Source organism: Enoplosus armatus, chromosome 7, assembly GCF_043641665.1.
Source record: "Enoplosus armatus isolate fEnoArm2 chromosome 7, fEnoArm2.hap1, whole genome shotgun sequence".
Classification (NCBI taxonomy): Eukaryota; Metazoa; Chordata; class Actinopteri; order Centrarchiformes; family Enoplosidae; genus Enoplosus; species Enoplosus armatus.
The window spans coordinates 18,997,943-19,049,154 of record NC_092186.1 but is presented as its reverse complement, the minus strand read 5'-3'; the positions used below and the strand labels follow the sequence as shown (position 1 = coordinate 19,049,154).

Below are 51,212 nucleotides of genomic sequence, written 5' to 3'. Positions count from 1 at the left end.
ATTCTCAGTTCATTTTTGTACTGCAGTATTTGATTATTTTATATTATAGGAATAGTTCAACATTTTGGGAAATTCGCTTTTTTGCAGAGGAATTAGATGAGAAGGTCAATACCACATGTCTGTACAATAAATATGAAGCTGTAGCCAGTTAGCTTAGCACAAATTCTGGAAACAGGGGGAAACCGCTAACCTGGCTCTGTCCAAAGGTAACTTTGTCCTGCAATTAATCCCCGGTAAAACCGCTATCTGTCATTCTTGCACTTTGGTTTTTGTACAGATTAAACAAATGAGATACAATGTGTGAATTTATTACCGAGCTCCAGAGGTGCTAGTTGGCAGGTTTTGGACAGAGCCAAGCTAGCTGTTTCCCTCGGTTTCCAGTCTTTATGGTAAGCTAAGCTAACCAGCAGTGGTATCGCTCTTCTTGTCTTATTGTAAGAAAGCGTATTTCCCAAAATTTTGAACAACGTCTTTAATGAAGATCTGTGTGGGTACGAATGCTAGAAATAAAGTCTAGCTAATCCAATGGTAATAATACTGTAATGTGATCAGTGAAATGAGTGTCAGAAAAGAGGATTTCTTTGGTTGCAGGTTTGGTGTTTTGATGCTTTCTGAGAATTGGTGGGAACAAATGTGTTTTGTTTTGTTAAATGTGCACAGAGCCTGGTTAGTGTTGGAGTGAATGTTTGGTTGATGGACCTGCCTTGTTTGAATTTAGTCTTTTTGTGTTTAAATGAAATGTCAGTTGGATCGGTTTTAAAAATCCAGGCACTAATTGAGACATCATTCTGTAAGTGTGCTCAAACTTCTGAGTTGTGTGGTTGGTATTTATTTTTAAGGAAAGGTTTTATTTATTTTTGGGCAGCATTGCAGTCATTGTTGTACTGCATTTGCACCTTGGATAAAACTGTTGGATGCTGTAAATAAATCAAATAAAGTATTTTATGTTTTTTTCCTACATATTTGTGTCCATATTTCATTGTTACATTTTGAGTCCTCTCTTCTCTGCCTCTGAGACTGTAAATGTAATTACCCGAGTATTATTTGAATGTGTGTATGACAAATCAAATGTCATAGGTCATATGCCTCAGCACCTCAGCATAGGGATCTGGATCTTTAATAGATGTACTGCAGCTGATTGTCTTTGTTTAATCACTTCAGGGAAGTCCTGATAAAATAAGTAATCATCGTACTCTTCTTTTCAGCTGTCAAAGATAGAATAAGAACTTGATAGACGACAGCACAGCAAGTGGAACCTGTGTTTGTACATTAACCTCTGCTGCCTCCCTGTTGATCTACTTTAAAGGTACATTCAGTAAACATTTCTCTGTTCTCTTTCATATATGACTGCTTAAAGTATTCCTCAACTGATTCGCCAGACTCTTAGACAAATATGTTTACATGATATTTTACAGCCTATAATCTGTGTTGAAAATGATCCATGAACTCCACCACCGCTCTCTTCCTGTTTTCTTAGTGGGTTATTGTTTGCTTTACCCACTGGCAGTATGAGATAATTAATCTATCAGATTTCCAAATTGATTCATTATTTTTATTTTATGTATTATAACACTTCCCCAAACAATATTACAAAGGGCATTTAAGTAAAATGATGCTAATGAAGTAACAAATGCTAAGTAGAAAATATACAATTGTGTCAACCCTTTACTTTAACCCTCACTAATTAACATTTATAAGCAGTATAAACATTTAATTAATGGTTTACAACATACTATGATGGAGTTGTAAGCAGATATAAGTGTTTATTAATGTGTTTGTCAACAACCATATGTGGCATCCATGAGTGCAGGCTGGTGAATAAACACAGAATTAAGACTCTTAATGTTTGCACTCTGTGGCATGTTTTTATAGTTTTCCATTCAATCTGGCCAGTCCCTCTGTCCCTGGCAGGTATAATCTGATCAGTTGCAAGGCCGGTCAAGTAGGTTGGCAGGAGAAGATCACTCTCAGTGGATTAAGCTGAGAGGAATCTCCTTCAAATGATTTCTGTCTATCAAAAACAACAATCAGAATTTGTGTAATATCTGTCACAGTCTCAGGGGCATCTGATGTTTCTGCTGCTTCCTTGATTGTGCCTCTTTATTCATGAGCAGTGATAGAGGAGAATTCATATTCTAAGTGTTATTATGAACTAGCTTTGGCTAATTCCTTTGTTTAAAAGACAAATGCTCTTTGTTACCAGGACTCATGTTTATTAATGGTTCGTAGAGTCCACACTGAACTAGGTAAAAGAGCGTTTATGCTGCTCCCTCTGCCTTGAACCATCTGCAATTAGATCTACGACTGATTTGGTGTCTCTTTGTGAATTTCTGCATAAACTGGGTGATCTCTCTTTTGGCTGCTGATGTTTTTTTTTCAAAATCTTCATGTGTTCGTCTCATTAAGTTATTGTTTCAGACATCTCTGGTTGTTTTAAGGTGCCACTTGAATTGTTTTTAGGATGACATATTTTACATGCTTGTATTAGAAATGTTATTGATGATTTTATAATTGCATTTCTGTTTTTGTGGCATATTTTCTGTTGTCTGTTTCGTGTTGTTTGTCTGTTGCTCATTGTTAGTGTCACCTATAGTGCTATAAAACTTTTATAAAGTGCGTTTTGATTTTTCCTTTTGTGTTCTGCCTCAAAACCTTTTACATGATTTTTAACAATGCAAAAACGAGGTTCATGTGAACCCCAATAAACATGACCCTGAATCAATCAACTTTGGTGATTCCCTGACTTTTCATGTAAATGAACATTTTAATGACCAAATACCTGCTCATCTAATGACATTCCCATCAGTCTCAGCTTTACATGTACTTAGTGCTAATAACCAAATGTTAGCATGCCTAAATGCAAAACTAAGATGGTGTATATGGTAAACATTATACCTGCTAAACATCAGCATGTTAGCATTGTCATTGTGCGCCTGTTAGCATGCTGACATTGAGTTTTACAGTAAAATAAGATGTTGTAACTCTGTAAGCACTTACTTATTAAAAGTGACATTTACGCTCAGATACAAACCAGTTTTATAAATCAGTTTTATTCTGAAATTAATTAAGCTTAATGCTTAAACAAAAAATAATATATTCAAAGCTTACAGGCTACTGTCTCCACCACACCTGTAAAACTACATGGGCCATTACTTTAACAATGCTAGAAAGAAATGGCCCAGGGTTGAACCCCCAGCCAACACCTGCTGTATTGATGTACAGACATATGATATTATATATTTCAAAATAAATTCCCTTTCATGGAATTAAAACCAAATGACCACAGACAGTGGGAAACCACGGAGCAGGTATCAAGTGTCTAGATCTGTAAGCAGTTCATACTTCACCTTTAACAAGACTAAGTATTTTTAAGTATAAGAATATTTTCTTGTAGGTTAAGAGAGTAGTGTGAGGAAATGAAAGAAGACAAAAAACAGGTAATTTGAAGGGGAAAAAGAAGAAAACGGCCAACTCAACATAAGGCCTCAGTTGTCTCGTCACTTCAAAATCCTTAAATCAACTTTGTTTCCTAATACCGCCTCCCGCCTATATTTGCAACTGCTTAAGGAAACTTGGAAAGGCACCAATGAGATTAAATGGATGACATCCCGGCTGCTTGCCCTTGATCTAGAAGTCTGATAAATCAGATGTGCTCACAGTAGCAGTCAGAAAGGGGAATCTATTGTGGCACAAAAACAGGAAGAGCTGCTATTCACTGGGATATCAGTTCCTGCAGGACCAGACGCAATCCTTCTGATGATTCAGCAAGATACCATGTGTTGCTAGAATCATTTTCCTGGAGTGTTTCCTGTTATGCTTTTTTTTCTTTTTTGCTGGCTTCCTGCCTTGAACCACAGTTGCTATGGCTTCAGAGAATGTCCAACTGCAGAGATGTTTGCAAAACCGCCGCTTGACTGTCAACTGTCTATCAAAGGGTGTGGAGGACAACAAAACATTTCCATTTTCTCAGGAGAAAACTGTCAAAGCGTGGAGGTCTCTGGAGAATCTGGACAGTCCTGACATCAAAGCAGAGGAGAGACCTGAACTGCAAAAGAGCATCAACATTAATGTTGGGGGGAAAGTGTTTCACATCCCCAAACAGTGTGCCACTAGATATCCTCAAACCCGGATAGGCTCATTGGCCCTCTGCAGGGACCGAGCGAAACTCCTCGCGCTGTGTGACGACTACTCTGTACGCAAGAACGAGTTCTTCTTTGACCGTGACCCTGCCTTCTTCCACCACATCTGCCATTTCTACACAAGTGGAGTGCTGTGGATCATACAAGAAATGTGCCCCATCAACTTCGAGGAGGAGATCGCATACTGGGGCCTGAGCCTGAAGGACACCCAGCTCTGCTGCTGGATGGTGTTTGAGGAGAAGGTCGACGAGGTAAAGGACAACCTGAAGGTGGATAAGGAGCTGATGGCTGAGATTGAGGTGAAGTATGATGACGAGTGTTTCAAGGACATGATCTTTGGGAATATGCGGAAGATTTTGTGGAACGTCGTGGAGGATCCGTACTCTTCAACTCTGGCGAAGGCTTTCACTGTGCTCTCCAACCTTTTTGTGCTCTTCTCCATCGTCGCAATGACCCTCAACACTGTGGAGGAACTTCAAATGTACAAAATCAATGGCAAAACACACATGGAATGGGTGGAGATCATCACCATTGTGTTTTTCACCTTTGAATATTTAATTCGCCTTGTCACCACTCCTGACATCCTAATGTTTTTGAAGAGTGGACTCAACTTCGTGGACATGGTGGCAGTGATGCCTTATTTCGCACAGATCGTCTTTGAAGCCTTTACTGACGCTGAGGACATAAATGCACAGGAAGACCTCAGGGCCATGGCTCGGGTCAGCAAGCTCAGCCACGTCCTCAAAGTTGTCAAGCTGCTGCGGATCTTTCGGATTTTGAAGCTGGCTCGACACTCCACTGGCATGAGAGCATTTGGCTTCACTCTGCGGCAGTGTTACCAGCAGGCCTCTTGCATTTTGCTCTTCATTGCCATGGGAATCTTCACTTTCTCTGCTCTCCTGCATTCAGCCGAGAGAGAAACTGAGGGATCTCCTATCAGCAGTATCCCATATGCCTGGTGGTGGGCTGCAGTGAGTATCAGTAGCTGAATAACTCAATGTCATGCTCCAGCTTTATTATCCTAATCCACAAACATCTGCCCCTCACACGTCTTCTTCCTCTGCATACAGCTGCTTTAGAAGACAAAGATGTGATATAGTCAGCAATGCTACCACTAACTGGTTTTTATTCCAACCCAACACCACAGCAGATTGTTTGACTGGACTGAAATGTCTCTCCTTTTAGCTGCTATATTTAGACTATATAGAAATGGAACATTCATCAAGAGCACCTAAAGTTTAACCTTAAATAAACATACTATTTATGATACTATTGATACTATATGTTATTAACTGTCTGTGCTTAAAACAAAAACTTAATAATGATAATGCTGAAAATAATGCTTTGAATAGTACCCTATAACAACGACAAAAACATGGTGTGTTTCTTTCTTCACACAGACTTGTGACTCATGCGTGGGTATATGAGAGCAGTGTGAGACAGCTACACTATTTGCAATCTGAGTGTAAACGGATAATTTCCTTTCTGAAACTGGCCTCAAGGCGTGTTAACCAGTGACTGCAGCACTGGTTAATTATTGTCCATAAGTCTAAGTTATTTAGTACAGGGGGTTTCTTGAATAGGGTTAAGCCTTATGAGCTTAATATCAAGATAAATTGCAGATTCATGAAACATTAACGTGAGAAATAATTACTTCCCCTTTCTTCCCATTTAACTATAATGTAGCTGTAAGCACATATAAGGACACTTTTATTGTTTATTAATGTGCATGTACATTTGTAAACAATAATAACGTCTCCTATAAGGACATTTTATATTATTACACCAGTGTTTTACTATGTTGTCATTCGTTCTGTTTATACTCCAGCACCAGCCTCTACTTATGGGTGCCCAGTTGAGGAGTTATTGTTGTTGAGAAATATAGTAATAAATAATTATATCTGCTTACAACTACATTACGGTGTGTTATAAACCATGTATTACATGTTTATAAACTGTTTAGAAATGCTTAATAGGTGGGGTTAAAATAACGTGTTTCCGAAATGATAAAAAGTCACAGTCTGAACTCTACTAAACTCACTTTCTCTGTACTTTGAAAGGCTGCCAATGTTTTTCCCTTTATGCTCTGTTCTTCTAAACAAGGTGTATGACGGTGACGGTGACCTGTTGTGTAGTCCTTTGAGGAAGTAATTTGGATAGTCAAATCCAGACCAGATATCCTAATACATTAGTCGTCATGCTTATTATTATTATATTATATATATATATATTATTATTATACCTCCCAAAATGATCTAGGCAAAAGGCAAAAAGAAATGGATGAGATAGATGTGCTTGTTTTCACACTGATTGTTTGGGACGCTCCTTCTCCTGTCATAGTGGTGCAATTTGTCATCAGGTCAAAATAAGGGCTATATCAGGAGCATGGAAATGTAATCACTAGTCTAAACTAGGACTTAACTCTCTATCCTCGCCTCTCTTGCTGTCTCATAGAGAAGGAAAAGCAACAACCAGATTGCATGTTTGTTACGTGTCATAACAGGTGGTAGTTTTACAAGTAAATCCTGCTTTTCATTGTGAAATGTGTGGATTAAAATCTGTTATTTGAAGCCACATGAATCACCCACCAGAATTTTAACCCAAAGTGATGACATTCTGTGTCTCAATAGCTCTTGGCAGATGTCCAACCTGAGGACAGGCCTGTCTCTGTCACTCTCTGAATACTGGGTTGGTGGGAGTGGCAGCTTGGTTTTACAGAATACAGTCTCAGAAAGTTCTCATCCTTGAATGTTTCACACAAACACAAACAGCTGTTGGACATTAACTTTAAGCTCATTCTTCCAATCATCATGAAGAATCATATTAAAGTGAACAAAAGGTTCATGAAACCTGAATAACATGGGACTGTTCACTTTTCTCTCTTAGGTCAGCATCTCCACGGTGGGCTACGGGGATGTGGTTCCTGTGACCATCCTGGGCCGCATTGTGGCCTTTGGCTGCATCTCATTTGGTATCATCCTCAACGGCATGCCGATCTCTTTCCTCTTTAACAAGTTCTCTGATTACTATGCCAAGCTAAAAGCCCAGGAGTACAACATTACCTCAGTGCAGCGGCGTTTACAGCTAAAGAGCCGCATCCGACACAAAATGGACATGTGTTTTCATCCCTCGGAGGAAGGCAATAGTACAGGAAGCCGCTGCGAGTGCCCACACTGAGTGAATCTTAAAATGACGTGATCATTTGTGGGGATGTCTTCAGTGTGAATGTGTTAGACGTGACAAAGATAATTGAGAGAAAGGTTTGGTTGCACTGATGATGATTTAAAGCCATTTTATTTGTATTTGCTGTTCAAATAACGTATGGTACTGTTAAAAGAAGGGTGAGTGTCAAGAATAGGGCCCCAAGTTTGTAATATGCGACTCAAGTTGCACGACTTGAACTTAAAACTTGTGGATTGTAAACGAGTGCCTGTAAATGAATAGAAATGCTAGAAACGAAGTGAATGTTTCCACACATAAACATACACTCATGTTTCCTATCAATACTGTCATGTATGTTTCTTGATCGCTTTCTATTGTACGAATAATTAAAACTGACTGATGACTTGCGTTAAACCACTGGTGGGTGTGTTGAACTGTAAACATGTCTGTCAATGTGTGAAGACTCTTCATTATTACACTGCAAAATCAGCAATACAGATACCAACAGACAAAAGGTTTCCTTCAAAATGAAAGTCAACATTTGAGAACAGTTTGACAGTGAAAAAAACATTCTGGTTAAAAGAAGATAACTTGAGTTTGTCACATGGTGGACGATGGTGAGGAACTTTTTTAACATGTTGGTTGTTTTTATCATTTATTGGGATTGGCTTGCCTCACTTGTCCTGTTATTTTTATTTATTCTTTTTAATATTTTGTCATATGTTTCTACATTAAGATAAATTAAACCTGAACACTGGATATCATTCATTGACATCTGACAGCTAGTTTGTCATGTGACTGTGGCAATTTACAAATTGTCAAAGTTCCAGTAAAGTAAAAGTAAAGTAAAAGTTCCACATTTTGGGAAAGATACTTATTTGCTTTCCAGCAAAGAGTTAGACAAGAAGATCGATAACACTCTCATATTAATCCGTTGAGTATGACGCTACAATAAGCAGCTGGTTAGCTTAGCCAGCTAGTTTCTTCCTGTATCCAGTCTTTGTGCTAAGCTAACCAGCTGCTGGCTGTAGCCTTATATTTACCAAACAGGTATGATGGTGGTATTTTCTCATTTAACTCTCCTCCACGGTAAGTTTTTTTTGCAAAAGGTCAAGATTTTGCTTTAGTTATTTTACAGTTAGGTACTAAACCTTCAATAATTAACTTTTTTTGCCCACACACAAAAAAGGTATTATTCAAACATCCAGCAGACACAGAACAACATTAGCCTTCATTTGGAGTTGTGTTTCTGGCTAACTGATAAGTACAATAACATAATAATATTCCCTCAAATTTCTGCCCTGGTGCAAATATTTGTCTCTTTAGCTGCTAAATTAGCTAGGTAGTTAATTAGCAAGTCGCTAACTTTGTCTTTCTGCCATTTGGTGCTGGGCAGGTGGCGTACAGTATGTGTAGGTTTGTTAGGGTTTTTTGCAGACAACTGCCTGGGTCTGAATATGATGCTGATGAGAGCGGTGACTTTAAACTAAAACAGTAAAGTTGCGGGTAATAAAACCAAAACAATGAGCTGAAAGACATGGCCCTTTCAGACACAACGCGGTTTGAGCTGCGCTTGCCGCTGGGTTCACAATGCGGCCCAGGGTGGTCACAGGAACCAAATAATGGGTTTCAGAGCGCAGTGGCACCGTTGTCGTGTTGAGTGACGCCTTTTACATTACACACAGTCATTGATTCATTGTTAATATACAAATATTGAATAATAGCTTTAAGGAACCTATTGTTTTGCTCATTTACTACCAAAGATTGACGTCAAACCTGTGACATCATGAAGCTGATAAAGCAGCTGGACCAGGATACATCTCCGTGTTTTTCTTAGTGCGGTGGAACTTCTGCGTGTTCTTAAACCATGACTCCATTGTAGTTCACTTTGTTGACCTAAGAATCCTTTTACCTCAGTGTACTATCTTATTATTATGAAGTAAACGGTCTCTTAGTCAATATTGAGTTATGATATAATTATCAATAGATGACTAATAGCAGACAACCTGTTTTTGTTAAACTTTGTTTGCCCTCCTGGATTACATTACTGAGTTTACCACTGTGATGTTGCCTGATATATCATTTTCGTTTCTGGATCAGCCCATTTTGCATGCGATCAGATATTTGATATAAATGTTATGTGAACTGACAGTGTTGGTATTTATGATACCAATAAAGCCTTTACTTCAAATGAACAGTCAGGGCGGGCCGTTCAGGCTGTGGCAGCATTTTGTCTCGGGTACCTCGTTCCAGTCTTCAACAAGCTTAAAGTGTGGCCCAGCTGGAATTAGCTCAAATTAAAGTGTATTAATCATTGTTTTTGTTGACTCTATATAGCTATATATAAAGAGCTTATATAAAGGTATACATTGAATAAATCAGTTTTATTTCCTCATAATGGCAAAGTGAAAATAATATCCAAGGCAAAGCGCTGCTGTAGATTGTTTCCTAGTTCACGTTTGTGAACAATGGTGACATCATTAGTTACAGTGGGTAGAGGAGAAAGAAGACACAAAATATTCTCCAAAATGCAAATCATCATTTCATTAATCAGCTGTAAATGGTCCTCAATGAAATCAGTTATCTTGGTTTACTAAGTGCTCCAATATTTCTGGCATAAAATGAGTCTTGCTTGAATATTTACTGGTAACAAAACTAATATCTCAAGCTGAGATTGACAGTTCATTCTTGACCATGGAAAGTGTCGTTGAAATAAACAAAACTGTCTCACCATGAGGTCAAGAATGAACTTTCAATCTCAATGTTTAGGCCAACATGGACGAGAAGTCTACGTTTGATGATGGTGGTGGAGACCGCTGTCTAATACAGATCTCTAAAATCTTGCATAGGTGTTCAGTTGGGTTGAGATCAGGTGCCAGATTCACATTTTCATACTCTGTCTTGTAAATGCTGTACATTTGAACAACAATGTAAAGTAACAAGTCAGAATATCTTCCTTCACTGTCTTCAACAGGTTCTTGTTAACAAATATTTCTGGTTCTCCAGGTTCTATCCTCCCAGTTCATTTTAGCAATGTTTTTGTGTTTATGTCCTATAGCTCACCCAAAAATGCTAAAATGTGCAGGATGACATTAAATTTGATACCATGAATAATACACAAACAATGACCTGAGAACCTGCCCTGCTGCTTGACCCCAGATCACATCCATAAAAAGCAAGGACCAAGTCAAGTTCCTTATACATTCCATGTGGTAGACCTTGGCTCTGGGCCTTGTCACCACCCTGCTCGGCTCCCGCTGTCCCAGAGTGACACAACTGCATCTGGCGTCCTGAAGTCTGAAGTCCCCTCCTTCTCAGAAATGCTTGATATTGTGGTGTGAGGCATAGCTGGCTGTCTCATTCTAGATGATTACGTTTCATCAGTTTATATTTATTTCATCGGTTTATCTGTATTTCATTACAGTGAAATACAGTCCAAGTTTCAGTTTTTGTTTAGTTTAGCTTTTTTGCTCTTGCTTGCACTCTGCAACTTTCCTTTTCTGACTTTTTTTTTCAGATTTAAATGTTCTTAACTGGCATGCCGCAAAGCTTATGCGTGTGTTTGGTGGGGTGATAAAAAGAAAGCAAGATCACGCTGCCATGCACACTAACTGCAAACTGACCCATTGTCTTTTGTGATTTTCAAGTGTGGTTCTGCCACCAGGGTGTAAATTATGATCAGCGAACAGGACATTTATATAAAGCAAAAGCAAGAGAATATATGTATTCATGACCTCACTTTTTGAGAGCACTGAGGTGACAGAATAAACTATACTTTCATCTATATATTTGTCTGCTTACCTGTGCCCTGCTGTGACTTTTGTCCAGCAAAGGAGAGTAAGCACAGGTCCAAGGTGGGGCCATTTGGTCAGAACCAACTCATCAGGATTCAAAGGGGAACTCAAAATGTTATTCATAACTTGTTGTATTTTATTCAACATGAATTCTGCTTTTTAAGACAGAACAATATTTAAACTGGGAAACAATCTAAAGCTACTGTTACTGTAGTCCTTTTACTGAAGTATAATGTAATGTATATTTCCCCCTTTTGTGTTAATCAGACATGTTTCCCCTTCTGTGGTGTTAGACTGCTGCAATGTGGCTCAAGTTTTACCTTTGACCTCAGATTTATAGCAGAGATAAGATAACATATGCATTGCCTCCTGTTGAATGTGAGATGAATACTTGAAGTTGGTAATAATTGTAATGCTGGCATCAGACCAGGCACTCACACAGTTTTGTAGAGATAGATGCTAGAGATGTGATAAGGTGGACATGAAATATAATGTGAGAGATGTAACCTTGGAGTAAAACATAGCAGAATAAACTCATAGGTAATAATGTAAATTATTTCTGAGTAATAAACTTTATCATTTTTTTATTTACAGTTGAGCCATTATCTCTCTGTTAATGATCTAGTGATTTTCTCCTGAACTGAGAAGCACTTTGTAAAGCCTGTTTCATTAAGAGCTCTATAAATGACTTATTTATTGTCCTTCTGTTGTTTAACGATGCTGATTGAGATATCGTGATAATGACAGCTGCTCTGGTCACAAGTATTGCATATATCAAGTATAGATAGATAGACAGACAGACAGACGGACAGATAGACAGATAGATTGATAGATAGACAGATAGATGGACAGATAGATAGATAGATAGACAGATAGATAGATAGACAGATAGATAGATAGATAGACAGATAGATAGATAGATAGATGGACAGATAGACAGATAGATTGATAGATAGACAGATAGATGGATAGATAGATAGATAGATGGACAGATAGACAGATAGATTGATAGATAGATAGATAGATAGATAGACAGATAGATAGATAGATAGATAGATAGATAGATAGATAGATAGATTGATGACAGATAGACAGATAGATAGATAGATAGATAGATAGATAGACAGATAGATAGATAGATAGATAGATAGATAGATAGATAGATAGATAGATAGATGGACAGATAGATGGACAGATAGATAGATAGATAGATAGATTGATAGATAGACAGATAGATGGACAGATAGATAGATAGATAGATTGATAGATAGATAGATAGATAGATAGACAGATAGATAGATAGATAGATAGATAGATAGATAGATAGATAGATTGATGACAGATAGACAGATAGATAGATAGATAGATAGATAGATAGACAGATAGATAGATAGATAGATAGATAGATAGATAGATAGATAGATAGATGGACAGATAGATGGACAGATAGATAGATAGATAGATAGATTGATAGATAGACAGATAGATGGACAGATAGATAGATAGATAGATTGATAGATAGACAGATAGATGGACAGATAGATAGATAGATAGATAGATAGATAGACAGATAGATAGATAGGTGACGCTCTCCTGTGGGACTCCTGATTCAGCAGCAGAAACAGGCACCGCCCAGTAGGCTGCACAGCGGCGCAAAGCTCGGAGTCATGCTGCTGATTTATTAATAATCTTTGTAGCTACAGAGACAGACGAGAGGACCTATCTCCCTTTAACGGTACGTACACTTGGATATTTATACACAACCAACTTCATATGATCCTGTTTGTCCTCTATAGCTGCCCACTGTTGAGTTTCCGTTAACGCAACGTTAAGTAACGGGAGATATTTCAGACATCAGTACATTTTCACATTTGTATTTTCGTCGAGGCTTAATCGACACATTATCGCACCTAATTTGGATACATAATAACATACAAGCGTATAACACATCAACAATCGGGGCGGAGAAACAACGCGTCAGACACAAACAAAAAAAGTAGATTTGTTTCTATTAAACGCGTTTATTTGACTGTCCTCTCTTTCAGGGACTCATCTATAATACACATACATACTTTAGAGTTTACACAGCCCGCTACGCGAGTTAATATAAATGTCATCTGATCCTTCAAATTACGACTTCCTTGAGCACGCCAGCCAACACACACTGCAGGACGCTTCTGGGAATCTGTGACGTGCGCTGTTTTAATTGAACTTTAATTGCTACGTTCTTTCGTTGCTGTTGGCGATGTATTTTTGCACTCCATCGCTCATACTTGCTTTTCTTCTGCGGTTTTTTGGAGGTTATTCATGTTGGATTAGAAACTGAAAGTGAAGTCTTTACATGTCATTACTGACATAAAAATGTATCTCCAGGTCATTTAAAAATCAGAGAACAAAACTAGATAAACATGGTTTTCTGAAAAAAAGACTTTGACTTTAACTATAAAGCACATACTGTGGGCTAAGTGCTGATGAAAAAGCAGCTTTACAGTAGATTACCAAGAACTGACAGTAAATAAAATCAAAATAGGCTCTCATAGGAATCCAAATTTGAAGTGAATCTAACACAAAGTTTGGAGACTTGTTGTGGGATTTTCTTCACAAAAGCATCAAGTAAAGTTGGAGGCAGTAGAAAGATAAAGTTCATGTTTGTTGTATGGAAATTTTGAATGAAGAGGGACAAATATGAAGTGACTGTTTCCACTGTCTGTGGCCACTGATGCTTAGATCACTTAAAAAAACAATAGTATAAAACACTTCTGTATCTAACTGAGCCTGGCTTTAACCTGTAACCTGTACAGTAAAGATTTTTCATAGTACAAGGAGAAAACAATTGTAGCATTTTAATATTGTCGCTGAGTTAATTTTAATGACTTTAAATATTGTTTGTTAGTTGAACCGATAGTAAAGCATCATATTTTATAAATCACATGTTTTGTAACTATACCTGTCAGATACACAGGAGTAAAAAGTACAATATTTCCCTCTAAAAATGTAGTGGAGTAGAAGTTTAAGTAGGAGAAAAACTACTACTAGCAAAATACAAGTATCTCAAAACAGTACTTACAGTAGTATGTACTTCATTGCATTCCACGACTGCCTATTTGAAGTATAATAATGTTACGGATATATATAGGGGTGAAACAAACAACAGAAACACATTAACAAACCATCCTGTTAGGTGTCTTTTAGTCAGTGTCAACGAGAGTCTATTCGTGACCTTCTTCCTTCTAATCACCAGTTTCATTTTGGAAATATCATGGCGACTGACGGTAAAGCCTGAATTGCTCACGCATCATTTAGAAACACTGCAAATGTAAATAATGAGGTATGGGAAAATGTCATGTAGAGTGAATAAACTCACTTTAGGCACGTATTGACTGTTGACCTTGATGTGGTAGATTTGAAGGTTTCTTGCTATCAGTCAGTTGTTTGTTTTGCTGCATGATTTCCTCATGCTCAGTAACAGGGTGAGGCTAGTGGCTAGTGTCAAGTCCAGGCAGATAATTTTACTGTAATGTTTTTAATGCTGGCTCCGGAGCTTCACATGTTTATTTTTTTGATGACTTAATGTCTGCAATCCCCTATGTAACATATTCCACCCATTTTGACAGCATTTGATTTGTTGCCACCCCACACCCCATGTAATAGTACAGCATGAGAGGATTCTGCAGGCAGATGCCAAGACACCTCATGTCTGCTCTGAAGCTCAGTCTGCCCACTCCTGTTGGCAAAATGCGCGAAAGCTTTAATTTATAGGCATTCACCTTCTCTGTGCCTTATTAATTGCCAACTGAAAGAAGTTCTTCTGGACTAATGAGACAAGATTTTGACTATTTGGCATTAGTGTATTTTTCTTTGAAGCATTGTTTTCCAGAGAGGCCAGCTCAATACAATCTCCTCTCGACAGTTGATGCTAAAAGTCTGTGCTTCCAGTAGCAAATTTAACCCTGTAAAGCCTGAACCATGAAATAATTGCCAGAAAATTCAAATTTTTTGAAACTGGAGTGTTTATTGAACCTTCTGACAAATAAAAAAAAAAAAAATTAAATATCAATTTGCATATATGAGTTTTAATTTGTATCATTTTTGTACAAAAACATATAAAATACAACATTTTTAACCCATTAAACTTTGAGTTTCAATGCCATCCTTTCTCACATCAGGGGGCACATTAGAGGTTGGCCTTTTGTGTGTGTGTGTGTGTGTGTGTGGGGGGGGGGGGGGGTTCCTCCTGCTTCTGGAGAGGATAGTGGTCTGCCACACTTGATTTTGCCCTTTCCTGCACTTGTGAGAGAGGTGCTAACAGCAGCTTGAAACCTTCGCAGGGGCATGGATTTCTGCCTGGGCTTCAATTTCTTCTGGTGCACTGCATGTGTCTGATTGTGTACATCAGGTTTTTCAGGAAAACACACTGATGATGTAGAGGTCTCAAAAACTCAGCTCGTATTTCAGGGGCAGCTTCCTTCCTATTGTAGATACAAAATCAAGTATAACTCCACCGTCTATATGTCTGAATGTTGGATAAATTTAAAACCACCTCCAGATTAGCTGTTGTATCGCCAGTAAATTCATTCATTTGTTGGTTTAAATGAAGCTCCAGTCATCTGCAGAATGCCATCTGAGCATGGCATAATGCTCATTTAAGAAACCATTTTGACTTCAGGAAGATCTGCAGACTACCAAAGGACTCCGGTGTGTGCTAACGGTGCTGGCGGTGTTGCTTTCTAAAGTTAACTGTGGAGTAGGGACATTTGATAGGAGTGTCAGGAGATACCACTCGTGTTGATTCTGCCAACATACTTGAGCTTGAACAAGCGGATCAGGCACACTAAAGTGGCACAGCAGCAACAGCTTTGCTCAGAAAACCACATCACAACACCACAAATTGATGGTGTACTGCCACATTCCTTCCAGCAAACTAGATAGATAAGATCCTTGCTATTATAAATCGTTTTACTGGTACACACATTCCTTTCAGTCCACATGTATCTAATGTGGCACAGAATACATGATCCTAATCTGAAATGTGGTCCCTCAAAGAAAAGGCTTTAGCAGCACCAATCATGAGAAAAGGTTTGCCACTGTTCAGCTGTCCAATGGAACCTTTTCTGTTCTTTAAGTCATCAATGCGGCCGAGCAGTCAGCCAGATATAAATGGGCACTGAAGCAGGAAGTGGCTAAGCTTTTTTTTTATTACATACTGTATTGAGGAGCAGCTTTCACTTGAATGAAGGGGCGGACATGTTTGTTTACCTCATCCACATTAGGTTTTTGAGTGTTATCCCTACTGCAACAAATGTTATGCATATACACTTAGCACAGTGTTTTCACGTGTGTTAAATCCAAGCATTTTAAAGTGTCCACCATAACTGCAGTTCACAGACTGTAAACACAAACACAGTGTAGTTAAAGTTAAAGTTAAAGACCAGGAGAACAAACACCAACAACCCTTGATATTACATATATTATATTTGGCCCACCCACTCCTGAGAAAAATATCTGGGTCTGTTTTGCACGGTATTATATGTTTCTTCACCAGCTGCTTGTTTACTATGAGATTGTGGTTCCCCACATTTATTCCTGTAAGATTGATGTGGTGTGACAGTGACTGCAATGCATGCTGGTCTGATAGCCTTACTGACATGTTTGATAAAAAGCTGTCTTTTGTTTTGTCACTGCAGAGTTTCAAGTATGAGAAACATCAGAGCAAAAACATTCTTGCTGGCGGGAGCTCTTGGTCTGTTGGTCCTCCATCTCTGTAAAGATTTTATTGATCCCAAAACCATCAGCCTTGACCTAAATGTGAGAGAGGGTGACAGTCAAATAAGGCAACCCTCCACAAAGAACTCCTACATATACTCCTGGCCAGGATGTCAACAAAATGTATCTGCTGCCAACATCACAGGCTTCAGCTCTCTTCCTGGTGGCATAAAAGACTTTCTTTACTATCGACACTGTCGCCATTTCCCCATGCTACTGGACCTTCCTGACAAATGTGGAGGAGCTGATAAATCAGGAGAAGTCTTCCTCCTGCTGGTCATTAAAAGCTCCCCTGGGAACTACGACCGCCGAGAGGTTCTGCGCAAAACCTGGGCTAAAGAGAGGTTACACAATGGCATGTGGATCCGAAGGATCTTCATCTCGGGAACGATGAATGCTGGTTTTGAGAAAAAGAGACTGAACAAACTACTCGAGCTGGAGCAACAAGAGTACAGTGACATCCTCCAGTGGGACTTTAGTGATACTTTCTACAACCTCACCTTGAAGCAGATACTCTTCTTAGAATGGATGGAAAGAAACTGTCCGAACGCTCGCTTCCTGCTGAATGGTGATGACGACGTCTTTGCCAACACAGACAACATGGTCGAGTATCTCCAAAGCCTCAAGGACAATGATGGAAGCAAGCACCTCTTTACTGGTCATCTGATCCAGAATGTGGGGCCCATTAGATCATCTGGGAGCAAGTATTTTATCCCAGTTCAGGTTCAGGAGTCAAACTCATATCCCCCCTACTGTGGTGGTGGGGGGTTCCTCCTGTCTGGTTATACAGCTTTGGTCATATACAATATGTCCCAGTCCATTACTATTCTTCCCATTGATGATGTTTACATGGGGATGTGTCTGGCCAAAGCAGGACTTGGTCCTGTTTCCCATATGGGTGTGAAGACGGCAGGACTGCACATTCCTTCCAGCAAACTAGATGGATATGATCCTTGCTATTATAAAGAAGTTTTACTGGTACACAGATTCCTTCCAACTGACATGTATCTAATGTGGCACAGAATACATGATCCTAATCTGAAATGTGGTCCCTCAAAGAAAAGGCTTTAGCAGCACCAATCATGAGAAAAGGTTTTAACTACCACTGTTCAGCTGTTCAATGGAACTTTTTCTATTCTTTAAGTCATCAATGCGGCCGAGCAGTCAGCCAGATGTAAATGGGCACAGAAGCAGGAAGTGATAGATACATACTGTATTGATGAGCAGCTTTCACTGGAATGTTTGTTTACCTCATCTATTGTTGTGTTGACTAAAAATGTAGTTGCAAAATTTGCAAAAGTTTGATCAATTCAGATTTAGCTTGTTTTCTGTATATAGGAGGTCACATACCCTGCTGTAATATCAGAATAACTGAGCACAGGCTGGCTGATTAGACCTCCACTCAGATAGACAAGTATGTGAGGTCATGAAACACCAATGACTGTACTAATCATTTCAAGTGTAGGCCGTCACCCTGACTGAAAAGAGTCAGGACAATGCAGAAGAGGGCTAATCAGCCAAAGTATAAATACCACTGTGGACTACCATCTGCATTTCCTTTAATGATGACTTTATGTGGGAGTGTGTTTTGTGTATTATATATTTATATAAAAGAGTGCTGCAGGAATGAGTCTCAAAACCTTGAAATTAGTTTTTTCACTTTCGGTTCCCTCGTCTCAAAGTCAATGGGATTCTTGAAGGGGTTTTTGGGTGCCTGAAGTATGTCTGTGAGATTTTCACGTTTTGTTTCGGGGACGTTAAACGTCATCACACCGAACCCAGAAACTCATCTACTCACTACAGCCTTGTTGTGTTAGCCATGACCACAAGCTAGATCAGGTCACGCTAAGAGGAAAGGCTTTGGTTGAAGAGGTAAGTGTGCGAGTTGGAAGCTTAGTGGTGGTGACATTGAAGTTTGTTTATAGCCTAATGTTAGCTTTTTACTTGCATTTATGCTTCAAAAATCATAAAAGTGCTGTTCGTTTGGGAAGATTACATTATTATTTGCCACAGAGCTTATTTTCTACAATAATCCAAAATCCAATGGAAACATCTCATTGGCTTTTGGTCGAGGGAACCAGGGCGATGCTAACTTCCGGGCTGGCCGACCAAAATACGTCATCTGCAGCACTCCATGTCAGCTTAGCAGCGTGATTGTGTTGTGACTAGGGCAGGGTATTGATCCACGATACATTCTGACTGCCAACTGAATCATGTCCATTGCACATAATTGTCCCAAAAACAGTCAACTACCAAAAGTTAGTACCAAATGCTTCTTAGTCATGTTTGCTTATTAATTCATTAGATATTTTCTGTTTTAAATCATTATTTATATTTATATAAAAGTATGATTTGTGAAAGCATTTATACTGTGTTTAGGTAAACTTCTTGTACACAGGTATTGAAACCTTTTGAACAATACCCAGCTCTATGTGTGACTGGTTCAGGGCTATAAGGTTATAGACTGTGGTGTCCACAGTCTATAACCTTATAAAAACAAAAATATTGTTCATATGTAATTCCTCAGGGTTTCTTAAGTCTAATGATGTAATGTTGCTTAATCTTCTGCTTAAGTTTGTAAGTTCACAGTTTTCTAGTATAGCATGTATGTTTGAGTTTGAACAATATGTTCAGAAAGAGATGAATGCATGTGTTTGTGCCTTACATCAGTGCTTCTCAACCAGAAACCAAAGTTTTGGTTTTGGAGGACTTAAGTGTTTATACTCAGATTTATAAAACAACAGCCATAATCAGATGTCAGTAATAACCATTACAAGGGATCTCCAGTAAGACTTTTTACGTACGAAGACTGTATGCTTTTAAGTTGAAAAAAGTTGATAGCCATGTCTTTTTTTTTAAACGTTAGTGTATTGAATATATACAGAAATCAGAAATGTCTATTATTATCTATCTATTTTATTTAAATAAATACATGTATTATATATTGTGTTGTTTTATAATGAATGACTTTGAGATGAAAATGTGTACTGCATGTATTGCATATTTAATATAAACAAAAAACTAAAATCCATATCATGTTCTTAGACCAAAGATCATCAAATAGAGCAGATCCCAGTACTGTGGACAGTACAATGTGTGCAAAATCAGTGTAATATGCAAGTTATAGAGCAAAAACTTGAGGTAGTAGTAGTAGTGGGTAGTGCAATGGCGATTTCACCTGCAACAGACACACCAATGTACACAACTCTTCTTCATTCAGTGACTCGTGTCTACTTGTATGTCTATATATGTATCCACATGTATTTACACATCTAGGCGATAGCCCTGTGCACAGCTGTATACATTCCAACACCAATAAGTTAGTTTTTGCAAGTGACCTCAAATTAAAGAAAATGAATGTGCAGCACAGATTAAGAACACAGGGCCTCTTTGGCATAATACTGCTAGCCTGAATGAAATTCCTGTTTGACAGCAACCGGTCAATTATCAGCCAGAGAACACGACTCACTGACTACTTTACAACTCTTGTGACTTTTTTCCTGCAAAACGTCAGCCACCTATCAAACCTGAGAGTCACCAAGTTATACACTGACACCCTGAACAGCATGAGAAGGACATATAAGTGACAAACTCTTCTCAATAAACCAGCCATAAACTCACAGTAACCAAAGGAGCTGCTTAACATTGAACCAATTGTTGTGCAAAAGCATCCATGTTATTCTAATCCAGTACTTTGACCGGGCCGTTAGATGCATGTATCTAATTATAAACTTGAGGGGATGATTTCCTCTTAAGATACTGGACCTTCTTGACCCACCACTTTTGCCGTTCATGCTGCTTACCACTCAGTATCTCCTTCTCATGTTGCTCTCCCCATAACCTCTCAGTTATTCTGTTGTGTTTTATCACATTTAGATGAATTAACTCCTCTTTTGCACTTTTGAATTGCTGATAAAATCAGAGATGTGGCAGGTGTTCAGAGGCGTGAAACCAGACATGAATAAAGTATGATGTGCGGATATGAGACTAGGTGAAATCAGAGTTAGAGATGAACACCCACGTTATTTACGTGGCTGGTGCAATTCCTGCTCTTTTCATTCATATTTGTAGGATAGTGAATTTGTGTTCTGAGAGATCTGTCTTCTTATGATAGCCAACGGAATCAGGAATGAACACATTGGCTGTTTGGTTGGTGAAAGTGTGGCAACTGCTGTTGAAATACCAGTGTGAAAACTTCCTTCCTGAGGCAACATGAGGGGAATATCTATGGCTCAATGTTTTTGTTTCATCTTTTAAAAGAGACATGCCGGGCGGCTGGAAACTTAAACTATCCAGTATTCTGATTTGTTATTTGTAAATGTTAATTATAAAGTGAAGGGCGTCTGATATTCAGCCATTCGGTTGTAATTTATTTAGTGATAAGAGTTGAAATGTGGAAAACTTGCCAGCTATTCCTAACCTTTTTTTCAGTTTGGTGAATGTTAGACCTTCCTTTCTTAGGAAACAGAGGGGTATTTTTATCCCAAGGGAAATTGCAAGGTGAAGTATGTTATTATTCTTTCCTAGTATTGTTTCCTTGTAGTTTGGTGAATGTACAAACCTCTCAATGTTTTTCGATATCGTTAGATTTGATAGGGATTATACTGTATGTCTGGAATTTACACATACTTCCAGGACAAAGACACATCAGACCGTTCAGAGAGTGAAGTAAAATTCAAATAAAAATGAAATGATGACTCGTTGGAGATACATTGTATTTACAACAGGAAGGAAGGGGTGTGACTGTGGCTATCGAGATCGAATACAGAACTGTGATGCCCTCTTGTATCCAAAATAGGTTACTGCAGTACTAAATGACCACACGTGCATTGAGGCGATATGTGCCGTATTGATATGAATATTAATATCCCAGTCTTGTGAGATGTTACACAATCCTCCCCACAAGTAGTATATGTGCAACATACAGACTACAGGGCAAGTAAACTGCACCTTTTACTACTTTTACTTACACTTTTACTACTGTACCATGTCCAAATATGTAAACTAAAACAACTTTCCACAAGTGTACCTCTTTGTATTTCAGCAGTGATGATGCACGTGTGTGTAGTGTGTAACTGAGGTTACAAAAGGGAACAGGGAAATTGAGAGCCCCCTTGCGGACAAAGAATGTAACTGCAGAACAAAATGACAACACATAAAACAAATACTTGACAGGAGTGAATTGAAGCCATACTGTATGAGGCCATTTCTTTCTCTCATCTGAAATGTTACATTCAAGGTTGTTGAGCTTGCTACCTTAAGACAGGCAGGGGTCATGTGATTGGCGACACCGCTGTCTTAAAATTCTGTTATTACGAAAATTTATTATAAAATAACATTTCATAATCTCATCACATCATATATTTTACATAATTTATGTATATGGTTATTTATTTCATAATGTCATGTATTTAATATCAAACACTTTGAGGAGTACCTGACAGCACTTGTCTTTGCATATACCATAGAGCGAGGGCCCAACCACCAACCCTGCTACCTGCTCTACCAGCTGAGCCACGGGCATTACTGAGCATTATGTCCGAATGTTAATTCATCTGAGCTGTAGGACAATGTTATACTACAGGTTGTTCTATTACTCTCTCTTACTCTCTGATTTAAGACCAGTAAAGTTTCAAGTTTACCAACTCCTTGTGGTGATCCAGAAGTCTCCAGATAGAAGTCACTTTAATCTGAGCCCCTGCTGGAAAATAAAAACACAAAAGGAAAGAAAGTGCATCCATATCTTTAAGAATTGAACACAATTCTCCAACAGCAGTATTTTGTTTCTCTTAATGTCTCTTAATGATAACCAAGGTTTATTTACCGGAAACCCTTAGCACTTTATTAACTAAATCGTCCTCAATATATTCAGGACAATGATGGAAGCAAGAGGTGCTTCCATCATTACTGGTCATGAGATCTCATATCCAATGCCCATTAGATCATCAGGGAGCAAGTATTTTATACCAGTTCAAGTGTACGAATCACACTCATATCCCTGTTACTGTGGTGGTGGGGGATTCCACCTGTCTGGTTATACAGCTTTGGTCATATGCAAATTTCCCAGTTGAGGGATTAATAAAGGATTATTTTATTTTATATATAATATGTCCCAGTCCATTACTATTCTCCTCAATTGATGATGTTTACTTGGGGATGTGTCTGGCCAAAGCAGGACTTGGTCCTGCTTCCCATATGTCCATAGACCTTTTTCAGGCGATACAACACGCCCAATGTATTGTAACATATTGAAGGTGCTGCACCATGAGGTGGAGGGGCAGTCCATGCCTTTACTTTAAAACTTTCCAAACTTTTGTGTTAACAGTGTTCAACAACAATTCTTGTCGATCAGATTTATTTGTCTTTTTAATATCATTAGGGTTAGATCTGATTCAGTGATTGGTGTCATGACAGGCCAGAACGTCTGCAAATGGCTGATATTGACAGAATGGTGGACAGAATTAAAGAAACTGTGTGATATTTTAATCTGTGTGTTACAATATGCTGCGTTCAAGAGCAGCCTGTGTAATAGTGCCACTATCTTGAATCAGTCAGACAGGTCTACACAGTAACAAACTGTCCTACAGGCTTTCAAATGGAAACTGACAGCAGGCAGCACACTTGATCAACAGACTGTAGCGGCTGCTTGATAGACTTTATTGTTTGTTTTAAGATGTACCCAGGACCCCTGGTGATGTCTTCTTCTTATATTTTCTTCAAGCAGAAAGACCTTCTGCTGTCATATTTACAGTACATTGAGTCAGTGTGGAAGCTTTGGACACCTTCATGCCACCAGAGGTCACTGTCTCCGCAGACATGGTTTCACTGAGGCGTTGAGTCACAGAATTCAGTATAGGGGAAGATTATACTGCTTCTTTTAACTTTTAGTTTCTAAAAGTTCATATGCTTCACTGTGTTTGGTTTTATCAAAGAAACAAAATCATATGTGCCAACATTTAAATTACATTTAAAAGGTTTCACATCAGCCTTAATCAATTTTTTTGACGCTAGAAAGAGACTTACTGAAAAGGTCAAGTCATAAATGTATGATATGAGTTAAGACATAGTTGCTATAGAAACCGGTGCTGTCTTCCTTGATATATTTTGCTGTTAATGAATGCAGTCCTGTAAGTAGCCTAATGCGTAAGGTGACATGTGTGAAATGTTCAGTCATCTATTAAGCCACAGAAGACATATTGTTTTAGATGTAATGTAGGGCCAACTCCCACTGCAAGTTTAATGTAAATAAGTTGATATATTTTACAGATTAATGATACTGCAGAGGGTAAGATGGAGGGTAAGCAGAGTTGTTATTGTACGGGTAAAATGTTCTGATTTACATTTGTATTAGACTGATAACAAGTTTTTTTCTGTGATACTCAAAAGTAAAACTAGTAAATGATAGGACATGCAGTGTTCTATGTATTGTTTCAATGGTATTTCTAAATTCTTCCCACATCAGTGACAGATACTGTCACTGAACTGGAATGTCTGAAAGCTGAAACTAATTTCCTTCAATACTATTTTCTGAGAATAATAATGCACAGCGCTATATTGTTTATTGTTTGTTTGGCTCCTCATTAGCTGTTGCCTTGGCCTTTGGTCCATATGAAAAACTATAGTATAATGACCAAATGTCTACACTCACACTACATCCAGTAAATAAAACAGTTACAATATCACTACACCCAAACCAATAAACAAACATTTGACAAACATTGTTCCTATCAGTTGCCTGAGTGGGGTGGACCTCATAATGTAATCAGTTAAAAACTACAGTTTTACAAAACTACTCAGTTTTTAAAAACTGAAATTATTTTTGTGACGTCTTTACTGGGAACAAATGAGCGCCACAGAAGGAAGGGCAGGACAGTGAGTGAAGTGAGCACAGCTGCTTCTTCAATCTAGGCCTATTGTAGGCCAAGTGTGCACTGTATTCTTTATTAACAAGGACAAAAAACAAGATAAAAAAATGTATTAATAGGATCAAAAACCAAGTGAACCTCAGTACAGAAATGTCATAAACTGTCAGGGATGTTAATGAATCCATGCCTGCACAGATAACTAGATAATGCCATGCAGGCACAGATTTGCTGATGGCATGACAAGGAGCAGAGGTTACATAAAGTTGAAAAACGGCCAGATATTTCCCTGCCTAGAAATACTAAAAGGCAACACTTTCTCATCATGGCTCATTCACTTTGGCTTTCACCACTATACGTGTTTCAGTACAAGCGACCCAAATGCCAGCTTGAGGCTTTACCTTTGTTGCTCACCCGGTACTTTGCCACGTTGAGTTGTCCCTCTAAATCCTTCCCTGCCACGAGAGCAGAACCTGTGAGGAGTGAGCAGGTTAGATCATGCACTCTTGTAATGTGGCAAAACTGGCTTTCCAGGGCCCGTTTTCTGAGAAATACATCAGGGCAAAGAAACGTTGACGCAAAACATGATAAACCTCAAATCCAGGAAATCCCTGTGTGATTGGCAGATGAGGAAGTGCAGCGCAGAAACAAGTCATACTCATACACTATTCTTTTAAGATGTGATAAGGTTTGCCTTTATGATTGTGCTGTTTGCACTTCCTTGAGATCATGTTTCTGTCAAACTATGGGCCCCACTTTTGTACCTATAGCAAAGTTGTTATGCTGCTGCATACAGGAGCTGTTGAGTGGGTATTAAACTTTGGACAGCAGGTTGTCCTTTCCCCCGGAGCTGTCTTCTCAGGAAGCTTTGACCACCTGGCAGTGTATCAAGCTTGTTGTGAGCACCCCCGCTTTTGGCATGGAGACTGCCTGATAGGCTAAACTCAGGACAAGCAACACGTCACCACTACAACCACAGCAGACGACTCTTGCAGGGACCCTCAGACGGATTCTCACGTTGATCTACCAACATGCACAGGTAATTACTGCTGAATGAATCTAGTAGCTGTGTGTTTCCGTAAATAGAATTCCTCTACAAACTCTTTTTAATACGCTGTATAAAATAAGTATATTTTGATCTGATGATCTGATTTGGAGGTCGGATTTAATTTTGATTTCTAAAGCTTTTGTTCTGGCTTAATTCTTACCTCAAGTCACACGTTTCCCCCCCGTATGTATCGCCTTAACTGGTAGCGAAGATTTTTGAATTCTTTACACAATCGGCCGTGCAATTATTAAACATCACCGTGTGTTCAGTTCAATCAAAAAGCTGGCAACTCATCGCTTCTTTTCATCAAAGGCGCTGCAATAATACACTATTTATAAAAATATTAAAAATCAAACAAAACTGATTTGACTGATCAAGACATTAAAACAAGCCAATTTTAACGCTGTATTCATTCAACTATACACCAACTTCTTGTTGCAATGATAATCCACTATCTGTTTTTTCGTTTTATTTTTCTCATTCCTCTTTTGATTACAAGCAAACCTCATTTCATAAACCGATGTTTTTTTGTGTAGTATCCGTTAGATTAGATTAGACATTGATGACTTTAACAAAACTAGCAACTAAAAATAGAAAATAGATCAATCAAGTTGAATCAAGACCTCAAACAGTCTCAGTTAAATCTGAACAGTGCAGCATTGAACAACAATAAAAAGCTATGTCCTATTATCAATGTGGTGAAGAAAATGCCTCAGTAACTTAACCATTGTTAAGCAGGCTTCGGATGGAGAGGGTGTTCAGGGACCACAAGGATTTTCTTGCCCATGATGATGATGATGACTGGCTTATGAGCCGATTTTGATTCCCAGGAGTAATTCTCTTGGAATTATGTGCTGAATTGGGCCCGACTTTAGAGCGACCAACGTTCAGAAACCGGCCAATACCAGTCCCTTTACAGGTTTTGACCACTTTTTTCTGGCAACCGGCCATCCCACACGGATGGCATCACAAGGTTCAATGAGGGTTAGAATGATTGGAATGACCCAGCGATACATATGGTTTCCCAACACTGTGGGTGAACAGGCCAATAAGGGCACCACATGAGGATGAATTTGCTTTTGTGAATCAAAAGCATTTTCATTCCATCAATGTCCAAATGATCTGTGATGCAAATGAGATTCCGATGACTGTAGTTGCTCGATGGCCCGGCTCATGATTAATTTATACTGAGACACAGCAATGTAGGGAGCAGACTCGAAGACTGCTGTATCTAAGTTGCTATCAGCATTGGCACATTCACTTACTAACTACTTGTCTTCACTCTCACGCAAACAAACGAGTGAATTCCTTAAACAGCTGAGCACTGACGTTTTTGGCAAATGTTATTGAAACAAGTAACTAGTACATTTATTATTATTTTCTGCATTGTATTAATACACATTTGGTGCTCTAGTAAGTGTTTACAGCAGCAGAATACAATATACAATATATATACGATGTTCATTGTAATGAAGGAACATTAGTGCAACAATATGGCTCATTGATATGTTTTTAATAGTTTTGGACAATAATGGAGGTCTATAACACAAGCAACACTTGTTTAGTGGGATACGTTTATTGTTGGTTTTGGTCTTTTCATGGTAATTGTTGACAACAGGACAAATATAGGCTATCATTGTTCTTGATTTGATGATATAGTTCAACATTTTGGGAAATACGGTTATTCACTGTCTTGCCGAGAGTTAGATGAGAAGGTCGATGCCACTTCCAAAATAAATGTGAAGCAACTACCAGCAGCCGGTAGCCTGACTCTGTCAAAAGATAACAAAATCAGTCTACCAGCATGTCTTAAATTCACATATTAACTAATTATATATCATTTGTGTAATCCCTTCAAGAATTGTTTTTGTGTAAATTATTGTTTACAGGGGCGTAATGTGTTGGACTATTTCTTGGCCAGGCACAGTAAATTCCTGGAGTGTCCACTGGTTTCATGGCAACCTCATGGTGATGATAAGACTCTAAGAAGTTACTGTGAGCTTTAGAGGTGCCAGTAGACAGATTTGGTTTTCGTGGTACCTGTTTTCCTTTGTTTTCAGCCTTTGTGCTAAGCTAAGCTAATCAGCTGCTGATGGTATAGCTTCATATTTTCTGTACAGGTGTGAGAGTGGTATTAATCTTCTTCTCCAGATCACGGCAAGAAATTGGATCAACATGTTTCCCAAAATGTCAACTATTCCTTTAAACAATGAATACTTTAATATTTATTTAGTTTTATCTCAATTAATTTATGTCAGACTGAGATGTGTTGATAAGATATTTGTTGTTTTGTCCCTGCAGAATTTCAAGAACGATAAGCCTCAGAGCAAGAATTGTATTTCTGGTGGGAGCTCTTGGACTGTGGGCAGTTTATCTCGCTAAAGACTTGAATGGCCCCAACATTGTCAGACTCCAAGTAGATGAGAGAAAAGATGTCAGTCAAACGAAGCCACCCACCAAAAACAATTCCTATGTATACTCCTGGCCAAGATGTCAAAAAGTTATTTCTGCTGCCAACATCACAAACCTCAGCTCTCTTTCTGTTAGCATGAAAGACTTTCTCTATTATCGACACTGTCGCCATTTCCCCATGCTACTGGACCTTCCTGATAAATGTGGAGGAGCTAATAAATCAGGAGAAGTCTTCCTCCTGCTGGTCATTAAAAGCTCCCCTGGGAACTACGACCGCCGAGAGGTTCTGCGCAAAACCTGGGCTAAAGAGAGGTTACACAATGGCATGTGGATCCGAAGGATCTTCATCTCGGGAACGATGAATGCTGGTTTTGAGAAAAAGAGACTGAACAAACTACTCGAGCTGGAGCAACAAGAGTACAGTGACATCCTCCAGTGGGACTTTAGTGATACTTTCTACAACCTCACCTTGAAGCAGATACTCTTCTTAGAATGGATGGAAAGAAATTGTCCGAACGCTCGCTTCCTGCTGAATGGTGATGACGACGTCTTTGCCAACACAGACAACATGGTCGAGTATCTCCAAAGCCTCAAGGACAATGATGGAAGCAAGCACCTCTTTACTGGTCATGTGATCCATAATGCGAGTCCCATTAGATGGTCAAAGAGCAAGTATTTTATCCCAGTTCAAGTGCACAAAGCAAACTCGTATCCCCCCTACTGTGGTGGTGGGGGGTACCTCCTGTCTGGTTATACAGCTTTGGTCATATACAATATGTCCCAGTCCATTACTATTCTTCCCATTGATGATGTTTACATAGGGATGTGTCTGGCCAAAGCAGGACTCACACCTGTTTCCCATATGGGTGTCAAGACGCTAGGATTATACATTTCCTCTAAGAAAATAGATGTATATAATCCTTGCTATTATAAAGAACTTCTACTGGTACACAGATTCCTCCCAGCTCACATATACCTCACGTGGCACAGAATACATGATCCCAATCTGAAATGTGGCTCTTCAAGGACCCTGTTTTAGCAATAACAAAAGGTAACTTGAGACAGAGCTCTGTGGCACTTTGCATCCTGCACCTGCTTTTAGATGTTGAATTCAGGAATGACCTTCTTCATTCTATCAAGGTTTAAACTTATACAGGTTCACTCTTGGATAACATTTATACTTCCCCACCTTCTTCTCAGGCTTCAGCACAGTCCAAAGTAACAATCATCAAAAACCCAGATAAATCTCCCTTTAGGAAACAGACATTGCTATGTAAAGTCAGACCTATCTGCAAATACCAAAGCCCACAGGAATTTAGTTTCCCGCTTCACAAGGATGCTTGGTGCTGCCATGCACATGGATGGCTTCTCCTACCACTTAAATGCTGATGACGCCAAACTATTCTTGTAATTCAGATAGAGTCATGCATCACTTGTTGCTTGGCCACACTCTGGTTGTCAGGGCACCAACTAAGGCGCCACCTGGACAAGACTGAACCTGTGTTCTTCCAGAGGAAAGGATATGCACACAAGGCCTGTCCATCATCATTGACGACACTGTGGTGATGGCAACTCGGACAGCAAGGTTTTCCCACAGCCTTCAGCTTCTCCATTCACTACAGCCCAGTATCCCTAGGAATTATTTACATTTATCAATGCCAGTTCATTGTCAGTGCAGGAAGTATTGTGTCCTTTATGCAAAGCAAAGTGGACCATGGGATGGTGATGATGTGTGGGAGAGTGTTTTGTGTGTTACATACTGTATTTATATACAATAACTGCTGTCAGCTTGTTGTTTTGTTGTAAATAGGGCTGGGTATTGAACTGCAATACTTTCTGACTATGGACTGAATCATGTCCACAGCACATTGTTCCAAAAACTGTAACTGTAAAAAACTGTCTTCTACCACATTATGCTCGGTTAGATTACACTACACAAAGTAAGGTATTGCTATTTTTTGTTGTTTGTTATCGATTGCAACCAGTTACAAAAATATTAATCAAAAGTAATTGCTCAGGGTTCCATGTGATTTTAATGTTACTTAATAACAATCGCGCAAAAAAGCAAATGAGTTTACAGTTTTCTCATGTCATGTCATTTGTCATTTTATGATTAAAATGATTTGATGTTACATTGCGTACTATATAAATTCACATTGTATTTAACGATTTTATGTTATCACCTGAAAAAACTGGATCCTACTGCATATTTTTCAGGTGATAACATAGTCACAATGGTCACATGTGAATTGTCTATCTAGCATATCTATCGTAGCATGTCTATGAACCCCCCCCCCCCCCACCTGATTATTAAGGTCTATTGACTTATTATTATTGACTGAGTACACATGATAGAGATAGACTAATAAAACACTGGTTACACCTGAAAATGATTGGTAACAGTTTATTTAGCATGTACTAACACTTTATACATATTTCATATATGGTTAATAACACACTAGAATATATGCCTAGTTACAAGCAGACGTAAGTGTTGTGGGCACCCATAAGTGGAGACTGTATAATCAAATAATGATGTAATAATATAAAATATACCTTCATAGGAGAAGTTGTTATTGTTGACAAATGCTGTGTGTTATAAAACTAATATTTATTAAATGTTTATGTAGAGCTTAAAAATACTTAATGTTACTTAATGTGATGGTCCTTGTGAGGAAGCACCAACTCCCTCACCAACTATTTGCTAAACCCCCTCTTTGGTTAAAGGTGGAAAGAATTCTCATACAATTTTCTTTCTTTTCTTTATTTAATTTATGGTTTCAACATTCATTTAGAAATACAAACAATTTAACTCAGTATTAAAATCTCAATCATTAAGATTTTCTTAAGAATATATTAAGGCATGCTGGCAAAGCCATAACCTGTTTGAGTCCTTTGTGGAGGCCATCTTGTGCTGGTGCTTAAGAGGAAGCACGCCTCAACTATAGCCCTTTTTATGTGGTGTATGAAGTGGGCGGGTTCTCCACTTTAATTGGTCAAAGGATATGTGATAAATGACAGTGCTGACCTGATAGGCCAGTTTGAACGGGCAAGGCGGGCCTCATAGTATAAATGTGAGTGCAATGAGAGAGAGAGGGACTGGTTGAGGAAGAGCAGCACCAGAATTGTTTGAGCAGAAAATGAGTAAGAAGTGTTTTTTTCTAACTCTCTTTTGTGTCATTTTTGTTTGTTTTTTTCTTTTGTTTTTTTTTTGGAGACTGAGAATAAAAGTCTACCGAATCTTTTCAACATAACTCCCTGCCTGTGTGATGTTTTTTTGTCCTCCATGAGTCTCACCATGCTTCCCTGCACTTCACCTTGCAACAGTCCTATTGATGGCCAACACCTAGTCATTTTAGTAACATTTTTTTCATTTCTGTATATAAAGCAACACAATCTTTGGTTAATCGTGTTTTTTTTATTCTGGTTTACATTATGACATTATGTTTCCCATTTGAGTACGCACATATTGTGGTTAACATTTAGTGGTCATAGGTTTATCAGAGTGGTTTGGAAATTGTTAATGTATTGGAGCTGGTTTTCTCTTTGTTTCTCCACATGTTGCTGCTGAATCGTCTGCCCAAAAGAGGAGCTGGAGTTTGGGCAGCCTTTTATGCAAAAAACAGGAAGTGGAAGAAGCTAACTTCTTCTGCGGGGCAGGGGAACTATACAAAAGACTTTCGTCAGCATGTGAATATTTATTTTGGGTTTTGGTAGTATTAGTAGTTTCAGTATTTACAATTACTGTTTTATTTGTACTTGTCATTATTCGTTGTTGGGTTTCTTTGGGGTCTTTTTATTGAATGGATGCCCCCTCCCCCTTTGTGTTTGTGTAGACTAGCCTATTGTTTATTATTGTTTTGTAGACCTCAATCTAGTTAAAGGGCCCAGATTTAGTAGTATTGTTTTATATCTCTTTTCTTTGCTTATGTGTTTTAAACATTTGCCACTTTGCCTTTTCTATTGATTGAATGTTTGATTAGGCCAAATAAAGCCTTAATTTTCCAAAACTATGCTTGTGTCCCCGCCTTTGCTGCTTGGTCCCTGGCAGTTAACTATCAGCAAAAACAAATATTTACAGCAGGGATGGGCTGCAGGTTCATTCTAATCAAAGACTACAGCAGGTGATTTGACTTGACACGTGTCCCATTAGATTAGAGAACTTATCAGTTTTTGTTCAAATGAATAGCATCTGTTTCTTTGCACCAACACACATAGGTGCCCATCCCTGATTACAATATTTGAGATGAAATGAATACTGCAAATGAGGTGTCACCCACTAAGCAACTTGACGTCATTGCAGAATAAAGCCTGGGCAGACAGTTGATGCACATTTGACCGTAAAATCAGATCAGAGCATAGATCTAGCTAATCATAATAGTATAAAGAAAGGAAAGCAAGCAAATGAGGTTGCCACAGAGTGTTGTTAGGTGGCTTCTAACAACACCGTCTGGTACAGAGACACGGTTAGATTATGTTGTTTACACTGCCAATCTGTTGCATGTGGAAAATGTGAATTAGCTTAACCATTAAACAGCTAGAACCAAGATAATAGATATGAATGAATGATGAGTGTGGGTGAGGAGTTGAAAGAAAAGTTGAAAAAAATCATTTTTATTTAAAAAAAGAAACAAAACGTTATTCAATGCTATCAAGTTCAATTATTTAAATCACAGTATTTTTCTTTATTTATACAAATACAGTACAAAATGACATTTATAGACGTGTATATTATAAGCAAAGCTACTTACTGTTCAAAAGCGATGAACTAAACATTGGTTCCTGGATTAAGAATATGGCACACAGTATGGATTGAAAAAATAAATACAGTTTGAGAAGTAGGAAGTGTTAATAAAGAAATACGAAACCATTTAATCTTTGTCTAAGATACAATGAATGGGTCATGCCTGAGTTTAAATCTAATGGTATACTTTATAGGGGATGAAAGATTTTTTAAATAATATGGGTGTATGAAACCGGAGTGAAAAGTAGGGAAAGTGAGGAAAACTGGGGGTTTTCCACATGTTTATATGCAGTCCAAAGATATATGTTGGAAAAAGGCTGGACAAATTGATAATAAAAAATGATTTAAATAATAATAATAGTGGTGGTTCTTGTTAGCAGAAAAGCCCTATACAACTCTAAATTCAACCTTTGTGTTGTGTTTGTTTTTGCTCTGCACTCATCTGTCAGCTGAGGTGGTAATACATATTAATATATACATAGTTTTTAAAATAATAAGATACATTTTATAATATCAGAATAGATAGATTTAGATAATCTCACATTAAGTAGACTACAAAACATTAGAATACACAGCATTTGTTTATTTGCTTCTTTGTGTGTCACACAGCAAACACTGTAATCAACGTAGCAGTTACTGATAAACTTATGGGAGAGGCAGTAGAGGAAACCTTTATTACCAGCAATCACCTTCTGATAGTAAGCAGCAGCCAAACACTCTCCAGTAGCCAACATGCTCCATGTGTCCTGGGAAATACACGATTGGATTCATTTTTTATTAAAAGTACCTGCGGCTTCTCCAGATCACATCCAGAGCTCAACATATTAAAGGTTTGAAAGCTTTACACTTTCAATGGAGTTTAAAAATGAAGAAGAAAGATAAATCGATGAGGAGACACACAAGTTTCACAACTCAAATAGCTTAAATTAAACACAACATCGGATTAATGCTGCTGATAAATGTTTCAAAAGTTTAAGGTGGTGAAGCCTTCAAAGCAGTAAATATCTGCTCTGCTCAGGTTTATAAAGTTTTATAGTTTACAGTGAATAAAGTATTAAATAAAGTGTTTAAGGTCTGTCTTCACAGAAAGTTTTAACACCTCTTTGTTATAGAAATTAGTCTATCTGTATTCTTTTTTGATTTTGATCAATTTGCACAATTGAGCACTTGATTCATAGTGAATTATTACAAATCATTTAGGAAAGTAGTCAGTATATAGATTGACAGGCATCATTAGTTGCTGATTGACTTGAAATCTATTCTCAGATAACTTGATAACAGGCCATATAATCTTTGACTGAGACTTATTCAGGAGCTTCCTGCTAGCAATTCAGTAATTACGTTTTTTAATTCCTGATTTCTTTTCTGTTTCTTAGTTACTACTCAGAATTTTGTTTGCCCTATGTTTAAGTGTTACCTATAATCTACATGAATTAAATGAATTGCCTTTGTTCCTTAAATGTGTCTTTTTTTTTAAATTGCTTTTCTGCTGTCAGACTGGTTGATAAAAACAGTGTTTTGTTTTTCAGAGTGTGAATGATGAGAACAAAAAGGGGAAAAAGGCTCCTAATATTTGGAGTTCTTGGTCTGTTGGTTTTCCATCTCTGGAAAAATGTTTTTACTCAACATGCAACCAACTACTTACAAGTGAATGTGAGAAGGGATGACAGTCAAAAGGAGCCAACTGTCAAAAATAACAATGTTTATTCTTGGCCAAAATGTCAACAAAATATGTCTGCTGCCAAAATCACAGGCTTCAAAACTATTCCTCAGCACACCCAAGACTTTCTCTACTATCGACACTGTCGCCATTTCCCCATGCTGCTGGACCTTCCTGATAAATGTGGAGGAGCTGATAAATCAGGAGAAGTCTTCCTCCTGCTGGTCATTAAAAGCTCCCCTGGGAACTACGACCGCCGAGAGGTTCTGCGCAAAACCTGGGCTAAAGAGAGGTTACACAATGGCGTGTGGATCCGAAGGATCTTCATCTCGGGAACGATGAATGCTGGTTTTGAGAAAAAGAGACTGAATACAATCCTTGAACTGGAGCAACAAGAGTACAGTGACATCCTCCAGTGGGACTTTAATGAATCGTTCTTCAACCTCACCTTGAAGCAGATACTCTTCTTAGAATGGATGGAAAGAAACTGTCCGAACGCTCGCTTCCTGCTGAATGGTGATGACGACGTCTTTGCCAACACAGACAACATGGTTGAGTATCTCCAAAGCCTCAAGGACAATGATGGAAGCAAGCACCTCTTTACTGGTCATCTGATCCAGGGCCAAGGGCCTGTTCGATGGACAAAGAGCAAGTACTATGTCCCTGTTCAGGTGCAGGAGTCAGAGTCATATCCCCCTTACTGTGGTGGTGGGGGCTTCCTCTTGTCTGGTTATACAGCTTTGGTCATATGCAATATGTCCCAGTCCATTACTATTCATCCAATTGATGATGCTTACATGGGGATGTGTCTGGCCAAAGCAGGACTTGGTCCTGTTTCCCATATGGGCTTCCGGACTATTGGACTGCGCATCCCCTCAAAGAAAGTAGATCTATATGACCCTTGTTATTATAAAGACTTCTTATTGGTACACAGATTCCTGCCAGCTAAAATGTTTTTTATGTGGCATAAAATATATGATCCTAATCTGAAATGTGGTAATAATAGAAAAATAGAAAATTAACGTTTCTTTGACCGTAAAAATGTTACTGATGTTGTGTGATAGTTGAAGTGTCAGCTTTGCAGTCTGTCTTACAAAAATATGACAGATCAAAATCATTGCTCAGGGCTTTTTAAGGCACACAGTCTAACCTATTTTATGTATTACATATATTTGAATCATCTTAACTGTTTGTTGAATTACAACAACATGGATAATAAGATATTAGAATCATGTTCTCGTCAGTGGTTCCTAAACCTATGAAAGTGTTAATGCAAAGTGAAAAACTCCTAATTGTGATGTTTTTAGTAGTTGCAGTCTTCAAGGATTATTCCAGCAATTAATCAGTTCAAAGAGCTTGGAAAAACAAAACAGCAATTTTTATGTCAGTCAGATATCAACATTAGCTTTGTGTCAGGGCATCAGGAGAAGGAATAGTTTTGTTTTGTTTTTGGGACACTGTGAGCTGGAACCAATATACATTTTGTATGAACACAAATTATTTATTCATTCATTTTTTGTGTATTTTAGACGCAACAGTGCTTCCCAGATTTCAAAGAACTGAATTCAATTATGTCAATAAACATTTACAAAAGCTGCTTCATTGCTTTATTTTAAACATGGCAAATGATGTAAATAAGAACACAGAATACAACCAACTCTTCAGTACAACACTACACTACCACAGTGGAAAATATGAGATGCAAAATATATTTCTTCTCGATACATTATTATAAAACAAATAATAAAACACAAAGCTTTAAATCTGTTTTTCAGTTTGTGTAACTCTTTGACCCCTTTAGACACAGATGTAAAAGTCATACATGCTTTGCAGTACCAACTACAGTGTAATTAATTTTCTAAATTATAAAGTATTTGAATTGGTCATAATTCTGTCATAGTTAAATATGCTTTTCCCGTTGTTGAAATGCTGTTGCCCAAAATAACTATTTCGTAATTTTGTGAGTGAGCTTGAGCATCAGCGTGTTACAGAGTTTTTCTACTCACCATGAGTTATGAACATTGTGATATATTTGACTATAAGAAAACATGATGAAATGTATCGCACTACAATCTTAGACATTAAGTAGCTGACTAGCAGGTTAGCAGGAAGGCTGTGAACAATAAATGTTCTATTACATATGTTCCCAGCCCTCTAACAACTTGGTTTACATGTGTATTCATAGACCTGAAGTTACATCCAGGTAGTCTTTTCATCTGCCTTTAGTACATGTTGTTGTCTTCTTTTGTGGTCGAGACAGGGCTTTACACAATATCTACTAGTTTAAAACACATACTGGTTAACGAAAAACATGTTTGATTAAACCAACAATGTTGTAAGCAATATAACTTCTCTTGTGTTTATAGCCGATTCAGTCGCTGGGAGTTCAGGATGATCTTCCCTCAGCTCGCTTGTGAATGTGCCTTTGTACATTATAAGACTGGGAAAAGGGCATAAAGTGAACTTTACCTGAGTGTTTAGGGAGTAGCCTGTACAAGACTTATGAGTGCTCTGTTGAACACTGTTGAAATTCTATTATCAGTATGTGTATGCTTGCATAATCGGGTGTTGTCCACTGCTGTGAGTGTGACACTTGTGTGAACTGAATTTCAATTGGGACAGTAAATGAATTCGTATCATTTCATGCTGTTGCTCTCAAGCATGAGCTCAGCCTTTGAGGTTCTCTCTCTCGTCCTGCATGATCGTTTCAATTTCGTTTACCAGGCTGGAGAAGCACGGCCGCTCCGCGAAGTCGTACGCCCAGCACTGCTTCATCAAACTGTACACCTGATGTTACAATGAGCAAAATATAATTATATATTTTGGTGAGTTGAAGGTCAAAATGAGATGTTTACAAAATGCGTCATGACCATAGCTGAGAAGGTTGTCAGCCTCTTCCAGAATTAACAGCAGAGGGTGCAATAAATAAAAAGATCAAATCATTGCAAAAGAAGGACAAAGTAGTTTTTGGGAAGCATCATGTTTGGTCTTAATTTTTAGGGACACAGTGAAATTATCATTGCATATTTGTTAGGGATTTGTGAATGCAGAAAAGTGGCAAATAAAAGATCTTTAATTTAATTATACCATACCTTTGGCGGGCAGTTTGGAGGAGTCGGCCACCTCCAGTTGTTCTTTAGAATATTTGCAAGATGCATTGCAATGGATAGACCCTGCACATTGTGTCCAATCTCCTGCATACATAGCTGCAATAGTGACATTAATGAAACATTTAAAAAGGGGGAAATGGCGTTGCAGTTTGATCAAACAATTCTTGATAATATATCAATGATATTATCCATACATGTACGTATCGATAGTAAACCTTCTTACTCTTTTTGGGTTGGAGTTCATGTCGCAGTAGGAGAAGAGCTCGTGAAGAACGACTCCGAAACTCCAGACATCCGACTTGTGGGAGAATCTGGACTCACTGATGGACTCTGGAGCGTACCTGCATAAGATGAGCAGCATATTGTCAGCTGTGAAAAAAAAGAAGGCCTACTTCCATCTCTGACTTTCAGTTTGTTTTGTACAGACGAAAAAAACATCTTAGCTTTAATAGACATTTTGGGAAACACCTATTCACTTTCTGCTGCAGAGGTAGATGAAGAGACTGATACCACTCTCGTATCTGTCTGTAATATAAGGCCAGAACCAGCAGTCGGTTAGCTTAGCTTAGTGCAAAGACTGGAAACTGTTGGAAACAGCTAGTGTCTTAAATAAACAGCAGGCCACTTCTACACAACCCTCCACAACATTTTTGCTATCATTGCTGTGGATATTTTGCAGCAGTGGTCAGCAAACTGCAGAAAGTAAAATATTCCTTGCTTTAACACTTTGGATTAAAGAGTATTTGATGATGGAAGCTACCAGAAAATGGGGCTCTCTCCAGGCTGTGTGACTCGGTAGTACTCCTTGTCAAAGGGAATAATCTTGGTCAGCCCAAAATCAGCGATTTTCACCAGCGACTCACTGGCCACAAGGACATTTCTGGCTGCAAGGTCTCGGTGCACATAACGCAGGCTCTGCAGGTACTCCATCCCCTGGGAAAATTAAAAACAGCAAAACAAAAGATAATTAAATAACTTTCTCTCTTTCTGTATCTTTCCCTTTGTTTTGTGCAATCAAACATTGGTACTATCTTACAGATAGTGAAAATGGAGTTGATTTATGGAGCCACAAGATAAGATGTAGGCTCATCCCAGCTGTCTTTGTTGTACATTGTACAATAATAAAACACATTAATCTATATGCATTCAGCACTGTGGCTTTGACCCTTGAACTCCTTTGTATTGCTTTGAATGTAATCTTTGTAAAGTATGTTCAGATTTCTTTCAAGAGTGGCATCATGCAGGGAGTGCCAAAGCAATTTTCAGTTCCTTCAGGATTCAGTCTAAATTCCTGCTGGATATCTCCCAAATAAGCAATTATAAATCCTGCAGGGTTACATTTCTGCACGCATTTATGTCCCAACTTTCCTGGAAGAAAGACCTTCACATTTTTCTGGAGGATTCCTATAGGACTTTATTTTTGTGGGGGACAAATGTGAATTCAAAACAACACTTTTTTTTGGACATTTTGGACATTTTCTGGCTTTATTAACATTAGAGTGAGGAAAAGGAAAAGACTCAAAGTGTCATTGCTTGAAGTCGATATCAATGTAAACTGATGTGTACTGATCGTTAAACCTTTCAAACCTAGCTCATTTTTAAGTGTTGTGATGACAATGTCTGACCCTTACCTTACAGATCTGAGAAGCAAAAAGCAGCATCCGCCTGGTGTTGACGTTATGTCGGTTACTCTCCAAGTAGCCAATAAGGCTACCATAGGGCAGGTACTCCATCACTAAACTCATAGTGAGGCGACCTGTGAACAGGCAAACATTAAACATTAAAATCATTCAGCAGAGGACACTCCCCTCATTTCTTGAATCAGTTCTAAGTCACTCTGAACAACATTATAAGCTAAAGACTGAGATTTAAAATGTAATCCAGGATCATGCATAAAGGTCTGACATTGTAATATCATAAGTGCACAGTACAAAACATATATTGTTATAGCACTTATGGCTAATGTGTCTAAAAAATGTGATGTCAAAATCAAACTCTTGCCAAACAGAAGGAAATTAAAAATGAAAATCTAAGCACTCAAACAATGTTGTTCTTTTACTGAAGTTGATTAGTTTGGTTCACTCTGTGCTACGTTTGCAGTGAGTGTTTTTATTACCTGTGCTGTAGCTGACTCCTCTGTATTTGACGATGTAGTCGCAGTGAAAAACTCTGAGGGTGTTGACCTCCTTCTTGAAGTCCTCCAGAGTCGACTGCTTGTTGGGCTGCAGCTTCTTCACCGCGACCAGCTCACCAGTGTTATCACCCAGCGGGTCATAACGGCAAAGTTCAACACTGCCAAAGTTTCCCTGGAAACGTTTTGAGTCACTAGTCGGTCATACCCGAACATTAAACCTCACTATACATGTGCCATTGCAGGACAGTATGTGAGCCATTTAGAAGGTAAAATGGAGGTTTGTTGTGCAGTAGTTTTTCATATCATACGAAGCACAGATAGTAGCTTTAGTTGATATGCTGTCCTGTCTGTCCTCCACAATATCAATCTGCTCTGGTCTGTTTATTCATCTGTTTGTTCATTAAACACAATGTCTTGGACACCACTAATGAACTTCAAGGGTTTATGTGAGTCATTGCTACATTTTGGCATTTGTGCATACAGACAATGACCTAGCACAGTATCTTGGACAAGACTCATTGATCGTGATCATTAAAGTGCGCTGATTGGCCCAAAGGGTTCTGCATTATGTACATGGTGTCTGTTGAGTGCTGATTTACTTTTCCAAGAGAGGAGATGCAGCGTAGGTGTCTCTCCTCAAACAATGTCTGTTCGTGTTGAGCAGGGCTGAGGGCTCTCCACACGGGACTCTGTGTGACGGGATCAGTGGCATGTAGTATCACATAGTCTGCCATGAAACAAGAAAACGTATCAGTAATGTAGCAGCAATGGTTTTATAGCCTGATTCCAAAAACACTAGCCATTTCACATGGGGGTATCTGATTTTAAAGCAAAGCACTTTGACATTCAACTTGTTGAAACCCTAAACCCATTTCCCAAAATCTTCTGTAGACCTCTCAGCACTCATTTGCACTCAGACTTTTCTTGATTTCACAATGACCCCTTTGAGGAATTATACTGACACAGTTACACATGTCAGAAAACACAAGAAACAGCCAGGGCAATACAACATTATAAAGAAGAAATGATAAGTAAATAAATGAACATGCCACTCACATTACTATACATTTACATGTTCTGTTCCTCAGTTCTGACAGTATCTCTCCTTGTTACATCTAATAAAACAATTAAATATACCATTGTATAATGGTGGCATTTTCATAAAGTTTCCACTATTTCATACTGTTAATATATCAATACTTTTTTATGTATTTGGCAAAGGATAAAAACTGATCAGAAAAATATCACCTGGGCCATCTGTTTTTTATTGAACTTAGACATGTGGTTTATACTGGCCGTATTCAACATCAGCTGAGCAGTGATGCACATCCTTACCTGAAGTGATCAGACTGTTGAGTTGACGGATAATACTGCGACAGGAAGGTCTGAAGGCTGCCTGGTAGTCCATACACTGACTGATCAGATCGGCCAGCTCTGTCCACTGGGAGGAAGGCAGCTGCTGGAAGGTCTCATAAAACTCACGTTTCTACAGAAAACACATCAGTAGCTCACATCATTCACTGTATCAGAGCTTTATTTTAACCTTTATTTTACTTTCCTGCGCTTGTCAATTATTTATTTATTATTCATTTTGTATTTCCTGTTTACAGGAATCTTAGTTTCATTTCTAAACTTTAAAAATGTGATACCGCTGTGCTTATTCTGTACATTTTCCTATGTTTTGGTAGTTAGAATTCCTGTCATTTACAAACATGTAAGGTATTTTGACCATTAATAAAGAAATAATAAAAAAGGTCTCTGATAAATTGATGACTCTGTGTGTGTGTGTGTGGGGGGGGGGGACACTATTTCTTCTGTGTGTTTGGCTGTTTTTTCAAGATTAACATCTTCAATGCATTTTCCTTTTTCTGAACTATAGTAGAAAAGTTTAAGTATATATTAAAGATACTTGGACTCACAAGCAGCTTGTTTACTTCGACAACCTGTTACCCTGCCACATTAGCGATCAGTGCACAGTTTGTTTGACGTATCAGGAAAGAAGTCGGAGTACCTGGTCCAAGTCCCAGCCTCGCAGCGGAGTGTTTCCATTGTTGAAGATTTCCCACACTGTGGCACCAAAGCTCCACTTATCACACTCCAGAGTCAGGTTGTCCGGGGCCTCCAGAACCTCAGGGGCCACCCAGGGGATCCTGTCCAGCATCACTAAACACATGCACACAAAAATGCATATTCACACACACATGAATAATGCACAAGGTTGTTATATGGTATGTCATACTTACTTGGTTGATACAAATTAAATTTTGGTAAGCAAGTTAATTTACTACCCATGCTTTTCATCTATTTATTTCATTTCAGTCTATTCACTTTGTTTTGAGTGTTACTGAATGAATCTGCTGTATAGTCACAGTACAACTTCATTCATCGGGTATATCTCCTTTTCTGTCCTGGCTGTTGTATACAGCATATGTACTATAAATGGACCTGATGGTGTCGGACATGGTTACAGGGGGATTGGAAAACCTTCCTTGATTTACCGGCCTGTCCCAGCATGGCCACACTGATGCCCGGGTCACTCAGCTTGATAAAAGGAGAGCTGCCCTGCGACAGGTCACCTTCTCTTGCCAGCAGGAGATTTTTGGCACAGATATTTCCATGAACAATGTTCTTTTCTTCCTGCAAGACAGTTACATGTTAATGTTGACTCATTATAGTGTGCCACATGGGTCAACTTTGACAAAGATCCAAAGTGAGTATGCAAAATGTCATCCAGGACAGAAATATTTGTGTCTTTTTAGGAACATGGAAACAAAAATTAATTAATTTTATTGAATTCTTTTTTGATTTTGTATCATGCACAAATACATGGGAAATAAAATCTACATTTGATATTTAAAGTGAATAAAGTTTAACCAGCCAATCCTGCTGTAGATTGTGTTTTTGTCATTACTCCTGTAAGATCTGGTAATGCTCTTCAACAGACAGTTTATCTTACCAGAAAGTTTAGGACAGACGCGAGCTGTTTGGCTACGTCAAGTTTCCAGCTCACTGACACAGATCTCCCTCTCTTCAAGTAAAGGTCGAGGGCCCCGTACTCGACAAACTCCTGCACCATGATGTCTGTAAGGCACAGCGAGGTTTGTTTCTACAGCTGTACTTCAAACCAAAGTCAGAAATGCTCACCCACGGACAAGGAACTGAGTCGGGGTCACATGAGGATTTCATCTGAAGATAGTTATTTTGCTCAATATGAAGAGAATGATTTAATGCTTCCATTCATTCGTTCACTGGTTCATTAATTTCTTCCTTCAAATCATTTTGTTTTTTGTTGTTTGCAGATGTGCAGAATTTTACAGGTACAGGTTACAGGTACAAGTTAACCAAATACATTTGGATTTCAATCTCCCCTTATACCCAAGCAGGAAAAGTTGTCCACATTAGCCTCATGAAGTTGATAAGAAAGTAAAGTGTAGCAAATAAAAGAATAGACTGCAAGAACAGTTTGTTTTGAACTTACTTTTTACTCCATGAACACTGACACCGTATACAAGGAGGAGGTGTTTGTGTGAAATCTGACTCATCAAGCTGGCAGATTCAAAGAATGACTGACAGAAGGAAAAGACGAGAAAACAACATGTGTATAATGTTAAAATTTATATGTTAGATCTATGAATAATCCACAAAAATATTAAACAGTGTATTTTAATCTGAAGAAACCCACCTCCCAGCAGTTTTTGTGAACGACATCGAGCTCTTTCAGGAAAACCTGCGTCTCACATTTCTCCCCATCACGAATGTCTGTTTTGTAGCCTTTGAAAATTCGAGTGAAGGATCCCTGTCCAAGGCTTTCATCCTTACAGTAAAAATATATACAGGAAGTCATTTAAATTTCATAACCAGCATTCTAAATTTGAAGTACTTTTCATATTAGTTTGACAACAGCCAACAGTTAAGTTTTTTATTTGTCATATGCACAACAATTACAGTGAAGCAGTTGTTGGCGATGAAATTCTTGTTCTCAGGCTCCCTCCAACACTGCTCATGCAAAATGTAGCAGATATGAAGAAAAAGACATGAATAGTGCTGGAGTTAAGATATAGGAATAGAATATTAAATATAAAATGAAATATAATACAAAGGTAGACTGGTGTACAGATTAAATGAATAAACTGTAATCTTAACAGGTTATGCAGTAATGTAGCAAATGTATGCTTAATGAGTACCAGTAAGACAGGTAACAGTGGTAATAGTGTAGTAGAAGAACTGGAAAAGGGAACTCTATGTAGAAGAAGTATATCCAATACAGTTGGAGTCATGTTTACTCACTCACCCATTTCAGGTCTTCATATTTGATCATGTGGAACTGGATATGACTGAATTTGTTCCTTGCAGGTGTTGGGGACCCTTGAGCTTCTACAGAGCTGCTGTTGCGTATGATGATCAGATTTGTGAGCTCTGTATGAACAGCAGAAAACATGTTCATGACGGGACATATCTCAGTTCAAGCAAGAAATTGAGCTGTTAAAGTGATACATGAGCCAGCATCTACATGGGTTTCCCAAAACATAGATACAGCACATGGCTATAACCGAGATACGATGTCTACATGCACAAATGGATGTGTAAAAATATCCTATCTGGGACACTAGATTGGCTGTAAACATACTTAAAGTTCTCTTAACATTGGTAAATATCATAGAATAAATAACAGGGCGTGTGATGTATTGTGACAATGGGTACAAAAGAGATGCAGTAAAAATATGGTTAACTAAAGTACAGAACATCATCAATTTTTTAGAAAGTATCAACTTATCATTAATTTAACTTAACTTATTAAGTGCATGAGTTTTTGTTTCTGTACATAGATGAGAATTAAAAGACAATATTGACAAAGCTACAGATTCACTCCTATATATGTATGGTAGTGTATATTTGGTAATATCATCATATCCATGGCTTGGGAAACACACCTTTGGGTCGGGGTGGGCAGCAGCGGCCCAACTTGACAGGTACTTCAGCCAGTAACAGCTTGTTGTGTTGGTAATAGCTGGTGAGCTCTGTCAAGCTGGAAAATGATTTCTGGACACCAGGAAGAGTGTAGTGCTCATTCTCAATAATGAGACAGTCTTTATAGTCAAGTCCTAGTGGAGTCTGCAATATATGAAAAAATATATAAATATATGTTGTATCAACTTTTCTCAACACCGAAGAAGCGGTTGCAACAGCATTCTTGAGTAGACTTCAGAAAATAGATTCCACACACTATGATCTGTACAAAGGCTGTGAGTGAAAAATGTGAGTGACATTTTGAGTATGCAGATGCAGACTTTCAGAAAAACAAGTGCATCGTCTGCATAGTGATTAACTTTCATGATTGTAACAGAGTGAGACCTGTGATTTCCTTGCAATCACAAGCTTTTAAAATTCATGTTACTATTTTCATTATTCACATATTGAATAACTAAAAAGCATTGTAAATATTTCATATGTCAGGAACCTTTACCTGAACACAAACAGTGAGGAAGAAGTTGTCGTAGTTCTTGGGACTCTGCCGTAGAAGGAACGTACCCCCTTTATATCCAGACTTTTTCAGCTTGTTGACTGCAAACTCTGATCTGATCAAACAAGATATGAATGACATATCTAAAACAGGTGCATGAGAGTGGTGGTGTTGGCTTCAGTAATTATCAAAATGACTCACGTGATTGGGCCATGACAATGGTTTTTGATTCCTGCCAGAATACTTGGAGGAGCGATGTCTTGACAGAAGTAGTGGCTAGAGTCTGTGGTCAGTCTGAAGTAGCCATCAACAAGTGACACAAATGAAAGTGCGTCCTTGAGACTCTGGAACTTGGCTTCCTGTCACGCAAATCAAGGATAAGTGAACATGCATCTTTTGCATCAAACCAAAACAGTAAGCTCTGAAAAAGTTAGTAATGGAAAATAGTGATTGGGCAAGTGTCGAATGTAAAATATGTCCCTTACCAAGCATCTGTCATCTTTGCGTGTTATTGTCACCATCCTTGTGTCTTGGGGAACATGCTCATGGCATACCCTCTTTATACTGATGTCAATGATTTCTTTGAAATCACAGAAGGTGTGCCACTCCAAAAAAAAAAGAAGAAGAGAGGCTGATTATTTTACAACATCTAATTCTCAACATTCTAATTCTCTAACTCTTAATTCAGAGGTGGGGAGTACAACTGCTGGAGCATGTACGTGTTACGTTTTGCATATGAACACGTAAAGTCATCATAATTACAGAGCTACTGCAGCCCTATATTGCCAGCAGGTCTCTAAGATCCTCTGATAAGGGTTTGTGGTTGTTCCTAAATCTAGGCATAAAACTAAAGGGGACTGTTCTTTTGAGGTTGGGGCTCCTAAACTTTAGAACTCTCTCCCTTTGGACTTAAGATCTGTAGACGCTCTGGACACCTTTGTTTAGAGTAGCCTTTGTGTAACTGTTTTGTTCTTATTGCTTTTGTATGGTGTTTTATGTCTGTATGTATGTTGGATGCTCCATTTCTTTTGTGTAGCACTTTGGGATATTTCTGCTCTTGAAAGGTGCTATAAAATAAAGTTACTTACTATATAAATAAAGTTACTAAAGTAGATCTAACTAATCAAGACCTAATGACAATGCAGTTTACAAGCTAAATAGAAATGGGAGAACAACACAAGACATAACACATGAAGGAATGAAGGACTAACTCACTATGCCTCATTCCCACCCAAACATACTGTAAGTTGAACTTGTTCTTACCATCAGGGTTTCATCAGGATGACAACTTCCATTGGTTTGAATTCCCGTTTCCCCAGAGACCCACACAAGAGAGAAAGTTGACTTCGAATGGGAGGAAGAAGGATTCACTTTGAAGGTTTCGGTTCCCAGAGACGGCTCTATGCCCGCCAGTTCAATCAGGTACTTCAGCTTCAAGCTGCACTCATCTACTGAGCAGTTGCCAAGTTTCTTTAAGAAACGCTTGAGGGTGTTTCGGATTCGATAACGATCCAGGCGGTTTCGCTTCTGGATGTCGTGGCGATGTGACTTAGGAAGGCATGATTTGTAGCTGAAAGAGGAATAGTATAACACTTGCTGTAATGACTGCAAGCTACAGCAAATGTAACAAATCATTTGAAAAGAAACCATTCTATCTAATTCAACAAAGTTCTTGGTTGTTTAAACTTTAACTTGTGAGGCCAGGTTTGGGCAAAATTAAACATTATCCAAATGTAAATACCTGACAGTCTTGCAGACCTCTCTTACACTCTGATGGCGCTCTTTAGCCATTCTCCACAAATCCAGCACCGCAAGGCCAAGGCATTCCTCTTGGGCACTCAAAGGTGGAGACACTCCTGCCTCACTAGCAATAAAGTCGTTTCGCAACTATGAACCAAAAGAAATGTGAAGGACATAGTCTTTAAAATATGGATAATGAATGCACCTATTCCTGGCATTTAACTGTTTGGCACTTCCATATTCAAAACAAGGGACACACATAGGCCTATACATTTTGAGATATTGGGGTAAGTACTAGAAAGCAATGCAGATGTTTAGTGAGAAAGATGACTACATGGGTGGGTAGAGTCAAAACTTTGTTTACATTAAAAGAACATAAGACCTTTGTACTTTCTCCCTTAACCTGATCATTCTTTGTTTTGTATAGCAGTTCAGGAGATGTCTTGCACATTATGCCACTGTTAATGTGATAAAGATTTATCAAACCACCTTACGGATAAATGTCAATTAATTGAATAATTAAAAAATACTATGAGAATATTGTCAGTATATATCCAAAAACGTCACAAATACTGATATAAATATGCATTGTAGTAAATTCAAATAAGATATACAGTGAAATTATGTATCTCAGTGTGTAAATAAATTACATGTTTTGAAATATTTTATACTTTACCTGAGCAAAGAGATAATCAATGACGCAGCAGTCAAGCACTGGACTGATTCTGTCTCTGGTCAGACTGCAGCGGTACGACGTTCTTGGTCCTTGTCCAAACCAGTTTCCAAAGAAAAATCTGCATACCAAAAAAACATTAACTTCTTGAAATATGCGTGCATAGATTTAGACATGCCTTGTGTGAGTGTACCTCTGCAGGTAGGTTTGAACATGATCATTTGGTAACAAAATTCTTCATTTAAAATTGACTTCAACTAGTACTGCTAAAGCTGTTATTACCTCTGTACTAAAAGTAGTTCTGTGACTGCAAGTGTTTACTACAAGAAGCAAGTAAAATGTGTGATTTTGACTTTGTATGTGCCATCATTTGTAGGATGACAGGAAAAGAATAAGGGGATTGTTTTTGCTTTTGTTGCTAGCTAACTATAGACACATTCTCTCACATGCTTTGTTGAGTCAAAAAAACAACAACAGATTGTAAAAGAATGACAATCTCTTTTTGATTAAAAGATCCTAAAAGAAATTCTTTACTGTCTTTGTGTCTAGTTGTTTTTCTTTTAGTTTAGCTAGTCACATCCCATTCCATAAAATATCTTAGCACTGTGTAATGTACACTACTTCCTGAAGTAAATGAGTGAATGTATGATTTTTCAGTTATTTGTTCACCTACCTGACCCTAAAGTGGACTTGTAAGTTTCCTTCTATGTTGAACATGTGCGATGGAGGATACCAAAATGAGAGATCGGCAGATGCCAAACCAAAAAGACTTTGGTACACTGGTAAGATGCCTGGAGAAAGAGATCACATATATCATCATAACCTGACTGACCAGGTGATGCTATTTGACTTCCCTAGCCTTTTGCACTCTTGTAAGAATACATTTACAAATTTACATGAAATGTAAAATGTTACATATTTTAGCATAAAGTACACAAAATTGTACAATTTATTTTACACACAAACTTTGGTATTAGCCTTAAGTCAGACTCATGATTTGCCAGTGAAATCGTACCACATTTTTTGCCTGCTTGGATGCAGACATTTTCAGCAGAGATTTGGCCAGATGAAATGTGAATTGTTGTTTCCTCCTTTGAGGCTGGGAAGAAGTAGAGGTGCACTTGTAAACTGGAACCAGCACTAGAACTGGACCTCTGGCTGCCTCCCCGGTCTCTGATCACCAGAGGGGCCAACTCCTCTTCACTGAGATCCATGGATACTTCTGAGAACCAAACCAACAGACTTATAATTATTTATAGATGCGTATAACAGGAAACTGATATTACATCAGGGTGACATCATTTCAGCAGTTTCAAATGCAAATGAAGTTGTTGGATAATCTTGAAAAATTGTAAAACTGTATTTGTGGGGTACTGTCACTTGATCCATTGGTTCATATTAATAGAAATATTAGGTTCAGGAAAATAAACAAATATTTGCCTCGTGGTTTGTTAAAGCTGCATTCAGAAAATCATCTCTGCCCACAGGAAGTGATAACAACGAAAAATTGAAATCAAAACAAGATGCAAATGTAAATGAAACAGCCGCATCTGTCACTTTCGAATTAAGCATCACAAACAATGCTCTTTAATAAACATGAGCTCGCTGTGTGAGGTTTGTGGCTCCTCACTGTTTTTTTACACTACTGTGGATGGTTTTCCTGCTTTAATGTGACTTCACATTTTCCTTTGGCTACAAATTAAATATAGTAAAAACATATACTTTCTAAAATATGACAAATTACTCAGAGTAGGGTTAGGGTTAGGGTTACAAGCATCCTAAAAAGTACAGTACTTGGTTACATCCCACCACTGCCAAATTGTACACATTTGAACTTCTCTCAGAATATAAAGGTTTAGTGTGATATTAGCATTCTGAAACTTTGTAAAACTCAGCTGACAGCTTCTCATTGAGTGATTCATTTAATCATTATTTAGTCACCGCAGGTTTGCAGAACTGATACAAATCCATGTACTTTTTGTCGTATGACTTGCTAGTCGGCTTACTGAGTGATTCAGAGTGATGTTCCCCACCAAAACTTCAAGCCTAAAAAAATCCCATTCACACAGCTCAGACTCAAACACAGAGTTGTTACTGGTGTGGGGTGTATTACAAAGTTTACAGAATATAAATGTCATGTTGTTTAAGTATAGAGCTTTGTATATTTGGATTCTAGAGTTTGTGTGTTATAACATATGAGGAAATTTCCCACCATGACTCTCAATGATTTGTTGAAATGTCAAAATGTAGATTTGTGGGGATTCCCGTTATATCAGACGTAACTTCTCACCATGTACTGTTGTAGCTGAATCAGAAACACAGTATGTGAAATACGTCATACTGTGTAATAATACATAATATTGTTTCATATTTCCAAAATTGGTTTTCAGATACTTTACATTGTTTACTTTGATAACACATTGATAATACAGATCTGATTACTTTTACTTGGCATTTAAATATGAATTATCATTATAATCTGTTACAATGTACAGCTAACTACCAATGAAATAGGTGCTAAAACAGCACATTCTCCACACATTGACATTTCTTAACACATCTAAACAGCTTTTATGCTTTTATAGCTAAAGATGAATATCAATATTACCTTTACATTTGTAGAACAGAAGTCCTCATGTCGATCATTTGTAGCTGAAAACCAGGACTGTCTTTGACTTCTGCGTTTACGCTTTCTGTGCGTGTTGACAGGAAGTTCAATAGGATTTCCTGATTTAGGCAAGCAGATGCGACAGTTTGGTGTCATCTCTGTCAAACTGTTATCAGCCCACTGACTGAACTGACACAGTTACAAATACATTAAATATATATATAAACAATGATAATGAATAAATGTCCGGGTGTGTATTGTATTGTATTGTATTGTGTTCAGATATACCAACTAGTTTTTAAGAGCACCGTTACAAAATGCTACACATCAACTTGGAGGAAACATGACTTGACCTTTTGTACATTTAACTTCAAGATGTAACACGGTAGATGCTACATATTTGTTTGCACAAAAAGAAGAAGGATAGAAGGAACTGCCATCTAGATTTTCTGATTAATTGCTTCAAATTCTGGATTAAAGCAGGTATTTGCCTTGCAAGTGGCGGCTCTAAACGACAGCTGATCAGATCAGTGTGGATTTCTGGATGAACCATTTGGGGGGGGAAACAACAGAAACTGGAAATGGGTAGTAGGAGAGGCATAAAGATATATTAAAACACATAAGTCCAAATTTAATGAAATGAAGTCTTCCTGACAGCAAACGCAGTTTGCGCAGAAATCGACTCATCTGATATTACAGGAAAAGAAGAACCAGCTGACACTGTGGTTTCCCTGCTCAGCCCTGTGGTTTTTAGCAGTTTCCTGTTACAGCTTTTAAAACCATCTGGTCTGAACGGCAAATGTTTGGATTACATGTTCGTTTAATTACAGATTTTTCCCCTGATCCATGTTATACTAGGTTTTTGTCCCACATTCAATTTTTTTCACCTTTTTCCTCTTGAT

General features: G+C 38.2%; 4 protein-coding genes and 1 pseudogene across 4 annotated transcripts; 4 read left to right on the top strand and 1 right to left on the bottom strand.

The window, feature by feature from the left end:
* The first annotated feature begins 3,862 nt into the window (after nt 1-3,862).
* LOC139288107 (potassium voltage-gated channel subfamily V member 2-like) lies at nt 3,863-7,713 on the top strand. The gene is made up of 2 exons (XM_070909363.1): nt 3,863-5,110; nt 7,026-7,713. The coding sequence occupies exons 1-2, from the start codon at nt 3,863-3,865 to the stop codon at nt 7,314-7,316; spliced, it is 1,539 nt and encodes a 512-aa protein (XP_070765464.1). The 3' UTR covers nt 7,317-7,713.
* Nucleotides 7,714-12,814: 5,101 nt separating this feature from the next.
* Nucleotides 12,815-18,475, top strand: LOC139287551 (N-acetyllactosaminide beta-1,3-N-acetylglucosaminyltransferase 3 pseudogene; annotated as a pseudogene).
* Nucleotides 18,476-25,346: 6,871 nt separating this feature from the next.
* Nucleotides 25,347-31,434, top strand: LOC139288015 (N-acetyllactosaminide beta-1,3-N-acetylglucosaminyltransferase 3-like). Its single transcript, XM_070909249.1, has 2 exons — nt 25,347-25,354; nt 28,088-31,434. The coding sequence occupies exons 1-2, from the start codon at nt 25,347-25,349 to the stop codon at nt 29,217-29,219; spliced, it is 1,140 nt and encodes a 379-aa protein (XP_070765350.1). The 3' UTR covers nt 29,220-31,434.
* Nucleotides 31,435-34,463: 3,029 nt separating this feature from the next.
* LOC139287775 (N-acetyllactosaminide beta-1,3-N-acetylglucosaminyltransferase 3-like) lies at nt 34,464-35,606 on the top strand. Its single transcript, XM_070908947.1, has one exon. It carries the CDS (start codon nt 34,464-34,466, stop codon nt 35,604-35,606), a length of 1,143 nt encoding a protein of 380 aa, XP_070765048.1.
* A 576-nt stretch (nt 35,607-36,182) lies between these two features.
* jak3 (Janus kinase 3 (a protein tyrosine kinase, leukocyte)) lies at nt 36,183-50,383 on the bottom strand. The gene is made up of 24 exons (XM_070909332.1): nt 50,311-50,383; nt 48,718-48,924; nt 48,376-48,493; nt 47,706-47,823; nt 47,031-47,176; nt 46,553-46,859; nt 45,775-45,894; nt 45,491-45,648; nt 45,293-45,404; nt 44,760-44,940; nt 44,120-44,244; nt 43,511-43,642; nt 43,307-43,394; nt 42,785-42,909; nt 42,327-42,465; nt 41,840-41,991; nt 41,164-41,314; nt 40,428-40,555; nt 39,811-40,000; nt 39,326-39,450; nt 38,455-38,627; nt 37,918-38,035; nt 37,677-37,790; nt 36,183-37,371 (listed from the first exon to the last, which is right to left on the bottom strand). Exons 2-24 carry the CDS (start codon nt 48,914-48,916, stop codon nt 37,252-37,254), a joined length of 3,339 nt encoding a protein of 1,112 aa, XP_070765433.1. The 5' UTR covers nt 48,917-48,924; nt 50,311-50,383; the 3' UTR covers nt 36,183-37,251.
* Between the last annotated feature and the right edge of the window lie 829 nt (nt 50,384-51,212).

Bases quoted from the DNA above. Each gene is read 5' to 3' on its own strand.
- jak3 (XM_070909332.1), bottom strand. From the start codon at position 48,916: ATGGATCTCAGTGAAGAGGAGTTGGCCCCTCTGGTGATCAGAGACCGG. The intron at 47,824-48,375 runs GTAGGTGAACAA...TTTGGTATGCAG, and splicing joins CAAGTCCACTTTAGGGTCAG to ATTTTTCTTTGGAAACTGGT. The intron at 37,791-37,917 runs GTAAGAAGGTTT...TCACTATTGCAG, and splicing joins TGAACTCCAACCCAAAAAGA to CTATGTATGCAGGAGATTGG.
- LOC139287775 (XM_070908947.1), top strand. From the start codon at position 34,464: ATGAGAACAAAAAGGGGAAAAAGGCTCCTAATATTTGGAGTTCTTGGT.
- LOC139288107 (XM_070909363.1), top strand. From the start codon at position 3,863: ATGGCTTCAGAGAATGTCCAACTGCAGAGATGTTTGCAAAACCGCCGC. The intron at 5,111-7,025 runs GTGAGTATCAGT...TTTCTCTCTTAG, and splicing joins ATGCCTGGTGGTGGGCTGCA to GTCAGCATCTCCACGGTGGG.